Raw genomic sequence first — 72,089 nt, forward strand, 5'->3', positions numbered from 1 at the left:
AATAGCATACGTCCGCTTTATAGTTCAGGCTAGGGTCTCTATACCTGGAACGGACGGGGATGTCAAGCCCTATGGATCCATATACAACTATTCGCGCCCACCAGTTCTTATAACCGGCAGTTACTAGTTACCAAAGCTAAGGGATTTTCGGTTTAAACTCAGTGTAGAATTAAGTATGTACTTGTGTCTATTTCGTAAAACAGTTTATAAAACAGCGCAGGTATTCTCAGCCCAAAAATATATGTAAAAAGGGAGTAATGAAACTCACTTTCACAGATTTTCAATTCGTCGAAAATCAGACTTAGCCACGAATCGATTCACGAACCTATAATAATTATATACATATATATATCAAAGTATGATAGAAATATATTCACATCATATTTTTATTTACGTGTTGATGATTTAAATTATCAAGTTAGCAGTTCAACGTTAGTAGTCCAATGTTAGTAGTCCAATGTTAGTAGTCCATGTATATAGTCTAAAATATCACCCTAGAATAATCAAGACGTATTGTCTAAGACTCAATCACGACCCATTGTACAACTATTGTCTTTGAAGTAATCTCGACGTATTGTGTACATGTGTCTTACGATTTATCTGACGTATTGTATATGTATTGTCTAAGACTCAATCACGACCCATTGTACAACTATTGTCTTTGAAGTAATCTCGACGTATTGTGTACATGTGTCTTACGATTTATCTGACGTATTGTATATTGTCTCGGGATTAACCAAGACTAGTATAGTACAAGAAAAATAGTCATGACATGTATAAATACATGTATAATAAAGAAAAAGTTAGCTAGGATATGGTTAGTATAGATTTTATAAAAACAATCTCGTAGTCATTTTAGCCATTTTTAACCAATATTGTTTTGCCCATAACTTCTTCGTTACAAATCGGTTTTGAGTGAATCAAATTGCTATGGTTTTGTAATGAACTCTAATTTATAGAACTAAACTAATAAAGTGGTGGTTTATAGTCGGAGTTACAGGTTACTAGTCTATTTATATAGAGTAGTCATATCTGTCGAAAGAACGACACCTTGATGACCATTTTGAAAAAAAAAAAACATGTTTCTGCTTTGAGTTTAACCACCATTTTTAGATATATTATTATGTTCATATGAAATAACATTTTCTCAGAAAACCAACTTTAAATTCAAAGTTTAAGATAGTTTTTTTTTTAATTATCCAACCCGAAACAGCCCCCGGTTTTACTACGACGGCGTATGTCTAGTTTTACGGTGTTCTTCGTGTTTTCTAGTTTTAAATTCTTAAGTTAGCATATCATATAGATATAACACATGTTTTTAGTTGTTTTTAAAAGTCAAGTTAGAAGGATTAATTTTATTTGCGAACAAGTTTAGAATTAACTAAACTATGTTCTAGTGATTACAAGTTATTTTCTTCGAATAAGATAGTTATATAAGTATGAATCGAACGTTGTTATGAACATCATTACTACCTCAAGTATAGTTGGTAAACCTACTGGAAATGATAAGAAATGGTCTTGCGCTTCAAAGAATCTTTGATGGCTTGGAAGTTCTTGAAGTAGAATCATGGAACGAAAACAAGTTCAAGTAAGATTACTACTTGACTTAAGATAGTTATGTTTATAGAAATCGAATCAAAGCTTGAATATGAATATTACCTTGATTTAGAATGATAACCGACTATAAATAATAAGAGTTTCTTGATCTTAGATGATTACTTGGAATGGACTAGAAAGATTGAAAGTAATCTTGCAAACTTGAAAGGATTTTCGAAGTGTTCTTGAAGTGTTCTTCCTATGATGATTATAGCTTGATTCTTGAAGTAGTTTTTGATGAAGATGATGATTAGTTTACTGAAAATTTCGTTCTTGAGGGTGTGTGTGTGTGTGTTTTGAGAGAAAATTAGAAAGAAAATGGGAAGTGAAATGAAGTGAATGGTGAGTGGTGAGTGATGAGTGGGGTTAAAAGGAGTACTTGTTTTGTTTTCTTGCTCATAAGTCATGCTAGTTGTCTAATGGTTAGTTCTACATGTTTGTTGACTAATTGAGGGCTGCTAAGAGCTGATCATTTGAGTGTATATACCAATAATACATACATCTAGAAGCTGGGTATTATACGGGTAAAAATACCGTATGAATACGAGTAAAATTCTTGATGAAAACGAATGGGAATACGATTATAACTATCTTTGTTAAGTATAAGTATTTTGATACATGTCTTTAAGTCTTTCAAATGTGTATTAATACTTCTTAATACATTACATATATATATATATATATATATATATATATATATATATATATATATATATATATATATATATATATATATATATATATATATATATATATATATATATATATATATATATATATATATATATATATACATTTTAATTAAGTCGTTATTTCGTCGTTAATCGTTACAACCCTTAAGTTAGTAGTCTCATTTTATGTATATAACTCATTGTTAATATTCTTAATGAGATACTTACTTATCATTGTATCATGTTAAATATATACATATGTTCATATATATATCATCATGTCATTTTTACAAGTTTTAACGTTCGTGAATCGTCGGACAAACTGGGTGGTCAAACGTTTACATAAAATCCGTTTCAATTAATCAAGTCTTAACAAGTTTGATTTCTTAACATGTTGGAAACATTTATATATATGTAAATATCATTCTCAAATATATACCTATATTTATATACATATCTTATTTACAAATAGTGGTTCGTGAATCATCCGGAAAAGTCGAAGGTTACATGAACACAGTTCCAAATTTTTTTGAATTTCAACTTAACAGACTTTGCTTATCATATCGGAAACATTAATTCATTTAAAGATTAAGTTTAAATTTGGTCAGAAATTTCTGGGTCGTCACACTTTGACCCATAAATCAACTATAGCAACAACATTGACTTAGTATGACCCAAAAATTTCAACTGTGACCAAGACTAAAAAAAATATCAAAAGAACGTTTGTATTTCATCAATACCATTAAGTAACACAGAGTATAAATTATTGCCATCCATAGATAAATTTAATTCTTAATTTATAGTTGATTTGGTCAGTTATATCTAGTGGCACAAAGACAAATGTATCTTGTATGATAATGCACACTCTAATACCAATTTGCAGTGAAACTCCTTGAATACTAAATTACCAAGTTTCATGAGTTGTAAAATACGAAGCTAACAAATATGTTGAATATGTTACATTATAACAATAGTGGCCAATACTATCAATTTATGCATCATTTAAAAGTATGCACAAATATATTTGATAGTGTATCAAAACACTAACCTTATCAGTAAGAAATTTTAGGACCCAGATACCAACAATGTTAGCTTTAGCTTCTTTCAAAGCTGAATGGAGTTGTTGTAGCTCCTGTTTTGTCATACAACAACAAAATCAAGTAAATTTATAATTATTACAAATAAGGCGCATCAAGTTGATAATATAATTATAATACAGTAGTAAAACAACTGACCAAGCTCACAGTTGACCTTTCAGGTTACAATTGCTCCGGTCAAATTAACCTTCCAGGTTGTCACCGCCTTGATTGTCTCAATATTGGTAGTCTCCATAAGTGCTATCCTTCCCTGGTCATAGACATCAAGAATGGTTTAGCACATTTAGCATTGATGAAATACTTGTTTGGTGAATTTACTCACAGAGTTCACCTATCCAATAAAAGTAATTTAGTAACTGAATTGGTTGTGCACTAAAAACAGCAAGAAGTGGCGTTGGTTTACATCTTGATATTTATAAAGAACAAAATACAGGCTCAACACATCCAATACAATACAATTATCTTAATTAATTATTAATAACACTAATTATATTGGGTTCTAAGATTGGCACTAATTACAGAAGCATTTAATCAAATAGTTGGAATGCAAATACAAAATATGACAACAACATGACAAAGTTACAAAAAAATGCATAGCCAAAGTTACACCAAATTCATGCATTTCTTGGAAGCATAGGCATAAAATCAACCTGAGTGTAATTTATTGTATCAATCGATGATAGAAAACTTGAACTTGATAAAGTAATCGATCAAATAAAAACCCGGATCAAATAAACTATAAATTCCTAAGAAAAAACTTAAATAAAAACATGAAATACTAACCTTAGTTTCTATTGAAGCGAAAGAACCTTATCACAAGAACATAGCAACGACAACCTAATCCAGCAAAAAGATACAAATACAGAAATTTGAATTTAAATCAGAAATCGAATTGTGGCACCCTTTTCATATATTGAATTGAATCGAATCACCGGATTCATCGATGTTTTTTGACGTTGTATTGATTTCACTTATTTCAGATTTAACATATATTACCTACTGTGAATAGTAATATAAACTAACAATTAGAGATCCATTTTCTACAAATCACAGTACGAATTTGTACAAAAATGTAAACCAACATTTGTAACAATTAAAATCAAGTAAAATCAAGGATCATTATTTATTAAGTATAAAGATAACTGCATAAATTCGTGATTCATTAAACAATTAAAATTAAACCTGTAACTTAGTGGAATCAATTAAACCTATACGTGTAACATCATTAAAACATTGTTTTTCTCATTAAACAATTAAAATTAAAGATAACATTGTTTTTTCTCTATCTTTCAGAAAAAAGATAACTGCATAAATTAACTGCAATCTTAATAGAAAACCTAATTTCGAATCACAATTAAAAGATAACTGCATAAATCAACTGCAATCTTAATAGAAAGCGGATACCGTTCGATTTGTAAAACTCTCAACAGTAATGCTATGATGTTGCCATATGATTTCAAAGCTGAAGGTGTGAAAAAATGGCGTTTTGATTTATTTGTCTGGTTATGCAAAGAGAGAAGAAGAGATAGAGAGGGGTAAGTGAATGAAATTTTTGGTATAGATATGGGACACGTGTTGTGTTCTAGATTGGTACGGGAAAAAAATGAATGAAATTATGTGAGGTAGGACACATGTTTGTTATGTTTGGGGAATATTAGGTTCTGACACCTAGGATGTGATGTTACGCTTTATGTGATGTAGGGGATTGTTGTTTTAATCTACACAAAATTTCGGATTAGAGATGTTCTTTTCAATTTTACTGTGAATTTTGTAGATAACAAACGAGGTTTTGAGCCCGTGCGTTGTACGGTTACTCAAAATCCGTTTTAAAATAAGTCACTTATTTTAATTTTATGACGCTTGATCTACATTTTTAAACAATATTTTTGGTTGCGTTTAAGGGGGACATGTCGACCCAATAGCTTAAGTGTGGTTAATTTGAGTCTGTACTCTTTTTTCAATAAGTCATAGCGGTTACTATTTGAAAGTTTAGATAAAATGGTTATGGGTTTGATTAGTTGACCAGATCAAAAGGGTCAAAATTTACCCATTTTGTTATTGATTCATTGAAATATTTTAAATGTGTGTCTTTCAAAGAATATGTTACATCATATTTTGACTACCACGAATAACACAAAAGAATCAATAAGACTAAAATGAAATGGACAAAGAAGTGTTGGAACCAAGTTCATAATTTAGAGGTTAGAGAAGTACAATCGGTCAAGTTCATACTTTAGAGGTAAAAGAAGGAACATACATATATTTTATGATGCAGATTTATAAAACACTCTTTTTCAACCTTCTCTACAACAAACAAATTTTGTATCAATTTTCTTCTTTGACGTTATATCTCCACAAACGAATTATGTACTCCTTGCGTCCTAATTCTTTTCATTTTAATCACAATAAACAAATTAACAAATCTTTAATTAATGGTTGTTCTTAGAAACAAAACCGTCCATGTGTCACCATTTTCAATGTGCTCGGACGATCGCCGAAAGCTCTTAAAAAAAGGACGCATTTCTAGTATGTTAGTATGTTTCGTTGACAAAACGAGACTATAAAATACATGTGTATTTCATATTGCGTGTAGTTGCAACAATAAGAAATTGCTCGAGTTCTATTAAATTTAAGAAATCGGTTGAATCTAATTATGTAATGGTATAATTTTACTAATACAGAGTAATACGTTACCATTCCCTCAAAATTAGTATTAAAAATTGTTCGGTAGTTTTTCTTATGCTTTTATATGAACAAATGTGTGTATGAATACTATAATAATAGGACATGTGTGTATGAACAAATGTCTGTAGTTTTTCTGATGATCGTAGATTCGTAGAAGTATATAAGAGTAGGGATGAAATAGAAATTAAATTGTGTAAAATTGGATATAGTGAATTTTTTAAATTAAATAGATACATATGGTAGTTTTAGTATTTAAATTGGGTATATATGATATTATATGATTTACTTAGGTAATTTGTGATTTTAAAGATTAATAAGGATATATATGAATAATTGTGACATGCGAAAATTACACTTGACTTAATATGCAATATTTAAAAAGCTAATGACATGTAACCTAATCAAATCTCTCTTTTATATAAATATATAGATGGAAGAAAGAGAGACAAAGGGGTGTTAAGAAATGGGGGAGAAAGTGATTAGGGGAAGTTGGAATGAATTTTGTAGATAACAAATGGAAGAAAGAGAGACAAAGGGGTGTTAAGAAATGGGGGAGAAGCAAGGGTGAAGAACTCGAACTCGGGGAGTTCTTGGCAGGGCAATTATTAGGGGAGAACTCGGTGATTGACTTTCGTTGACTTTTAATATAAATATATATTATGAATAAATATATGTATAAATATTAGACTTTTCAGATAATTTTTGAAATTTGACAGAGATTTGACCGATTTTTCTGAGAAGTTGACCGATTTGATCGAGAAGTTGATGAATTTTTTCGAGAAATCAGTGGTTGACAAATAAATTACGCGTTGACCGTTTTTTTCCGATTCACAAAATGAGTTCTCGCCAGGATTGAGTTTTCGAGTTTTCGCCGAGTTCTCGCCAATTTTTTCCAATTTTTGCAATCATGGGGAGAAGTTGTAACGACCCGGATTTTTCTATGAGTATTATATGAGATTAATATTTACATGATTAAATGTTTCCAACATGTTAAGCAATCAAACTTGTTAAGAGTTGAATGTTTGAAACGAATTTTACATAAACATTGACCACCCAGTTTGTCCGACGATTCACGAACGTTAAAACTTGTAAAAATGACATGATGATATATATATATATATATATATATATATATATATATATATATATATATATATTTAACATGATACAATGATAAGTAAGTATCTCATTAAGAATATTAACAATGAGTTATATACATAAAATGAGACTACTAACTTAAGGGTTTCGAAACGATATATATATGTAACGATTATCGACGTAATAACGTCTTAACTAAAATAAATACATATGTATCGTATTAAGATATATTAAACTACTCTACGATTAGGTACACTGCCTATAAGTGTTGTAGCAAGGTTTAGGTATATCCATTCTATAAATAAATAAAAACTTGTGTAATTTCTACCGTATTTAATAGTATTTTGTATTAAAAATATAATCTATTTCGTACACCTTCGCTTTGACATCAAGTATTTTTGGCGCCGCTGCCGGGGAACAACCGTAAGCGAAACGCCATATTTTTAATCTATAAAGATATAATATATATATATATATATATATATATATATATATATATATATATATATAAGTGTTGAATAAAAAGTTTATATATTCTTAATAATATATATATATATATATATATATATATATATATATATATATATATATATATATATATATATATATATATACTTATATAGGTATTTAAATAAAAATAAATAAAAAATATATATTAATTTTTAAGATTTAAAAAAAATGTTTTTATTTTAAGTTTTTAAAATATAAATTTATTTTTTTTATATAAATTATTTATCTAATATTTTGTAAAAGAAAATTAAAATCAAATAATTATTAAAATAGAATTTGGGCCGAAACCTGTTAGAAGCCCGAATCAGTTCTGGATTGCTGGGCCATGCGATTGCATGAGCCCAATGCCCAAAACTCATGCGACCGCATGAGTTAGGCTGACAGACAAAACCTAGGAAGTAATAAATACTGAATTAGGATTATAATTTAATTAATATTATTAAATCATTAGGTTTAATTAAATTATTATTATTAATTAGGGTTTTATTTATTTAATTAGTTTATATTTCTAGTTTTAATTTTTAATTAGTAATATTAAGTTTAATTATTATTATTAAATGTATAGATTAATATTTTTATATAATAATAATATAAAAATAATATTTTTATATAAAATTTTATCTTTATCATTTTTCTTTTATAGCTTTTTATTATTTGTATCTTTTTAGTCGTTTAGTTCGTAATTATAATTTTAGTCTCTTTTTGCCTTAGTTTAAAATTAGATTTTTAGTTTTTAAGTTTTCCGTAATTCTCCCTTAAGGTCTTTTTCTTAGAACTAGATTTTAAAAGCCTTAAAATTTTATGACATCGCTTTTCGATTTAATAGATTTTAGTACCTTATAAGTAATTGTCGATTTCCTTTTAGAATTGCATTTTTAGTTCATTTAGAATTTTCCGACTTTATTCGCAACTTTTAGTTTTAAGTTTTTAGACGCTAAGCTTTAAACCGCTACTTTAATCTCTAAGTTTTAGATTATTTTTCGACTTTTGTTTTTCGACGTTTATTTTTCGATTTCTTGTTTTTCGTCGCGCACTTTTTCTTTTTCATTTCTACGCTCTAGTTTTTAGGACATAGATTTTTATTTCAAAATTTCAAAGAAAAATTATTTTAAGCAATTGAATTCATTGACGCCAATTTTCTGGTTCGTAGTAATAGTTGGATTTGTTAGTGGCGAGTTGTAGAGATTTAAAGGGTCCTGGCTACCTGCTGCATCTTTTGGCTATTCGAAACGTGAGCAAAATCAGAAAAGTCTATTAATTTGATAACTTGTATAATTTTTAGATTTATAACTAATAGGATATTCCGTGAATGCACCGAGCGAAACGTTCACCTCCTTTCATACGTTCACCACCTGTAACTCGATCAAGATATCTAGCCAATATTGTCGCCGTGGATTTTTCTTTAGAATCATCCAGTCGTACAAGTACTCCAATTCAAATTTTCGATAATCCATTTTTTGAACCCGACTTCACGATTGAGGACCCGGAGGATATTCAAGGACAATTCAGAGATCCTGAACCACTAATCATTCCTCCTTAACCACAAATTATTCAAACGGAGGTTATCGAGGAAGAAACCGTTAAATCGGAAACTTCTAGTGATTCGGATTCAACTATTCAAGATATGGCAGATCCAGAACCTCAAAGTATGGAAGACCGAATGAGAGCCACACGTACGGGCCAAGGTCATGCCATTAATTAGCTAGAAGTTAGACCACCAGATTTTGAAATCAAAGGACAAATCCTACACATAATCACTAATCAGTGCCAATTTAGTGGCACAACAAAAGAAGATCCAAACAAACATCTTCGAACTTTTAATAGGATTTGTGCTCTATTTAAAATCCGAGAAATTGAGGATGAAACGATCTATCTTATGTTGTTCCCCTGGACTTTAAAGGGGGAAGCCAAAGATTGGTTAGAATCATTACCCGAAGGAGCTATTGATACTTGGGATGTTTTAGTTGAGAAATTTCTTCAAAGATTCTTTCCGGCATCTAAAGCCGTTAGACTTCAAGGAGAAATTGTCACATTCGTACAAAAGCCAAATGAAACGTTATTTGAGGCGTGGACAAGATTCGAAAAGATGTTGAGAGGATGTCCTCAACCCGGTTTAGACACTTTTCAAATAGTTCAAATATTTTATAAAGGCGTCAACGTCTCTACAAGAAAAGACATCGACACAGCCGCTGGTGGTTCCATTATGAAGTAAACCGCTATCGAAGCTTACAAGATTATTGATAATACAGCCTCCCACTCGCATGAGTGGCATCAGGAAAAAGATATCTTTCATTCATCTAAAGCGGCTAGAGCCGATTTTATCCACGACTTTGATTCCATTTCTGCAAAGATAGATGCTTTCGAGAGACGAATGAAAAAGATGACTAAAGATATTCACGCAATACGAATTAGTTGTGAGCAATGTGGAGGACCATATTTGACAAAAGATTTTCTCAGTGTTGAACAAACAATGGAACAAAGAGAGAATGTTTCATACATAAACCAAAGGCCGGAAAATAATTATCAAAATAATTATCAACCGCCAAGGCCAAACTACAATCGAAATGTTCCTTATAATCAAAATGCCCAACACAACAACCAACAAGGTCCTAGCAATCAACAAGTATTCAACAATACTTACAATCAGCAAAGACCTGGTTACCTTAATAAACCACCACAAAACGATGAGAAAAACACAAATTTAGAAGACATGGTTTTAAAGCTAGTTGAATCCCAAACGCAGTTTGTTACATCTCAGAAACAAACTAATGAACAAAATGCTCAAGCATTTAGAAATCAACAAGCTTCAATCCAAAATTTGGAACAAGAAGTAAGTAACCTAGCAAGGTTAATTGGTGAAAGAAAACCTGGGAGTCTACCTAGTGATACAAATGCTAACCCCCGAAATGAAACAGCTAAACCCATTACCACGAGAAGTGGTATAACACTTAAACCACCTGAAATACCAGTAATTTCTGATTACTCTATTCCTACTTCACAGACACCACAGCATGAGCAAGAGAAGGAAAAAGATCCGGTAGTTGAGAAGGTTAATGAAGATAACACAGTTAAGGCAAAACCTTATATTAAACCATACCAACCATCACTTCCATACCCTAGTAAAATGAGAAAAGAGAGACTTGAAGCCGAGCAATCCAAATTCTTGGATATGTTTAAACAAATAAATGTCAATCTTCCGTTCATTGATGTGATTTCAGGAATGCCAAGATATGCTAAATTTCTGAAAGATCTAATTACAAATAGAAGAAAAATGGAAGAACTCTCGGCTATCACAATGAATGCTACATGTTCTGCAGTGTTGTTGAATAAGATACCAGAAAAACTATCAGATCCAGGAAGTTTCACAATTCCATGTTTTCTGGGTAGTCTTAGGTCAATAGAAGCATTGGCAGATTTAGGTGCTAGTATTAATTTAATGCCGTATTCATTATACGCTAAACTAGACCTTGGAGATTTAAAACCAACACAAATAAGCATACAACTAGCAGATAGATCAATAAAATATCCTAGAGGGATAATGGAGAACATGCTAGTTAAAGTTGGTACTTTAGTATTCCCAATAGATTTTGTTATTCTGGACATGGAAGAAGATTCTCGAGTTCCTCTTATATTAGGAAGACCATTCTTAAATACGGTTAAAGCAATAATAGACGTGTTTGGTAAGAAACTGACCCTGAGTATAGAGGACGAGAGTGTTACCTTTTCTGTTGATAAAGCAATGCAACAACCTCAATCTACAGATGATACATGTTATTATGTTCAAACTATAGATTCACATGCAGAATTGTTACAAGAATTTTCCGAATTACAAGGAACAGGAGAATGTTTTTTAGGAGAAGGAGATGAACCAATTGATGAAGCTGAAATGTTAGCTACACTTATGGCTAATGAATACGAACCAACAACAGAAGAACTTCAAGTACTGAAAGAGGAAGACAGATATCGATACAAATCATCGATAGAAGAACCACCGATATTAGAGTTAAAGCCACTTCTAACCCATTTGGAATACGCTTATTTACATGGTAAATCTGAATTACCTATAATAATCTCATCTTCTCTTACGTAAAATGAAAAATCTCAACTCATTTCTGTGCTAAAAGCTCATAAACAAGTTATTGCATGGAAGATTCATGACATTAAAGGTATAAGTCCTTCGTATTGCACACATAAAATCCTTATGGAAAAAAATCATAAAACATATGTGCAACGCCAACGAAGATTAAATCCAAATATGCAAGATGTTGTTAAGAAAGAAATTATTAAACTGCTCGATGCAGGTTTAATTTATCCAATCTCTGATAGTCCATGGGTAAGCCCAGTTCAATGCGTACCTAAGAAGGGTGGCATCACTGTCATCACAAATGATGATGATGAGCTTATTACTACTAGGACTGTAACAGGATGGCGTGTTTGTATTGATTATAGAAAATTAAATGACGCCACCCGAAAAGATCACTTTCCATTACCTTTCATTGATCAAATGTTAGAAAGGTTAGCCGGGAACAGTTACTATTGTTTTCTTGACGTTTCTCCGGATACTTTCAAATTCCAATAGCACCTGAGGACCAAGAGAAAACCACCTTCACGTGCCCTTATGGTACTTTTGCTTATAAACGAATGCCATTTGGACTTTGCAACACCCCTGCAACCTTTCAAAGGTGCATGATGGCGATTTTTCACGACATGATAGAAGAATGCATGGAAGTTTTCATGGATGACTTTTCAGTCTTCGGTGATACTTTTGAAACATGTCTAGTTAATCTTGAACGAATGCTTATTAGATGCGAGAAATCAAATCTAGTACTTAATTGGGAGAAATGCCATTTCATGGTTAAAGAAGGCATCATTCTTGGTCATAAAATTTCAAGTGAAGGAATTGAAGTGGATAAAGCTAAAGTAGATGTAATTGGTAAACTTCCACATCCCACCAATGTTAGCGGAGTTAGGAGTTTTCTAGGACACGCCAGTTTTTACCGACGTTTCATAAAAGATTTTTCTAAAATTGCCACTCCTATGAATATACTCCTTGAAAAAGATGCTCCATTCATCTTTTCGGATGAATGCATCAAATCTTTTAATATTCTTAAAGAAAAACTCACTAATGCGCCTATCATGATAACTCCAAATTAGAAGCTACCATTTGAACTTATGTGCGATGCAAGTGATTTTGCAATGGGAGCCGTTTTAGGTCAAAGAATTGATAAACGATTCAAACCTATATATTATGCTAGTAAGATGTTACAAGGAGCACAAACAAATTACACAACTACTGAAAAAGAACTCCTTGCTATTGTCTTTGCTTTTGACAAATTTCGTTAATATCTCGTTCTAGCTAAAACGGTGGTCTATACTGATCATTCTGCCCTTAAATATTTGTTTTCAAAACAAGATGCCAAACCACGATTAATCCGTTGGATCTTACTCTTACAAGAATTCGATATTGAAATCCGAGATAAAAAGGGAGCAGAAAATCTCGCCGCTGATCATCTTTCTCGTCTTGAAAATCCCGAATTAGATGTTTTAAATGAATTGACCATACAAGATAACTTTCCTGATGAATACCTTTTGAAAATCGATAAAAGTGAAATTTCATGGTTTGCAGACTTTGCAAACTATTTAGCATGTGAATTCCTTGAAAAAGGGTTGTCGTACCAAAAACGAAAGACATTCTTTAGTGATATAAAACACTATTTCTGGGAAGATCCACATTTGTTTAAAAGTTGTCCCGATAGAATAATACGCCGATGTGTATTCAGGAATGAAGCTATACAAATCTTAAACCATTGTCACACAAGACCAACAGGAGGGCATTATGGGCCTCAACTCACTGGAAGAAAGGTTTACGAAGCTGGATTCTATTGGCCGTCAATTTTCAAAGATGTACACCTTCTTTGTAAATCCTGCGATTCATGTCAAAGAGCCGGAAAAATAAGTCAACGTGATGAAATGCCACAAAATGTCATTCAAGTATGTGAAGTTTTCGACATTTGGGGTATTGACTTTATGGGTCCGTTTCCAAAATCTCATAATAATCTCTACATTCTCGTTGCCATTGATTATGTATCTAAATGGGTGGAAGCTCAAGCTCTCCCAATAAACGATGCACGAGTTGTAGTCAACTTCTTAAAACATCTTTTTGCAAGATTCGGAACACCGAAAGCTTTAATAAGTGATCGGGGTACTCATTTTTGTAATAATCAACTTAAGAAAGTTCTCAAAAGATATGGAGTAACTCATAAACTCTCAATGGCTTATCATCCACAAACAAGTGGACAAGTTAAAAATACCAACCGAGCATTAAAACGTATTCTAGAAAAAACTATAGGAGCAAATCCGAAGGAATGGTCCATAAAATTGGAGGATGCACTTTGGGCTTTTAGAACAGCCTACAAAACTCCAATTGGCACCACACCTTTTAAACTCGTTTATGGAAAAGCATGTCACCTTCCAGTAGAAATTGAGCACAAAGCATTTTGGGATTTGAAGACATGTAATCTTGATTTGCATGAAGCTGGACGCCTACGGTTAAATCAACTGAACGCATTAGAAGAATTAAGACATGATGCATATCAGAATTCGTTAATCTATAAGGAAAGAATGAAGAAATGGCATGATAAAAGAATCAGAAGTTCAAAAGAATTTAAGGAAGGAGACAGAGTTCTTCTTTTCAATTCAAGATTCAGGCTATTTCCTGAAAAGTTGAAATCAAGATGGTCTGGACCATTTATAGTCAAAAGAGTTTTCCCATACGGAACAATATAATTGATAAATTCAAACGGGATTGAATTTAAAGTTAATGGTCACAGAGTTAAACACTATATTGATGGTCTGATGGAAGTTGACGATGAAGTTAATCACAATTTCAACACCACAGCAAACTAAGTGTGGGGAGATTCAAAATTTTTAAGAATAATTCTTATGCTGTCTAAAAGTTAGATATTCTGTTTCCGTGTAGTTTCCGAGAATGGAATCCGATTGGTCTTTTCTACTAGCAGACCCTAAAGAACTAGTCTTCTCCCCCCATTCTGAATTTTTTGTTTCTTTAGGTATTACAAGATGAAGAATTCCTTTGATTTGAACCATGGTCTATTGCTACATGCTATGATTACTAAACGCAATAATAACAACCTCCCGAGTGAACTGGTGTCAGTAATAAGAAGCAAATGTGACGAAGTGAGAAAAGAACTCAGGAACGATCATAATAAGATACATTTCGGTAAAGGAAAATCATTATCCGCAGCAAAAAGAAGAGCACGACACCTTGAAAGATGTCATAAATGCGGAAAATGGTCACACGAAGGAAAATGTTCAAACAATCAGACATACTCCAATAATGAGTTCGTTACTCTATGCAGAGAAGGACCGTTCACGTGCTTAGATGAAAAGTTATTGAATACACGAGGTTACGCTTATGTTGCAATGGTAAACCAAATCGAACGACTCTCCTATGAGTCGACCAGAGTAGGTCACTGAGAATTCCATCTAGCAGGTAAATTTGTACAGTTTTTATTTTCATTTTTATTGCTTTTAACCTTTTGTTTTTAAACGCTGAACATTCGCTATAAAACATTAAATTGATATTCGGTAAAAATAGGTATAATAAACCGAAATTATTGTTATCAGACAAAAATTTAATCCATCAATGCAAAATTTACCGTTTATTCATAAGGTATAAATATCTTTAATCAATCAATTTAAATTATTTCAAAAATTTGTCAGGAGTAAAACTAGGTAATATAGCCGAAATTACTTTACCCAAAAGAGGGACGTATATTTTTGTTAATATTTGATTGATTAAAGTGGGATAAAAGACCAAAAAGATTTTTATTTTATTTTATTTCTACCTTGTTTTTTAAAATTAATATATAATAATTATTTTATTATAAAATATAAATTAATATAAATCTAAATATTAATAATATTTATATGAAATTAATATGCATTTTAAATTTAAGTTTTGTGTGAATTTAAAAAACAAAATTTACTTTATTTCATTAAGTTAAAAAAAATGATTTCTAAAATTCGTCGTGAGTTAAACACTAGGTCGTTGAACCGAAATTGTTTTACCCGAGGGCGGGGCGAAAAATTTTGTTATCATTATTTTTAATATTATTGACCTAAAGTATGCCAAAAAAATTAAAAAACCCGAAAATCTTTGTTTAAAACAATCGCTTTAAAATGACAATTTTTAAAATTTTGTCGAGGGACGAACTAGGTAAACGTACCGAAACTACCTCATTCTAAATACCAAGGAAAACAAAATTTTAAAAATTACTCAATTAATTGTTTTTATAAGTTAAAGGTTTTTATTTATAAAAAAAAAGAGAAAAAGAAATAGACCCCATGCGATCGCATGGGGTTTACACTGCAAAACCATGCGATCGCATGGGATAGCTGATCAGGTCAGAATGATAAAACACTCAGCTCGCTGGTCTCTGCCTCACAACACACAAACACATTCACGAACACACACACAAAACCCTCTCAAAATCATCATTTTTTCACCAAATTCAACCAAATTTCGTACCACAATTCATCCCAAACATGTTTTCACTCAGATTAGGGAGGAAAAAGGTAACAATTTCACTCCTAAACTCTTTAATTTCTTATTTTTAGTGATTATGACAACTAATTGCACTAATTTAAGTTTGATGATTTCTAGCTTAATTATTGTTAAATTGTTCATATATTATGCTAGTATAACCTAGATTGATGCTATTTATCATGATTAGAAGCCTTAAACTTCAAAGTTTTTAGAAATCTAGGGTTTGTGTTCTTGATCAATTTGGAGCTTTTTGATATAAAGGAGTTATGGCCGATTTTTGTTGTGAATTGATGCTAGATTAAGTAGTGTAACATGTTTAGGTTGCTAAATGATCAAAATTTTGATTATAAACATGTTAATTGAGTAAAATTGTTGAGTAAAATTGTTGACTTTTTAAGTCTAAATTGCATGAACTAGATAATTTGGATATGTATATCAATTTAGACTTGTTTAAATGTTTGTAAGGATTATTTTGACATGTTTTAGACAATGCATTGTAATGAATATTGTATATATTTTTATTTGAGCTTATTCTTAAAAATGTAGAATTGTTAAAAGCTATGAAAATGTGTATAAGATTAATATTGCTAGAACATGTTATTGTAATTGTTTTGGTTGTTTATTTTGCTAACACTAATGTATTATTTGGATGCACAAAATTTTGTGACTAATGTGTTTTGCAGAGAAATACAAATACTGACGGTGGATCATCTTCTTCACAAGCTACTCAACAACCAGAGCCACAACCAGAGCCACAACCTGAACCATAACAAGAGCAGCAACATTATGAACAACACCTACCATACCATGAACCTAACTCACAATTCGCTAATGATTACAGACAATTTCAGCCACTCGAGTTAATATAACACCCATTTGTTAATGAATAGGAATTACATACTGGATTGATTTCCCGAAGTACCAACGCAACAAGCATAAACTTTACACTAAAAATGTGGAAGTACCAAGGGTTATAGATTGGAAACCTTTGGAAGCGGTTAACCTAGCTGACCCGGTTAGGAATATGCTGATTCAAAGGTATGGTAATTCTATGTTTCATGATTGAGAACGTTTGTTTACTACCCGTAGGCCTGTATATAAGGAGTGGTGTGTAGAAATTATGAGTACTATAGAAATAAATACCGATATAACTATGTTAGAGGATAAAAGTTTTCTTAGATTTCTGTTAGGTAGAAGGATGTACAGAATGTCCATGATGGACATGGCTAGGGCCTTACTTATTTACACTCCCGCTAATTTAAAAACACCTGATTGTACAGCTTTGATTTGGCAAGGTGAAAGGGTAGATAGAAATTTTGACGCTAATGCCATTTGGAGATGAATGTCAAAATTTGAGGTGTTTAGGCGGGGTGGAAAACACTCCTATTTAGATATTGACAGGGCAGAACTTCGCGTGATTCATAGATTTTTAGCGAACTCGATTACACAGAGGGGTAAAAATAAGGAAAAGATTACTTTACACTATCTATTTTACCTTAAGTGTATTCGAGACCAAAGAAGCTTTGTTAACATCCCACACTGCGTTGGTTATTATTTGTCTAAAGTTGTAGAAGGAATACAGGAAGGCGGTATAATAGGGGGTGGTATTTTTATTACTCTAATAAGAGAGTATTTGGGTGTAGATAGGGAGCAAGGGGGTCCAATAATTGAGGTTCCTGAACAAACCGAACCTATAGGTCTTTCGGTTTATCATGGGGCACAGGTACTGTCAAGGAGACAGAATAGGGCAATACCATATCAGGGTAGCCGGCCACAAACGGAAAGAGGGTCGGATGAGGAAATGGAGGAAGCAGCTGATATTAGGGATGTCGTGAGAGATAGTTATATAGATGTATATCAGCGTATGGAGGAGTTAGATATGAATGCCGAGAATCGGCATAATGAGTATAGGGAATGGAGAGCTGGAGATGTTTATGAGTTATCCAGGAGACGAGAACATGCTGGAACATTCAACAACATCAAATCATGAGCCATTTATCCTATCAGATACCACAAAACTACATTCCAACTCAACCTGCATATTACCCGCCATTTCAGAGTGATATGAGACCGCCCTACAACCGATATGACCTGAACCAAGCCTACCAAGACACCTACAACCAATCATGGAACCCAAATGACAACATGAACTGGAACCCGTATCCAAATTGATTATTGTTCTATTGGTTGTTTTTATACTTATTATGTTTAAACATTTACTATTTTTAATTTTATAATTTTTCAAACTTTTATTATTATGTTGATAATATGTCCATTATTAATTTGAAAGTGGGATACTAAGTCCCATTTCAAATTGCCTTGCATGTTTATATTTGTATTGCATGTATATTGTCAATTGTACACAACAGGGTAAAACAGCAAACTTTCAAAGACTGGTATTAAGTTCAGCAAAAGCTACTAATTTTGACGACAACAAAAAAAACAAATGTGATGTAACAAATGACGGAATAAACAAATGATGTGCACCATTTATCATTCAAACAAACAACAATATGTTTGAAAATTTTGGTAAAATTTTAATCATTTTTCTACGCTAATCACCCTCATGAATTTAAATTTTTACTGATTTCTTGCAAATGAGGGCATTGCAAGATCTTAAGTGTGAGAAGGGATTAAATTCTTTCGGTTTAAACATTTTATTAATACACTTGGTTTAATTGCCAAAATTTGACAAAATTTGAAAAAATTTCAACTAAATGAATTCAAAATCATGTTTATACATATTTATGAACGATAAAACTAGGTAATAACACTGAAATTATTGTTACCTCAGAAATGACATAAATTGAGAAACAACCTAACATGCTAGAATTCATTTAAAATGAAATAGAGGAGAATAAAAAGGCAAAGAAAAAATTAAATAAAAGTTAAGTATGGGAAGAATTTACCAAGTTCTTTAAAACATATATCACATATTTTTGTATAAGATTATTGGAGGTACTTTTATTTTGGACGATACTAATCAGTTTTACCCAGTTTACTATAATATATTTGAATGAAAAGATGGATCTACACGATGAATCAATTCCATCATTATATGAAGTAAAGTCTTCCGAAGAAGACACACGCTTCTTGATTTAGGTCTGGAAGTTGTCGTCCAGACCAGCTGTAGGTTGACGAAAAATATAGAAAAGTCATCTCTAAAATCAGCAGGAAATCCATGGACCTCAGCATCAAACAGGGTTGCCATGTGGTCAGACTTATCCTAACTATGAGAGGATCTGTCTCGTAAAATGGGGAGGGCGCCGTGCAAATTAGCTGGATAAGACTAATGAATCAGACCCCCAGAAAGGATAATCTCCTTAAAGATTAAAAATCAGCTTTTAAGCCTGATATTACTCAATCCTTGATGTTGACCTTAAACATTGAGAATTACAAACTCATGGAATTCGATGATATCTAAACTCAATCTTGAACGAGAAAATATTTTGATCAAAATTAAAACCGATTTATTTTCTGAAAAACCTATTTTCAATACGTTCATTACCATTGAACGTAAAATCCTGAGAATTCATCAGAATTCATTAGGTCACCTGAACCAAATCGGGTGTCAACCGTAAGAACGGTGGTTGCATAGCATGGTCGAAGACAGGACCTTGTGCCAGACCAAAAAACTATAGGGTGATCTTTACTATTGCTCCTACCAAGGATAGTAAATGCATCTGACATGTTTTAGACCATAATCATCTGCATGTCATTAGACATCGCCTTAACAGTTGCTTGTTCTGTAGTGACCCGGACTTTTCCATGTTTATATATATTAATTGAGATTGATATTTACATGATTAAATGTTTCCAACATGTTAAGCAATCAAACTTGTTAAGACTTGATTAATTGAAATAGGTTTCATATAGACAATTGACCACCCAAGTTGACCGGTGATTCACGAACGTTAAAACTTGTAAAAACTATATGATGACATATATATGGTTATATATATAGTTAACATTATATTACGATAATTAAACATATCATTAAGTATATTAACAATGAACTACATATGTAAAAACAAGACTACTAACTTAATGATTTTGAAACGAGACATATATGTAACGATTATCGTTGTAACGACATTTAATGTATATATATCATATTAAGAGATATTCGTACATCATAATATCATGATAATATAATAATTTAAAATCTCTTTTGATATTATAAACATTGGGTTAACAACATTTAACAAGATCGTTAACCTAAAGGTTTCAAAACAACATTTACATGTAACGACTAACGATGACTTAACGACTCAGTTAAAATGTATATACATGTAGTGTTTTAATATGTATTTATACACTTTTGAAAGACTTCAATACACTTATCAAAATAATTCTACTTAACAAAAATGCTTACAATTACATCCTCGTTCAGTTTCATCAACAATTCTACTCGTATGCACCCGTATTCGTACTCGTACAATACACAGCTTTTAGATGTATGTACTATTGGTATATACACTCCAATGATCAGCTCTTAGAAGCCCATGTGAGTCACCTAACACATATGGGAACCATCATTTGGCAACTAGCATGAAATATCTCATAAAATTACAAAAAATATGAGTAATCATTCATGACTTATTTACATGAAAACAAAATTACATATCCTTTATATCTAATCCATACACCAACGACCAAAAACACCTACAAACACTTTCATTCTTCAATTTTCTTCATCTAATTGATCTCTCTCAAATTCTATCTTCAAGTTCTAAGTGTTCTTCATAAATTTCAAAAGTTCTAGTTTCATAAAATCAAGAATACTTTCAAGTTTGCTAGCTCACTTCCAATCTTGTAAGGTGATCATCCAACCTCAAGAAATCTTTGTTTCTTACAGTAGGTTATCATTCTAATACAAGGTAATAATCATATTCAAACTTTGGTTCAATTTCTATAACTATAACAATCTTATTTCAAGTGATGATCTTACTTGAACTTGTTTTCGTGTCATGATTCTGCTTCAAGAACTTCGAGCCATCCAAGGATCCATTGAAGCTAGATCCATTTTTTTCTTTTCCAGTAGGTTTATCCAAGGAAATTAAGGTAGTAATTATGTTCATAACATCATTCGATTCATACATATAAAGCTATCTTATTCGAAGGTTTAAACTTGTAATCACTAGAACATAGTTTAGTTAATTCTAAACTTGTTCGCAAACAAAAGTTAATCCTTCTAACTTGACTTTTAAAATCAACTAAACACATGTTCTATATCTATATGATATGCTAACTTAATGATTTAAAACCTGGAAACACGAAAAACACCGTAAAACCGGATTTACGCCGTCGTAGTAACACCGCGGGCTGTTTTGGGTTAGTTAATTAAAAACTATGATAAACTTTGATTTAAAATTTGTTATTCTGAGAAAATGATTTTTATTATGAACATGAAACTATATCCAAAAATTATGGTTAAACTCAAAGTGGAAGTATGTTTTCTAAAATGGTCATCTAGACGTCGTTCTTTCGACTGAAATGACTACCTTTACAAAAAACGACTTGTAACTTATTTTTCCGACTATAAACCTATACTTTTTCTGTTTAGATTCATAAAATAGAGTTCAATATGAAACCATAGCAATTTGATTCACTCAAAACGGATTTAAAATGAAGAAGTTATGGGTAAAACAAGATTGGATAATTTTTCTCATTTTAGCTACGTGAAAATTGGTAACAAATCTATTCCAACCATAACTTAATCAACTTGTATTGTATATTATGTAATCTTGAGATACCATAGACACGTATACAATGTTTCGACCTATCATGTCGACACATCTATATATATTTCGGAACAACCATAGACACTCTATATGTGAATGTTGGAGTTAGCTATACAGGGTTGAGGTTGATTCCAAAATATATATAGTTTGAGTTGTGATCAATACTGAGATACGTATACACTGGGTCGTGGATTGATTCAAGATAATATTTATTGATTTATTTCTGTACATCTAACTGTGGACAACTAGTTGTAGGTTACTAACGAGGACAGCTGACTTAATAAACTTAAAACATCAAAATATATTAAAAGTGTTGTAAATATATATTTAGAACATTCTTTGATATATATGTATATATTGTTATAGGTTCGTGAATCAACCAGTGGCCAAGTCTTACTTCCCGACGAAGTAAAAATCTGTGAAAGTGAGTTATAGTCCCACTTTTAAAATCTAATATTTTTGGGATGAGAATACATGCAGGTTTTATAAATGATTTACAAAATAGACACAAGTACGTGAAACTACATTCTATGGTTGAATTATCGAAATCGAATATGCCCCTTTTTATTAAGTCTGGTAATCTAAGAATTAGGGAACAGACACCCTAATTGACGCGAATCCTAAAGATAGATCTATTGGGCCTAACAAACCCCATCCAAAGTACCGGATGCTTTAGTACTTCGAAATTTATATCATATCCGAAGGGTGTCCCGGAATGATGGGGATATTCTTATATATGCATCTTGTTATTGTCGGTTACCAGGTGTTCACCATATGAATGATTTTTATCTCTATGTATGGGATGTGTATTGAAATATGAAATCTTGTGGTCTATTGTTACGATTTGATATATATAGGTTAAACCTATAACTCACCAACATTTTTGTTAACGTTTAAAGCATGTTTATTCTCAGGTGAATACTAAGAGCTTCCGCTGTTGCATACTAAAATAAGGACAAGATTTGGAGTCCATGTTTGTATGATATTGTGTAAAAACTGCATTCAAGAAACTGATTTCGATGTAACATATTTGTATTGTAAACCATTATGTAATGGTCGTGTGTAAACAGGATATTTTAGATTATCATTATTTGATAATCTACGTAAAGCTTTTTAAAACTTTATTTATGAAATAAAGGTTATGGTTTGTTTTAAAAATGAATGCAGTCTTTGAAAAACGTCTCATATAGAGGTCAAAACCTCGCAACGAAATCAATTAATATGGAACGTTTTTAATCAATAAGAACGGGACATTTCAGTTGGTATCCGAGCGTTGGTCTTAGAGAACCAGAAAATTTGCATTAGTGTGTCTTATCGAGTTTGTTAGGATGCAATAGTGATTCTGGACTTCGACCGTGTTTTCTTTAAAAATGATTGCTTAACATTTTTGTTGGAAACTATATATTTTTAACATATGAATATTATGTGATATATTAATCTCTTAACGTGTTTGATATTATGTGATAGATGTCTACCTCTAGAACAAGTCCCATTGACTCACCTAATAATAATGAAGAGTCAAATGTAAATTGGAATTATTCGTGGACTGATTCACAAGTTCCCGAAGAGGAACCGGAAGAAGAGTCGGAACCGGAAGAGGAATCGGAACCGGACGAAGAATCGGAACCGGAAGAAGAATCGGAACCGGTGGGCGAAATAATAAAACGGTTAAGTAAAAGAGAATCCTCAACCAACCGACCAAGGTTAATTATGGTCAATGGTGTTTCCGCCAAGGAAGCAAAATATTGGGAGGATTACCAATTCTCCGATGAATCGGATTCCGACGAGAATTCCAATGATGTTATAGAAATTACCCCAACTGAATTTAACAAGGCAAAAGAAAATAATAAGGGAAAGGGCATAAAAATAGAGAAATCTAATTCCAACCCCGATGAACTTTATATGTGTCGTCAACGCCCGAAGTCCTTAAGTTGTAACAATGACCCGGGAACCTCTAAACCACCAGGTTTTTCTAAACCAATGTGGACAACGACGACTCGTATTAGGGGAACATCATATATCCCTAGAAACTTGGTAAAACGAACCAAAACCGAAGAAGAAGAAACGACCGAGTCGGAATAAGATAGTTGTATTCGTGTGGTGTAATATATGTAATATAGTGTTCTTATGCTTTATGATATATGTAAAAATTGCTTGTATTAATAAGTATTTTTTTTATGAATCTAACTCTTGTCTATTTTACAGTTTAAAAACACAAAATGGATAGACAACCCAATATTTTAAGAGACCTACCCGGAGACATGATTGATGAAATCTTGTCTAGAGTCGGCCAGAATTCCTCGGCACAACTATTTAAGGCGAGATCAGTTTGTAAGACATTCGAAGAACGTTCCAAGAATGTCTTGGTTTATAAGAGACTTTCGTTTGAAAGATGGGGGATATCACATTGGGAAACCCATAAGTTACGATGTGTTTACTTTGACGCATATATTGCGGGGAACCCAAATGCTATTTTACGCAACGGGTTAAGAAATTATTTTGACTCAATATATCCGAATATTGGACTTCGTGATTTAGAAAAAGCGGCTAACATGCAACATAAAGAAGCATGTTATGCTTACGGATTAGTAATGTTCGCTTCTCACCAAAGTGAGAACAAGAACATCGGGCTACAACTATTAAACAAAACGTTTCCACAAGTGACGGAGTCGGTAATTGGGGTAAGAAATGAGGTTTTTAGATTATTACGGGACTGTTGGACATTACGTAACCCTCGTCCCTTTGATGACGTTACAACACGCTATCTTATCAACGGCCATAACGGTTATGTTGCACAAGACCAAGGATGGGAAGTAGTCCTAGTAAAACCAGAATGCATGACTTGTTTCTGGACGTATGAATTACGTGTCTTTATTGCCTTTGCTGAACGACTTGTGTACTAGCTAGAATTATCTTCACAACTATCTTGTATCAAAGTTATTGTGTGCTATATTTCATGCTTTATGTAAAATAAGCGGTATTGTAAGTTTGTAAAATATTGTATAAAAGTTTGAACGCGAAATATTATTATAATCAGTTTTTCATATAGAATTGTAGTAGTTGAATTGTATATTAGCTACTAAGTATGAACTTAATGGGTAGGTACTACCCGAATTTAAACTTATAAAACGCTAATATGAAGAAAAAGCTTTTATAAATGAGTTCATATTATGCTGCGAAATACTATTAACTACTCTTGATATTCTGTATGATTAACTTGTTCCATTTGACTATTTTGAAGGAAATGGCACCGACTACTCGACACACCGTGAATATGAATGAAGAGGAATTCCGTACTTTTCTAGCTTCAAACATAGCCGCAGTACAGGCTGCGCTACATACCAACAATAACCTTGGATCTAGCAGTACAGGAAATCGTGTAGGATGCACCTACAAAGAATTCACTGCCTGCAAACCGTTGGAATTTGATGGAACCGAAGGACCGATCGGATTGAAACGGTGGACCGAGAAGGTCGAATCGGTGTTTGCCATAAGTAAGTGTACTGAAGAGGACAAAGTGAAGTACGCTATGCATACCTTCACAGGTTCTGCGTTAACATGGTGGAATACCTATCTAGAGCAAGTGGGACAAGACGATGCGTACGCACTACCGTGGTCAGCATTCAAGCACTTGATGAACGAGAAGTACCGTCCCAGAACCGAGGTCAATAAGCTCAAGACAGAACTTAGAGGGTTACGAACCCAAGGATTTGATATTACCACGTACGAAAGACGATTCACAGAATTGTGCCTATTGTGTCCGGGAGCATTCGAAGATGAGGAAGAGAAGATCGACGCGTTTGTGAAAGGATTACCGGAAAGAATCCAAGAAGATATAAGTTCACACGAGCCCGCCTCCATACAACAGGCATGTAGAATGGCTCACAAACTCGTGAACCAAATTGAAGAAAGAATTAAAGAACAGACTGCTGAAGAGGCCAATGTGAAGCAAGTCAAAAGAAAGTGGGAGGAAAACGGTGATAAGAATCACCAATACAACAACAACAGCAATTACAACAATAATCGCAACAATTATCCCAACAATCGCAACATCAATCGCAACTACAACAAACGGCCCAACAACAACAACAGCAACAACTACAACAATCATCCCAACAACAATAATAACCGCAACAACAACAACAATCAGAAGCAGCTATGCCAAAGGTGTGAAAAGAATCACTCGGGGTTCTGCACCAAATTTTGCAACAAGTGTAAAAAAAATGGTCATAGCGCGGCGAAGTGTGAGGTCTACGGACCAGGGGTTAATAGAACGAAAGGAACAACTGGTGTCAGAACGAGTAATGGCAGAGCAAGTAGTGTCGGAGCAAGTTATGCCAATGTAGTTTGTTATAAATGTGGAAAACCAGGCCACATTATTAGAAATTGCCCGAACCAGGAGAACACGAATGGACAAGGCCGTGGAAGAGTTTTCAATATTAATACGGCAGAGGCACAGGAAGACCCGGAGCTTGTTACGGGTACGTTTCTTATTGACAATAAATCTGCTTACGTTTTATTTGATTCGGGTGCGGATAGAAGCTATATGAGTAGAGATTTTTGTGCTAAATTAAGTTGTCCATTGACGCCTTTGGATAGTAAATTTTTACTCGAATTAGCAAATGGTAAATTAATTTCAGCAGATAATATATGTCGGAATCGAGAAATTAAACTGGTTAGCGAAACATTTAAGATTGATTTGATACCAGTAGAGTTAGGGAGTTTTGATGTGATAATCGGTATGGACTGGTTGAAAGAAGTGAAAGCGGAGATCGTTTGTTACAAAAATGCAATTCGCATTATACGAGAAAAAGGAAAACCCTTAATGGTGTACGGAGAAAAGGGCAACACGAAGCTACATCTTATTAGTAATTTGAAGGCACAAAAACTAATAAGAAAAGTTTGCTATGCTGTTCTAGCACACGTCGAGAAAGTACAAACTGAAGAAAAGAGCATCAATGATGTTCCCATTGCAAAAGAATTTCCCGATGTATTCCCGAAAGAATTACCGGGATTACCCCCACATCGATCCATTGAATTTCAAATAGATCTTGTACCAGGAGCTGCACCAATAGCTCGTGCTCCTTACAGACTCGCACCCAGCAAGATGAAAGAACTGCAAAGCCAATTACAAGAACTTTTAGAGCGTGGTTTCATTCGACCAAGCACATCACCGTGGGGAGCTCCTGTTTTGTTTGTCAAGAAGAAAGATGGTACATTCAGGTTGTGTATCGACTACCGAGAGTTGAACAAACTTACCATCAAGAACCGCTACCCACTACCGAGAATCGACAACTTATTTGATCAACTACAAGGCTCTTCTGTTTATTCAAAGATTGACTTACGTTCCGGGTATCATCAAATGCGGGTGAAAGAAGATGATATTCCAAAGACTGCTTTCAGAACACGTTACGGTCATTACGAGTTTATGGTCATGCCGTTTGGTTTAACTAATGCACCAGCTGTGTTCATGGACCTTATGAACCGAGTGTGTGGACCATACCTTGACAAGTTTGTCATTGTTTTCATTGATGACATACTTATTTACTCAAAGAATGACCAAGAACACGGTGAACATTTGAGAAAGGTGTTAGAAGTATTGAGGAAGGAAGAATTGTACGCTAAGTTTTCAAAGTGTGCATTTTGGTTGGAAGAAGTTCAATTCCTCGGTCACATAGTGAACAAAGAAGGTATTAAGGTGGATCCGGCAAAGATAGAAACTGTTGAAAAGTGGAAAACCCCGAAAACTCCGAAACACATACGCCAGTTTTTAGGACTAGCTGGTTACTACAGAAGGTTCATCCAAGACTTTTCTAGAATAGCAAAACCCTTGACTGCATTAACGCATAAAGGGAAGAAATTTGAATGGAATGATGAACAAGAGAAAGCGTTTCAGTTATTGAAGAAAAAGCTAACTACGGCACCTATATTGTCATTGCCTGAAGGGAATGATGATTTTGTGATTTATTGTGACGCATCAAAGCAAGGTCTCGGTTGTGTATTAATGCAACGAACGAAGGTGATTGCTTATGCGTCTAGACAATTGAAGATTCACGAACAAAATTATACGACGCATGATTTGGAATTAGGCGCGGTTGTTTTTGCATTAAAGACTTGGAGGCACTACTTATATGGGGTCAAAAGTATTATATATACCGACCACAAAAGTCTTCAACACATATTTAATCAGAAACAACTGAATATGAGGCAGCGTAGGTGGATTGAATTGTTGAATGATTACGACTTTGAGATTCGTTACCACCCGGGGAAGGCAAATGTGGTAGCCGATGCCTTGAGCAGGAAGGACAGAGAACCCATTCGAGTAAAATCTATGAATATAATGATTCATAATAACCTTACTACTCAAATAAAGGAGGCACAACAAGGAGTTTTAAAAGAGGGAAATTTAAAGGATGAAATACCCAAAGGATCGGAGAAGCATCTTAATATTCGGGAAGACGGAACCCGGTATAGGGCTGAAAGGATTTGGGTACCAAAATTTGGAGATATGAGAGAAATGGTACTTAGAGAAGCTCATAAAACCAGATACTCAATACATCCTGGAACGGGGAAGATGTACAAGGATCTCAAGAAACATTTTTGGTGGCCGGGTATGAAAGCCGATGTTGCTAAATACGTAGGAGAATGTTTGACGTGTTCTAAGGTCAAAGCTGAGCATCAGAAACCATCAGGTCTACTTCAACAACCTGAAATCCCGGAATGGAAATGGGAAAACATTACCATGGATTTCATCACTAAATTGCCAAGGACTGCAAGTGGTTTTGATACTATTTGGGTAATAGTTGATCGTCTCACCAAATCTGCACACTTCTTGCCAATAAGAGAAGATGACAAGATGGAGAAGTTAGCACGACTGTATTTGAAGGAAGTCATCTCCAGACATGGAATACCAATCTCTATTATCTCAGATAGGGATGGCAGATTTATTTCAAGATTCTGGCAGACATTACAGCAAGCATTAGGAACTCGTCTAGACATGAGTACTGCCTATCATCCACAAACTGATGGGCAGAGTGAAAGGACGATACAAACGCTTGAAGACATGCTACGAGCATGTGTTATTGATTTCGGAAACAGTTGGGATCGACATCTACCGTTAGCAGAATTTTCCTACAACAACAGCTACCATTCAAGCATTGAGATGGCGCCGTTTGAAGCACTTTATGGTAGAAAGTGCAGGTCTCCGATTTGTTGGAGTGAAGTGGGGGATAGACAGATTACGAGTCCGAAGATTATACAAGAAACTACCGAGAAGATCATCCAAATTCAACAACGGTTGAAAACCGCCCAAAGTCGACAAAAGAGCTACGCTGACATTAAAAGAAAAGATATAGAATTTGAAATTGGAGAGATGGTCATGCTTAAAGTTGCACCTTGGAAAGGCGTTGTTCGATTTGGTAAACGAGGGAAATTAAATCCAAGGTATATTGGACCATTCAAGATTATTAATCGTGTCGGACCAGTAGCTTACCGACTAGAGTTACCTCAACAACTCGCGGCTGTACATAACACTTTCCACGTCTCGAATTTGAAGAAATGTTTTGCTAAAGAAGATCTCACTATTCCGTTAGATGAAATCCAAATCAACGAAAAACTCCAATTCATCGAAGAACCCGTCGAAATAATGGATCGTGAGGTTAAAAGACTTAAGCAAAACAAGATACCAATTGTTAAGGTTCGATGGAATGCTCGTAGAGGACCCGAGTTCACCTGGGAGCGTGAAGATCAGATGAAGAAGAAATACCCGCATCTATTTCCAGAAGATTCGTCAACACCTTCAACAGCTTAAAATTTCGGGACGAAATTTATTTAACGGGTAGGTACTGTAGTGACCCGGACTTTTCCATGTTTATATATATTAATTGAGATTGATATTTACATGATTAAATGTTTCCAACATGTTAAGCAATCAAACTTGTTAAGACTTGATTAATTGAAATAGGTTTCATATAGACAATTGACCACCCAAGTTGACCGGTGATTCACGAACGTTAAAACTTGTAAAAACTATATGATGACATATATATGGTTATATATATAGTTAACATTATATTATGATAATTAAACATATCATTAAGTATATTAACAATGAACTACATATGTAAAAACAAGACTACTAACTTAATGATTTTGAAACGAGACATATATGTAACGATTATCGTTGTAACGACATTTAATGTATATATATATCATATTAAGAGATATTCGTACATCATAATATCATGATAATATAATAATTTAAAATCTCTTTTGATATTATAAACATTGGGTTAACAACATTTAACAAGATCGTTAACCTAAAGGTTTCAAAACAACATTTACATGTAACGACTAACGATGACTTAACGACTCAGTTAAAATGTATATACATGTAGTGTTTTAATATGTATTTATACACTTTTGAAAGACTTCAATACACTTATCAAAATACTTCTACTTAACAAAAATGCTTACAATTACATCCTCGTTCAGTTTCATCAACAATTCTACTCGTATGCACCCGTATTCGTACTCGTACAATACACAGCTTTTAGATGTATGTACTATTGGTATATACACTCCAATGATCAGCTCTTAGCAGCCCATGTGAGTCACCTAACACATGTGGGAACCATCATTTGGCAACTAGCATGAAATATCTCATAAAATTACAAAAAATATGAGTAATCATTCATGACTTATTTACATGAAAACAAAATTACATATCCTTTATATCTAATCCATACACCAACGACCAAAAACACCTACAAACACTTTCATTCTTCAATTTTCTTCATCTAATTGATCTCTCTCAAGTTCTATCTTCAAGTTCTAAGTGTTCTTCATAAATTTCAAAAGTTCTAGTTTCATAAAATCAAGAATACTTTCAAGTTTGCTAGCTCACTTCCAATCTTGTAAGGTGATCATCCAACCTCAAGAAATCTTTGTTTCTTACAGTAGGTTATCATTCTAATATAAGGTAATAATCATATTCAAACTTTGGTTCAATTTCTATAACTATAACAATCTTATTTCAAGTGATGATCTTACTTGAACTTGTTTTCGTGTCATGATTCTGCTTCAAGAACTTCGAGCCATCCAAGGATCCATTGAAGCTAGATCCATTTTTCTATTTTCCAGTAAGTTTATCCAAGGAAATTAAGGTAGTAATGATGTTCATAACATCATTCGATTCATACATATAAAGCTATCTTATTCGAAGGTTTAAACTTGTAATCACTAGAACATAGTTTAGTTAATTCTAAACTTGTTCGCAAACAAAAGTTAATCCTTCTAACTTGACTTTTAAAATCAACTAAACACATGTTCTATATCTATATGATATGCTAACTTAATGATTTAAAACCTGGAAACACGAAAAACACCGTAAAACCGGATTTACGCCGTCGTAGTAACACCGCGGGCTGTTTTGGGTTAGTTAATTAAAAACTATGATAAAATTTGATTTAAAAGTTGTTATTCTGAGAAAATGATTTTTATTATGAACATGAAACTATATCCAAAAATTATGGTTAAACTCAAAGTGGAAGTATGTTTTCTAAAATGGTCATCTAGACGTCGTTCTTTCGACTGAAATGACTACCTTTACAAAAAACGACTTGTAACTTATTTTTCCAACTATAAACCTATACTTTTTCTGTTTAGATTCATAAAATAGAGTTCAATATGAAACCATAGCAATTTGATTCACTCAAAACGGATTTAAAATGAAGAAGTTATGGGTAAAACAAGATTGGATAATTTTTCTCATTTTAGCTACGTGAAAATTGGTAACAAATCTATTCCAACCATAACTTAATCAACTTGTATTGTATATTATGTAATCTTGAGATACCATAGACACGTATACAATGTTTCGACCTATCATGTCGACACATCTATATATATTTCGGAACAACCATAGACACTCTATATGTGAATGTTGGAGTCAGCTATACAGGGTTGAGGTTGATTCCAAAATATATATAGTTTGAGTTGTGATCAATACTGAGATACGTATACACTGGGTCGTGGATTGATTCAAGATAATATTTATTGATTTATTTCTGTACATCTAACTGTGGACAACTAGTTGTAGGTTACTAACGAGGACAGCTGACTTAATAAACTTAAAACATCAAAATATATTAAAAGTGTTGTAAATATATTTTGAACATACTTTGATATATATGTATATATTGTTATAGGTTCGTGAATCAACCAGTGGCCAAGTCTTACTTCCCGACGAAGTAAAAATCTGTGAAAGTGAGTTATAGTCCCACTTTTAAAATCTAATATTTTTGGGATGAGAATACATGCAGGTTTTATAAATGATTTACAAAATAGACACAAGTACGTGAAACTACATTCTATGGTTGAATTATCGAAATCGAATATGCCCCTTTTTATTAAGTCTGGTAATCTAAGAATTAGGGAACAGACACCCTAATTGACGCGAATCCTAAAGATAGATCTATTGGGCCTAACAAACCCCATCCAAAGTACCGGATGCTTTAGTACTTCGAAATTTATATCATATCCGAAGGGTGTCCCGGAATGATGGGGATATTCTTATATATGCATCTTGTTATTGTCGGTTACCAGGTGTTCACCATATGAATGATTTTTATCTCTATGTATGGGATGTGTATTGAAATATGAAATCTTGTGGTCTATTGTTACGATTTGATATATATAGGTTAAACCTATAACTCACCAACATTTTTGTTGACGTTTAAAGCATGTTTATTCTCAGGTGAATACTAAGAGCTTCCGCTATTGCATACTAAAATAAGGACAAGATTTGGAGTCCATGTTTGTATGATATTGTGTAAAAACTGCATTCAAGAAACTGATTTCGATGTAATATATTTGTATTGTAAACCATTATGTAATGGTCGTGTGTAAACAGGATATTTTAGATTATCATTATTTGATAATCTATGTAAAGCTTTTTAAAACTTTATTTATGAAATAAAGGTTATGGTTTGTTTTAAAAATGAATGCAGTCTTTGAAAAACGTCTCATATAGAGGTCAAAACCTCGCAACGAAATCAATTAATATGGAACGTTTTTAATCAATAAGAACGGGACATTTCATGTTCATCGCTTTCCTTTACAACCGGACGGTCGTTTACCGAAAGGTAATATACAGGGCAAGTAAACTAGACGTGTGCTTTCCTAATACAAGGTTAGCAAGTGGGTGACACAAAACCGCAAGTTTTGAGTTAATATTTTAAAATCTGAAACCCACAACCCATAAAAACATTTTTGCAAACACTGGTGAAGGGTTATTCTGGAAAACCTGTCTAGGGTAAAATCTAGCATGAATTTTCAAAAGATCAAATGTTTTCATAAAGATCCAATTTCCTTAAAGATCTAAATTTTTGTAGTCATGTGGTACTGTAAACCACAACGTTACTATCATTGTTCATACCACTGTATCAAAATCACTGATGTATAAAGTGTGAAGAATAAAGAAGTGATTCGAGTGAAGTTATATTCAAGTTCTATATTGCTTGAAGACAAGCAAAATCCAAGTGTGGGAATATTTGATAATGCTAAAAATGAACACATATTTCATAGCATTATCCTTCCAGAAAGACAAGCTTTTAGTTGCAATTGTTCTATTTCCAAGTGATAATCGTTTAAATAATAAAATGTGAAGACAGAAGACAGAAACGGCGATTTGAAGACGCAAATGGCCAGAACGCTCAAACGTACAAGTTACAATCCAAGTAGTTCAATTTATTGATGAATAATGTCTAAATATTGATAAGAGTACAAGCCGTGAAATGCAAAGTACAAGTTTTCAAAGCATACGAAAAGACGTTCGAAAATCCGGAACCGAGACATAAACCGAGCATCAACGCGTAAGTCAACGGAGCTAAAATTACAAGTCAACTATGCACATGAATATAATATAATATATATATATATATATATATAATTATATAAAATTATATATATTATATATATTTAAATGTGTCAGCAAACTAAAAAACAAACCATTGTGAGCTGGATCAGCTGGCCATTCGATCGCATGGCCATGAAGCACAATTTCCATGCGATCGCATGGCTATCAAAGTCAGACCACATCTATAAAAGGCCACGAAATCTGCTCGACTAGATACACCTCAATTCTCTTTTCTTTCTCTGATTCTCAATATAATTTATATTTATATTTATAATTTTAAGTTTAATTTAAGTTTAATAATAATTGGGTTATTGTAACGAATGTTTTACGGTTTTTAAAGTCGAAACTCTGTCCGTGTAACGCTAACCTTTTTAAATTAATGTCTCGTAACTAAGTTATTATTATGCTTATTTGAGCCTAAGTAATCGTGATGTTAGACTAAATATTAAGATGGGGTTATTGGACTTTGGACCATAATTAGGGTTTGGATAAAAGACCGATACTTGTGGACACAGGACTATTGACTATTAATGGACTTTATATTTATTTAACTGAATGATAGTTCGTTAATTTAATATAGAGATTTACAACTTGACGTATTTATAAATAACCACATACGCTCTATTGGATACGATGGGCGGGATATTTATCTATACTAATAATTGTTCATTTGACTGGACACGGGGATAGATTAATAATCAATGGACTCATTAAAACAGGGGTGGATTATATACAGTGATAACTGGTATAATTGATAACATAGTATTAAGACCATGGATTACATAGAGTCGATATCCTGGTGTAATTATTAACAAAGTATTAAAACCTTGTTACAGTTTGAATCCCTAATTAGTTGGAATATTTGACTCCGGGTATAAGGGTAATTTGACGAGGACACTCGCACTTTATAATTATGACTGATGGACCATTTTGAACAAAAACCAGATAGACATATCAAATAATGCAGGACAAAGAGCAATTAACCCAGGGTAATAAATTAAAATCAAAACGTCAAACATCATGATTACGGAAGTTTAAATAAGCATAATTCTTTTATTTCATATTCTATCTCAATTTTATTTATTATTGTACTTTTAATATTCGTAATTTTATTTATTGTCATTTAAATATTGTCATTTATTTTACGCTTTAAATTAAGTTATTTATATTTATTTTGCATTAGGTTTTAACTGTGACTTAAAATATAAAATCGACAAACCGGTCATTAAACGGTAAAACCTCCTTTTTATAATAAAAATAATACTACTTATATATATATATATATATATATATATATATATATATATATATATATATATATATATATATATATATATATATATATATATATATATATATATATTTGTAAAAATATATATTTTTTTTCAAAATATAGTGTAAGCTAAGTTTTCCCTGTGGAACGAACCGGACTTACCCAAAGCTAAACTACTCTACGATTAGGTACACTGCCTATAAGTTTTGTAGCATGGTTTAGGTATATCCATTCTATAAATAAATAAAAACTTGTGTAATTTCTACCGTATTTAATAGTATTTTGTATTAAAAATATAATCTATTTCGTACACCTTCGCTTTGACATCAATCATCATACAAAATAATCACTCAAGAACACTTCGAAAACCCTTTCAAGTTTGCTAGATTACTTTCAATCTTGCAAATCCATTTCAAGTGATCATCCAACATCAAGAAATCTTCATTTATATCGGTAGGTGTTCATTCTAAATCAAGGTAATAATTATATTTAAGCTTTGATTAAATTCTATAAATATAACTATCTTAAATCAAGTAGTAATCTTACTTGAACTTGTTTTCATTCCATGATTCTACTTCAAGAACTTTCAAGCCATCAAAGATCCTTTGAAGCTCAAGATTAATTCTTGTCATTTCCATTAGGTTTACCTACTATACTTGATGTAGTAACAATGTTCATAACCTCGTTCGATTCATACTTATATAACTATCTTATTCGAAGAAAATAACTTGTAATCACTAGAACATAGTTTAGTTAATTCTAAACTTATTCGCAAAAAAAGTTAATCCTTCTAACTTGACTTTTAAAAACAACTAAACACATGTATTATATCTATATGATATGCTAACTTAAGGATTTAAAACTAGAAAACACGAAGAACACCGTAAAACTGAACATACGCCGTCGTAGTGAAACCGGGGGCTGTTTTAGGTTGGATAATTAAAAGCTATCTTAAACTTTGAATTTAAAGTTTGTTTTCTGGGAAAATGATATTTCATATGAACATGATAATATATCTAAAAATGGTGGTTAAACTCAAAGTAGAAGTATGTTTTTCAAAATGGTCATCAAGGTGTCGTTCTTTCGATAGATATGACTACCTCTTTCAAAATGGACTTGTAACCTGTAAATCTGACTATAAACTACCACTTTTTCTGTTTAGTTTTAGAAAATTGAGTTCATTACAAAACCATGGCAATTTGATTCACTCAAAACCGATTTATAACTAAGAAATTATGGGCAAAACAATATTGGTTAGAAATAGCCTAAATGGCTATGGGATTATTTTGATAAAATCTATACTAACCATATCCTAGATGACTTTTCCTATATTATACATGTATTTAAACATGTCATGACTATTTCCTTGTAATATACTAGTCTTGATTAAGTCCGAGATAATATAATATAATCTTGATTGATTAAGACAATAGTTATACAATACGTTGGTAAATCGTAAGACACATGTACACAATACGTCTGGGTTAATTCTAAGACAATACGTGTTCAATGGGTTGTGATAGAGTCTTGTACAATATGTATACAATACGTCTTGATTGATCAAGACAATAGTTATACAATACGTCTTGATTCAATGGGTTGTGATTGAGTTTTGGCCACGGATCGATTCACGAACCTATAACAAATATATATACATATATATCAAAGTATGATAGAAATACGTTCACATCATATTTTTATTTATGTGGTGGTGATTTAAGTTGTCAAGTTATCAGTCCAACGTTAGTAGTCTAATGTTAGTAGTCCAATGTTAGTAGTCCATATATATAGTCCAATATATCACCCTGGAATAATCAAGACGTATTGTATACGTATTGTACAAGACTCAATCATGACCCAAGGTACAACTATTGTCTTAGAATTAATCTAGATGTATTGTGTACATGGTGTCTTTCGATTTATCCGACGTATTGTATAACTATTGTCTTAACTAATCAAGATTATATTATATTGTCTCGGACTTAACCAAGACTAGTATATTACAATAAAATAGTCATGACATGTTTAAATACATGTATAATACAGGAAAAGTTAGCTAGGATATGGTTAGTATAGATTTTGTAAAAACAATTCTGTAGTCATTTTAGCCATTTATAACCAATATTGTTTTGTCCATAACTTCTTCGTTATAAATCGGTTTTAAGTGAATCAAATTGCTATGGTTTTGTAATGAACTCTATTTTCTAAAACTAAACTGAAAAAGTGGTGGTTTATAGTCAGAGTTACAGGTTACAAGTCTATTTATAAAGAGTAGTCATATTTGTCGAAAGAACGACACCTTGATGACCATTTTGAAAAAAAACATGTTTCTACTTTGAGTTTAACCACCATTTTTAGATATATTATCATGTTCATATGAAATATCATTTTCTCAGAAAACCAATTTTAAATTCAAAGTTTAAGATAGTTTTTAATTATCCAACCCGAAACAGCCCCCGGTTTTACTACGACGGCGTATGTCCGGTTTTACGGTGTTCTTCGTGTTTTCCAGTTTTAAATCCTTAAGTTAGCATATCATATAGATATAATACATGTGTGAAGTTGTTTTTAAAGTCAAGTTAGAAGGATTAACTTTGTTTGCGAATAAGTTTAGAATTAACTAAACTATGTTCTAGTGATTACAAGTTATATTCTTCGAATAAGATAGTTACGTAAGTATGAATCGAATGATGTTATGAACATCGTTACTACCTCAAGTATAGTAGGTAAACCTACTGGAATTGATGAGACATAATCTTGAGGTTCAAAGGATCTTTGATGGCTTGGTAGTTCTTGAAGTAGAATCATGGAATGAAAACAAGTTCAAGTAAGATTACTACTTGATTTAAGATAGTTATGTTTATAGAATTTAATCAAAGCTTAAATATAATTATTACCTTGATTTAGAATGAACACCTACTGGTATAAATGAAGATTTCTTGAGGTTGGATGATCACTTGAAATGGATTTGCAAGATTGAAAGTAATCTAGCAAACTTGAAAGGATTTTCAAAGTGTTCTGGAAGTGTTCTTCCTATGATAATTATAGCTTGATTCTTGAAGTAGTTTTTGATGAAGATGATGATTAGTTTACTGGAAATTTCATTCTTGAGGGTGTGTGTGTGTGTTTTGAGAGGGAATTAGAAAGAAAATTAGAAATAAAATGAAGTGAATGGTGAGTGGTGAGTGGGGTTAAAAGGAGTTCTTTTTTTGTTTTCTTCCTCATAAGTCATGCTAGTTGTCTAATGGTTGGTTCCACATATTTGTTAACTAATTGAGGGATGCTAAGAGCTGATCATTTGAGTGTATATACCAATAGTATATACATCTAGAAGCTGGGTATTATCCAGGTGAAAATACCGTATGAATACGAGTAGAATTCTTGATGAAAACGAATGGGAATACGATTATAACTATCTTTGGTAAGTATAAGTATTTTGATATATGTCTTTAAGTCTTTCAAATGTGTATTAATATTTCTTAATACATTACATATATATACATTTTAATTAAGTCGTTATTTCGTCGTTAATCGTTACATGTATATATTGTTTCGAAACCCTTAAGTTAGTAGTCTCATTTTATGTATATAGTTCATTGTTAATACACTTAATGATATACTTAATTATCATTTTATCATGTTAAACATAATGTATTAAAATATCTTAATACAATACATATGTATTTATTTTAATTAAGACGTTATTACGTCGATAACCGTTACATATATATCTTGTTTCGAAATCCTTAATTTATTAGTCTCATTTTATGTATATAACCCATTGTTAATATAATTAATGAGATACTTACTTATCATTGTATCATGTTAAATATATACATATGTTCATATATATATATATATATATCATCATGTCGTTTTTACAAGTTTTAACGTTTGTGAATCGTCGGACAAACTGGGTGGTCAAACGTTTACATAAAATCTTTTTCAATTAATCAAGTCTTAACAAGTTTGATTGCTTAACATGTTGGAAACATTTATATATATGTAAATATCAATCTCAAATATATATAATCATGGAAATATACGGGTCGTTACAGTACCTACCCGTTAAATAAATTTCGTCCTGAAATTTTAAGCAGTTGTAGGCGTTGACGCATCATCTGGAAATAAGTGCGGGTATTTCTGGTTTATCTGATCTTCACGCTCCCATGTGAACTCGGGTCCTCTACGAGCATTCCATCGAACCTTAACGATTGGTATTTTTCTTTTCTTAAGCCCTTTAACCTCACGATCCATTATTTCGACAGGTTCTTCAATGAATTGTAGTTTTTCGTCGATCTTAATTTTGTCTAAAGGAATAGTGAGATCTTCTGTAGCTAAGCATTTTTTTTTCAAATTCGAGACGTGGAAGGTGTTATGTATGCCGGCTAGTTATTGAGGTAGTTCAAGTCGATAAGCCACTGGCCCAACATGATCAATAATCTTGAATGGCCCAATGTATCTCGAGTTTAGTTTCCCCCGTTTGCCAAAACGAATGACACATTTACAAGGTGATACCTTAAGCATGACCATGTCACCAACCTCAAATTCTAAAGGTTTTCTTCTGACATCAGCGTAGCTCTTTTACCGACTCCTGGCTGTTTTCAACCGTTGTTGAATCTGAATGATCTTTTCAGTAGTTTCCTGGATAATTTCAGGACCCGTAATCTGTTTATCCCCCACTTCGCTCTAATAAATCGAAGACCTGCACTTCCTACCGTAAAGTGCCTCGAACGGTGCCGCATCAATACTCGAGTGATAACTGTTGTTGTAGGAAAATTCCGCTAATGGTGGATGTCGATCCCAACCATTTCCAAAATCAATGACACATGCTCGTAGCATGTCTTCAAGTGTCTGTATCGTCCTTTCACTTTGCTCATCAGTTTGTGGATGATAGGCAGTACTCATGTCTAGATGAGTTCCCAATGCTTGATGTAATGTCTGCCAAAATCTTGAAACAAATCTGCCATCCCGATCAGAGATAATAGAGATTGGTATTCCATGTATGGAGACGACTTTCTTCAAGTATAGTCATGCCAATTTCTCCATTTTATCTTCTTTTTTCATTGGTAGAAAGTGTGCTGACTTGGTAAGACGATCGACTATTACCCAAATAGTATCATAACCACTTGCAGTCCTTGGCAATTTAGTAATGAAATCCATAGTAATGTTTTCCCATTTCCATTTCGGGATTTCAGGTTGTTGAAGTAGACCTGATGGTTTCTGATGTTCAGCTTTGACTTTAGAACAAGTCAAACATTCTCCTACGTATGTAGTAATATCGGCTTTCATACCCGGCCACCAAAAAAGTTTCTTGAGATCTTGGTACATTTTCCTAGCTCCGGGATGTATTGAATATCTGGTTTTATGTGCTTCCCTAAGTACCATTTCTCTCATATTCTCAAACTTTGGTACCCAAATTCTTACAGCCAAATACCGGGTTCCGTCCTCCCGAATAGTAAGCTATTTAACCAAACCTTTGGGTATTTCCTTTTCAAAACTACCTTCTTTCAAAACCCCTTGTTGCACCTCTTTTATTCGAGTAGTAAGGTTAGTATGAATAATTATATTCATAGCTTTTACCCCGCATAGGTTCTCTTTCTTTTCTACTCAAAGCGTCAGCTACCACATTCGCCTTCCCCAGGTGATAATGAATCTCACAGTCGTAATCATTTAGTAGCTCAACCCACCTACGCTACCTCATGTTCAGTTGCTTCTGATCAAATATGTGTTGAAGACTTTTATGGTCGGTATATATGGTACATTTGACCCCATATAAGTAATGTATCCACATCTTCAATACAAAAACAACAGCGCCCAATTCTAAATCGTGAGTCGTATAATTCTGCTCGTGAATCTTCAATTATCTAGATGCATAAGCAATTACCTTCGTTCGTTGCATTAATATACAACCGAGACCTTGCTATGAAGCGTCACAATAAATCACAGAATCATCATTCCCTTCAAGCAATGACAATATAGGTGCCGTAGTTAACTTTTTCTTCAACAATTGAAATGCATTCTCTTGCTCATCCTTCCAGTTAAATTTCTTCCCTTTATGCGTTAATGCAGTCAAGGGTTTTGCTATTCTGGAAAAATCTTGGATGAATCTTTTGTAATAACCAGCCAATCCTAAGAATTGACGTATGTGCGTTGGAGTTTTCGGGGTTTTCCACATTTCTATAGATTCAATCTTTGCCGGATCAACTTGAATGCCTTCCTTGCTCACTACATGACCGAGGAATTGTACTTCTTTTAACCAAAATACACACTTAGAAAACTTAGCGTACAATTCTTCATTCCTCAACAATTCTAGCACCATTTTCAAATGTTCTTCGTGCTCTTGGTCATTCTTAGAGTAGATAAGTATGTTATCGATAAAAATAATGACAAATTTGTCTAGATATGGCGTACACACTTGATTCATGAGGTCCATAAACACAGCTGGTGAATTAGTCAATCCAAATGGCATAACCATAAACTCATAATGACCGTAACGCGTCCTGAAAGCAGTCTTTGGAATATCATCTTCCTTCACCCGCATTTGATGATAACCGGAACGTAAATCAATTTTTGAATAAACTGATGAACCTTACAGTTGGTCAAATAAATCGTCGATTCTCGGTAGTGGATAACAGTTCTTGATGGTAAGCTTGTTTAACTTTTGGTAGTCGATGCACAACCTGAACGTACCGTCCTTCTTCTTGACAAACAACACAGGAGCTCCTCACGGTGATGTGCTTGGTCGAATGAAACCACGCTCCAAAGGCTCTTGTAATTGGCTTTGTAATTCCTTCATTTGGCTGGGTGCAAGTCTCTAAGGAGCACGAGCTATAGGTGCAGCTCCCGGTACAAGATCTGTTTGAAATTCAACGGATCGGTGTGGAGTTAGTTCCGGTAATTCCTTCGGAAATACATCGGGAAATTCCTTTGCGACGGGAACATCATTGATGTTCTTTTCTTCGGGTTTGACCTTTTCGACGTGCGCTAGAACGGCATAGCAACCTTTTATTATTAACTTTTGCGCCTTCAAGCTACTAATAAGATTTAACTTCGCGTTGCTCTTTTCTCCTTACACCATTAAGGGTTTTATCTTTTCACGCAGAATGCGAATCGCATTCTTATAACAAATGATCTCTGCTTTCTCCATGATCATCCAGTCTATGCCGATTATTACATCAAAACTCCCCAATTCTACTTGTATTAAATTAATTTTAAATGTTTCGCCAACCAGTTTAATTTTTCGGTTCCGGCATATTTTATCGGCTTTAACTAGTTTACCGTTTGCTAATTCAAGTAAACACTTATTATCCAACGGCGTTAATGGGCAACTTAATTTGGCATAAAAATCTCTACTCATATAGCTTATATCCGCACCCGAATCAAATAAAACATAAGCAGGTTTATTGTCAATAAGAAACGTACATGTAACAAGCTCCGGGTCTTCCTGTGCTTCTACTGCATTGATGTTGAAGACTCTTCTACTGCCTTGCCCGTTATTATTATTCCCTTGGTTTGGGCACGTTCTGAAACGACCCGTCCATATTACTATAAACGTAGTACGTTATTCATTTGTCCCATAGCGAGGTATTTGACCTCTATATGATACGTTTTTAGAAAATATTGCATTCGTTTCATAAAAAGTACACCATTATTATACATAATGCATGTTTTAAACAAGTGGACGATTATTTAAGGAATAAACCCCATATTACATAAATACTACACACGTGACATAACAGTCGAATATATTACATGACAAAGGTTTTATTGAATGCAACACTTCATTTAAACAAAAGCACGAGACTCCATGCACAGCTTGCTCACATAATGCAACAGCGAAAGACTTTCATAAGGACCTGAGAATAAACATGCTTAAACAGTCAACACAAAGGTTGGTGAGATATATAGGTTTAAAGCTAGCATCGATATAAATACAGACCACAAAATTTCATAGTTATAAACATTTCAATAAAAATATTCTATAAGTTGTTGAGCGCTTCGGTAACCATACTTAACAAATAATGTGGCATATTTCCTTTATTATGAAATCTCCCTACACTGTACCAAGTGTAGTAAAAACGAAGTACTATGCAACCGTTTACGATACTAGAGCAACTAGCCCGGTTGGGGTTGTCAAACCCGATAGATCTATCAATAGGATTCACGCTTACATGTTCTTACAACATGTAAATATTAGTTACCAAGCTATTAGGGAAGATATGCAAGGTGGTACAACTCAACGTAGAATATATTTTAAGTACTTGTGTCCATAGCGTAAAACATAAAATGCATGTATTCTCATCCCAAAATATTTTTAGAGTTTAAAAATGGGACTATATACTCACGGTAGTAAAAGTATATTAATAATAAGTTTTCAACTTATTAAAAATATGGCCGTCGTCCTTGGATTCACGAACCTATAACAATAATAATGATTCAGATAATAATACAACATATGAATAAAATAAAGCAAGTTCATAGAATACTTATATATTAATTTTTAACATTTTCATGTTAGTAGTCCAAATATAGTCCAATAGTCCAATAGTCCAACAGTCCAATAATCGGTATGTATATATAATCTTAGAATTACCCCACGGTGTATTGTTTACGTATTTTTATAGACTCAATCATGACCCATGGTATGCGTATTGTCTTAGAATTAACTCAGACGTATTGTGTACATGGTGTCTTTCGATTTATCCGAACGTATTGTATACGTATTGTCATGGAACGTACCAAGATTATTATATATATACAATCTCGGAATTAATCAAGATTATAATATTTTGTTATACTAATAATAACATGTCCAAATATATATAGGATATAGGAAAATTTAGCAAGAATATGGTTAATATAGTTTTTATAAGATAAATTTCGTCCATATAAAGTTAATTTTAGCAGATTTTATTTTGCTCGCCAAATATTCATTACAACTCCGTTTAAAGTGAATCAAATTGCTATGGATTACTTAAGAAGTTATTTTTTCAAAACCAATTCGAAAAGTTCAGCCCAAGTAGTAATTTTTAGAGTTTTACCCTCTTTTTGTGCCAGTGGTCAGATTTGGAAGAATCCCGGCATCCACCCTATTTATGATTTTGTATAAAATACTTTCACTTTGTCTAAAATCATGAAAACATTACTGGAAGTCTTATTTACATATATTAACATATTTCCAAAGTCTTAGCCTCGAACTCAAAGTCTAAGATAGGTTTTTAATTCCCAACCCAAAACAGCCCGCTTTTTACCGAATGGAGATTAAACGATATATGTTAAGTTTCAAGGTGTTCTTCATATGTACAAGTTATAAATTCTTATATTAACTTAATATAGCATCATAATACATGTAAATAAGTGTTATTAGAGTTAAGTTAGAAAGATTGGATTAGTTTTTCAAACAAGTTTAGAATCAACTAAACTATGTTCTAGTTTATAAACTCTTATATAGATAGCTATAAACATATGTATTGAACAAGAGTTGAAGTAGAGTTTTTACCTCAAGTTTAGAATGTAAAGTTGCTGGAAAGAAGTAGTAAAACAAAACTTGAGAGAGTTCTTGCAAGTGTGTGTGAAAATTGGAAGTAAAATTTGGAAAATGAATGTGTAAAAATGAGTTAGAAATGGTGCTTATTTATAGGCTTATAAATTTGGTTTTTAGTGAAAAATATCTAAGATAAGTTAAAAACCATTAGGTCATACATGACATAATACATCAATAATTGTAGATTTCTATTCGTATATACCAATAGTAAATACTTCTAGAAGCTGCGTATAATACGCGTATAAATACCATATAAATACGTAATTGTAGATTTCTATTGGTATATACCAATAGTAAATACTTCTAGAATCTGCGTATAATACGCGTATAAATACCGTATAAATACCGTATAAATACGAGTAGAATTCTTGAGAAAAATGAACAGAAATACGAATATAGCTATCCCTTATCTGTATTTGTATATTATTAAGTGTATTCAATACTTTTAAGGATGTATTTATACTCATAATACATTGTATGTAAATACATTTTAACATAAGTTAATTACGTCGTTTAAAAAGTAACATATATATTGTCCGAAAACTCTTTAAATTAATAGTATGAAAATGTATATATAATACCTTGTTAATATACTTAATGAGATATTTAATTATCATATTTTCAAGTTAAATATATATATATATTTAATACAAGTTATGACGTTCGTGAATCGTAGGAATAAAAGGGTGACCAAAAGCTTGTGTAAAACTCTTTCTGGAGGTTCAAGACTTATTAAAATTCATTGCTTATCAAGTTGGAATTATTAAATCATGTAGATAGTATAATCAAGTAGTCGGAAAAATCCGGGTCGTCACAGTACCTACCCATTAAATAAATTTCGTCCCGAAATTTGATAGAGGTTGTAATGGCTGATAATAACAATGTTTAATGATGAATATGAGTTGATAAATAGAGTTTTATCATCATTGAGTAATGTAGATAAAATAATTCGATTACTCGAGGCGTATGAGAGAAGCTATCGCAAAGTGTGAAATAAAGAAATAGGGATTCGTCTTAAATTTTGACGTAGTCACGGTGGATTTCCGGAATTCAAGGAATTTAAAGAAAATCTTCGTAATCTATATAAGGTCTGATTCTTCTGGATTTAAGAAAATTAGGATCCTCTTTAATTAAATGCGATAATCTGCCTCGATTGCTCTGTCTGATATTTCCACTATAAATTAACCTCTTCTGTTCCATTATTTTTCACTACTCCTATATTCTCTTCCTCAATTTCTACTTCCAAAAGATTGTGAAAATGCTCAATCCAGCTCTGGTTCTTGATATTATTCTGACTATTGCCACAATCATCCTTCTTTTTCAACTCCCACCGGAGGAATATATTTACTTCTACTATGCTCTAGGGATTATTGTTTTTATCATTCTCCCGTGTCTTTATATCGCTATACGTATTGATATACACGGTTTGTAATCTCTATGTTGTTGTCGTGTTTATATTTTCCTTTAATTTTCGAAGTTCCATGCTTTTGTTTTCTCTTCTCGACTTTAAGTAAAGCAGGTAATAGTCCAAAATTCGTAGGTATGAAATTCGGAATGAACATAACTAATGTTCTAAGGAAGAAATTGTAATTAAGGGTGTGATTGCTTTGATGGAAAGAGTAGCACTCCCGATAAATCGATATCCGGGGGAAAGAAATCCATATCCCTCTAATAAATTATCAGAAATCACGGAAAAGATAGAAATATCAAGAAAATACTTTCTTGGTATGTTTAGAGGTTAAATAGAATGAAAGAATCCTGTTACATGGCACATGATGAGGGTATGATCTGTGAATCATCACGTTCCATTAGAAATTCAGCATGACTTACTGTAATATAACCACGTTGATCAGGCGTCATTATATTATACTAACTCATGCTTCAATTCCCAACACTACTTCAAAAACATTCATAATTTAAACTCGAATTTTAAAAAATGTAGAAACTAAATTAGTTTCCTTTATGATGTATTACAGATAGCAAGAAGAGATAAATAATCTTGGACAGGAATAGTTATGAAGATATCTTCAGAAATATCGAAGATATTTATAATGAAAGATACGATGATATCTTAGAATTTCTAAGCTCAAAAGATGATGAAGAAAATTTTTCCGCAAAGATTTAGAATACGTAAAGAGCAAGGTACTCGTGGAAGATTTCATCAGATACTGGAACATCTGGATTACAGGTTTATTTCTTGTGATTTGTCCACACCCTCCTTCATGGTTTGCTCAATCCGTTTTTCAGTACCAAATTTTCTCTTTTTCTGAGCTTTTTCAACACACTATTCTTTATCGTCAAACTTTTGATTGTTAAGGTCGTTTACAGTTTTTACTGCTTCATCAGCTTTTTTAAAACTTCGAGAATTAACTCACAGACTGGGGTGCTTTTCAGAAATTCATAATTGAAGTACCTAAGTCCAGGAGATAGATGTTATATGTATATATATAACCGTTGAAGTAGAAACGCTGCGAAATTCGAGAATAATGATTGATGCTTCCCGATATTTGGTATGGCAATTGTCATTACATGATGCTGATGAGTACATAATAGGGTTTCAATGAATGAATATCGTGATTTTTCAGAGAGACTTACGCCAAAGAGTAATGAAGCTGCTGATACGTTTACTGTTAATATGGTGGAATATAAAAGGTTCCCACATAACAAAAGCAAAAAGGCAAACGTATATATCAAGATTATAATAGGGCTTATTCAAATGAGAAGTCGAAGTTGACTTGTTGGAAGTGTGATAAAACTGAATACTTTGAAAAATGATTGTAAGGTTATTTTTGGTAATAACAATGTCAAAAGATCTAGCACAGATACGTGTTAGGCTGTTATTTAGTTACGAGAGTTTTCCAGGTGTATGAATATATGTGTAAATCTTTTTCGTAGATAACGTGTGATTGGTTCATCCTCTTGATTGTTCATCAGTTGAAGTGTTTTCAAGAATCATGAAGGGTTTGAACGCAGGTTGTAATCGTCAATATACACATGATGTTCAAGATGAAATCATTTAGGATTTTGAATGAAATGAATATATTTCTGGGTTTTATGAATAAGAGTGACATTTTATTATAGTTTTGCATTCAAAGTATGGTTTTGAAAGATGTAAGGATCTAAGAGTGATGTTATCTGTTATATCTTGACTTGAATTCTGATCTGTCAAAATCAGAATATGTAATTGAATTTGGATGGGAATGGTTGTTCTGATTTCTATGGAAGAATATATATCGTTGTGGAAGTAGTGAGTATAGATAATGATTATCGAATAATTGAAGAGTATACAGTGTAACATATTAATTGTGAACTTAAATATTTCTCGGGTATTACCTACCCGTTAAAAAAAATTCACAAATAATATTTTGTACAAGAGAATTTTTATTACAGTGTTTATGAAAATATATGTATGTATATTTTCTTCAGATATAATACAGATTTAATGAGTTAATATTAAACTCATTTGATTTTTGGCTGGAACTAAAAATGAATAATCTCTAAAACTTTAGATAATCTTCGTAGAGTATTTTGCTAATGTAATCAATACTTCGTTATTTAATCTTATTGACATTCCTCGGTGAAAGATGTTGATACTCGTGGAATTCTTGTGAACTTCGCAAGGCACGAATGATGTTTTCTAGAAGGTTTCAAGTACATCGGAAATGAAAGTGTAAAATCAAACACGTAATTGAATAATACACTTGGTTTATCATGAAATAGAATTTATTAAGCTGAAGCAGAGATTATAATTAATGATTGTTAAGTTGTTAAAGAAGGATGTACATCATAGCATATTAGTAATATGAATTAACCGAGTAGTATATACCCTTTAAAAATTCATACGTAATAGCTTAGTACGAAAAGATAAATTATGGTTTCAAAATTTATATATATAAAATATACATATAAATTCCTTGAAAAGAATGAGTTAATATTTTATAACTCGGTAATACAATATACTTAATAATGATTGAGGTGTTGATATCTGCGATGGTTATGGAGCTTGTGGAGTTTGTGGTGCTGCAGGTTTTGCTGGTGTTGGTGATACTGCTGGTGATGTTGGCAGTTCTGCTGGTGGTGCTTGTATAACAAGTCTAGCTTGTAAGTCACGCATCATTCTGTGTCAGGGTTTCTACCCTCTATCATTTCTATCCCTCCAACCATTTGATCTACGATTAGATTTAGAATAAATAATCTCTAAGACTTTAGAGATTACATAATCGCCGCGGAATATTTCTCCAATGAAGTTATGAATCAATACTTCATCATTTGTTGGTTTTCCTTGGTGTCTTCGAGGTGTATGATGTTGATGTAGAACGATATACAAAACAAAAATGAGAGATGTTGGACGAAGATTATGCTCGAGGTACGGATTGTGATGTTGAGGCGGGTGATGCGGATATTGTTGTTGGTGGTACAGGTGCTGTTGGTACTGATGCTGGTTATGTCTGTGATGCCTGCAAGTTGTGCATCATACTCTCCAAAGTCACTACTCGAGTGCGAAGCTCGTTGACTTCTTCTATTACTCCGGGATAATTGGAGGTTGGAGCGAGCGGATGAATAAGGTTTAGAATAGTAGATATTACGTAATCGTTGCGAGCTATCCTGCAATGAGAGTGAAAATGGTGTTTCGAACTGGTTCGCCGGTAAGTGCTTCAGGTTCTTCGCCAAGAGGGCAATTTGGTTGATGGAAAGGATCACCTTCTTCTTGTCTCCATTGATTGAGTCGGCTACGAACCCATCCCCAATTCATCTAGAATTGATGATGGCTAATTGGTTGATCCATTCCGGTTACACTGCTTTCGGAGCTCAGGTAGAAATCCATATCGGAATAGCTGTCAGAATCCGAGGAACTCGAACTACTAGCGGAATTCATCTTACACGGTTAGATAAGGGATTTTTGATATGAAAAGATTTTCGGATATCGGATGATATTCTAATTATATAGAATTCTTATATATAGTACAAGGGATTCCGCAGATTACGGAGGAACTTTCAGAAGCTGTCAGGCAAAGTTTACAGTAACAGATACGCTAAGATATGAATTTGTCTATACACTATCTATGCAATCAATGCAGTAAGATGTGTCTAGACTAAGAATGATAAGCAAGTAATTTCTGACAAGAAATAATAAGCAAAACTCTTGACATTCAGACACGGTCAAAGTCCAGACGCACTAATGCATCTTAACAACTATCAGTTAGACACACTAATGCAAGACCTGGTTCGCTAAGACCAACGCTCTGATACCAACTGAAACGACCCGTCCATATTACTATAAACGTAGTACGTTATTCATTGGTCCCATAGTGAGGTATTTGACCTCTATATGATACGTTTTTAGAAAATATTGCATTCGTTTCATAAAAAGTACACCATTATTGTACATAATGCATGTTTTAAACAAGTGGGCGATTATTTAAGGAATAAACTCCATATTACATAAATACTACACATGTGACATAACAGTCGAATATATTACATGACAAAGGTTTTATTGAATGCAACACTTCATTTAAACAAAAGCATGAGACTCCATGCACAGCTTGCTCAGATAATGCAACAGCGGAAGACTTTCTTAAGGACCTGAGAATAAATATGCTTAAACAGTCAACACAAAAGTTGGTGAGATATATAGGTTTAAAGCTAGCATCGATATAAATATAGACCACAAGATTTCATAGTAATAAAAATTTCAATAAGAATATTCTATAAGTTGTTGAGCACTTCGGTAACCATACTTAACAAATAATGTGGTATATTCCCTTTATTATGAAATCTCCCTACACTGTACCAAGTGTAGTAAAAACGAAGTACTATGAAACCGTTTACGATACTAGAGCGACTAGCCCGGTTGGGGTTGTCAAACCCGATAGATCTATCAATAGGATTCGCGCTTACATGTTCTTACAACATGTAAATATTAGTTACCAAGCTATTAGGGAAGATATGCAAGGTGGTACAACTCAACGTAGAATATATTTTAAGTACTTTTGTCCATAGCGTAAAACATAAAATGCATGTATTCTCATCCCAAAATATTTTTAGAGTTTAAAAATGGGACTATATACTCACGGTAGTAAGAGTATATTAATAATAAGTTTTCAACTTATTAAAAATATGGCCGTCGTCCTTGGATTCACGAACCTATAACAATAATAATGATTCAGATAATAATATGACATATGAATAAAATAAAGCAAGTTCATAAAATACTTATATATTAATTTTTAACATTTTCATGTTAGTAGTCCTTTGTTAGTAGTCCAAATATAGTCCAATAGTCCAATAGTCCAACAGTCCAATAATCGGTATGTAAATATAATCTTAGAATTACCCCCACGGCGTATTTTATACGTATTGTTATACACTCAATCATGATCCATGGTACGCGTATTGTCTTAGAATTAACCCAGACGTATTGTGTACATGGTGTCTTTCGATTTATCCGAACGTATTGTATACGTATTGTCATGGAACGTACCAAGATTATTATATATATACAATCTCGGAATTAACCAAGATTATAATATTTTGTTATACTAATGATAACATGTCCAAATATATATAGGATATAGGAAAAGTTAGCAAGGATATGGTTAATATAGTTTTTATAAGATAAATTCCGTCCATATAAAGTTAATTTTAGCAGATTTTGTTTTGCTCGCCAAATATTCATTACAACTCCGTTTAAAGTGAATCAAATTGCTATGGATTCCTTAAGAAGTTAGTTTTTCAAAACCAATTCTAAAAGTTCAGCCCAAGTAGTAATTTTTATAGTTTTACCCTCTTTTTGTGCCGGTGGTCAGATTTGGAAGAATCCCGACATCCACCCGATATATGATTTTTTATAAAATACTTTCACTTTGTATAAAATCATGAAAAAATTACTGGAAGTCTTATTTACATATATTAACATATTTCCAAAGTCTTAGCCTCGAACTGAAAGTCTAAGACAGGTTTTTAATTCCCAACCCAAAACAGCCCGTTTTTTACCGAATGGAGATTAAGCGATATATGTTAAGTTTCAAGGTGTTCTTCATATGTACAAGTTATAAGTTCTTATATTAACTTAATATAGCATCATAATACATGTAAATAAGTGTTATTATAGTTAAGGTAGAAAGATTAGATTAGTTTTTCAAACAAGTTTAGAATCAACTAAACTATGTTCTAGTTTATAAACTCTTATATAGATAGCTATAAACATATGTATTGAACAAGAGTTGAAGTAGAGTTTTTACCTCAAGTTTAGAATTTAAAGTTGCTGGAAAGAATTAGTAAAACAAAACTTGAGAGAGTTCTTGCAAGTGTGTGTGAAAATTGGAAGTAAAATTTTGGAAAATGAATGTGTAAAAGGAATTAGAAATGGTGCTTATTTATAGGCTTATAAATTTGGTTTTTAGTGAAAAATATCTAAGATAAGTTAAAAATCATTAGGTCATACATGACATAATACATCAATAATTGTAGATTTCTATTCGTATATACCAATAGTAAATACTTCTAGAAGCTGCGTATAATACGCGTATAAATACCATATAAATACGTAATTGTATATTTCTATTGGTATATACTAATAGTAAATACTTCTAGAAGCTGCATATAATACGCGTATAAATACCGTATAAATACTGTATAAATACCGTATAAATACGAGTAGAATTCTTGAGAAAAATGAACAGAAATACGAATATAGCTATCCCTTATCTGTATTTGTATATTATTAAGTGTATTCAATACTTTTAAGGATGTATTTATACTCATAATACATTGTATGTAAATACATTTTAACATAAGTTAATTACATCGTTTAAAAAGTAACATATATATTGTCCGAAAACTCTTTAAATTAATAGTATGAAAATGTATATATAATACCTTGTTAATATACATAATGAGATATTTAATTATCATATTTTCAAGTTATATATATATATATATATATATATATATATATATATATATATATAGACATTCGTGAATCGTAGGAATAAAAGGGTAACCAAAAGCTTGTGTAAAACTCTTTCCGGAGGTTCAAGACTTATTAAAATTCATTGCTTATCAAGTTGAAATTATTAAATCATGTAGATAGTATAATCAAGTAGTCGAAAAAATCTGGGTCATCACAGTACCTACCCGTTAAAGAAATTTCGTCCCGAAATTTGATAGAGGTTGTAATGGTTGATAATAAGAATGTTTCATGATGAATATGAGTTGATAAATAGAGTTTTATCATCATTGAGTAATATGGATAAAATAATTCGATTACTCGAGGCGTATGAGAGAAGCTATCGCAAAGTGTGAAATAAAGAAATAGGGATTCGTCTTAACTTTTGACGTAGTCTGAAATGTCCCGTTCTTATTGATTAAAAACGTTCCATATTAATTGATTTCGTTGCGAGGTTTTGACCTCTATATGAGACGTTTTTCAAAGACTGTATTCATTTTAAACAAACCATAACCTTTATTTCATCAATAAAGGTTTAAAAAGCTTTACGTAGATTATCAAATAATGATAATCTAAAATATCCTGTTTACACACGACCATTACATAATGGTTTACAATACAAATATGTTACAACAAAATAAGTTTCTTGAATGCAGTTTTTACACAATATCATACAAGCATGGACTCCAAATCTCGTCCTTATTTAAGTATGCGACAGCGGAAGCTCTTAATAATCACATGAGAATAAACATGCTTAAAACGTCAACAAAAATGTTGGTGAGTTATAGGTTTAACCTATATATATCAAATCATCATAATAGACCACAAGATTTCATATTTCAATACACATCCCATACATAGAGATAAAAATCATTCATATGGTGAACACCTGGTAACCGACATTAACAAGATGCATATATAAGAATATCCCCATCATTCCGGGACACCCTTCGGATATGATATAATTTTCGAAGTACTAAAGCATCCGGTACTTTGGATGGGGTTTGTTAGGCCCAATAGATCTATCTTTAGGATTCGCGTCAATTAGGGTATCTGTTCCCAAATTCTTAGATTACCAGACTTAATAAAAAGGGGCATATTAGATTTCGATAATTCAACCATAGAATGTAGTTTCACGTACTTGTGTCTATTTTGTAAATCATTTATAAAACCTGCATGTATTCTCATCCCAAAAATATTAGATTTTAAAAGTGGGACTATAACTCACTTTCACAGATTTTTACTTCGTCGGGAAGTAAGACTTGGCCACTGGTTGATTCACGAACCTTAAGTTCCTTGGATAAACCTACTGGAAAAGAGAAAAATGGATCTAGCTTCAACGGATCCTTGGATGGCTCGAAGTTCTTGTATTAGAATGATAACCTACTGTAAGAAACAAAGATTTCTTGAGGTTGGATGATCACCTTACAAAATTGGAAGTGAGCTAGCAAACTTGAAAGTATTCTTGATTTTATGTAACTAGAACTTGTAGAATATATGAAGAACACTTAGAACTTGAAGATAGAACTTGAGAGAGATCAATTAGATGAAGAAAATTGAAGAATGAAAGTGTTTGTAGGTGTTTTTGGTCGTTGGTGTATGGATTAGATATAAAGGATATGTAATTTTGTTTTCATGTAAATAAGTCATGAATGATTACTCATATTTTTGTAATTTTATGAGATATATAACACTAGTTGCCAAATGATGGTTCCCACATGTGTTAGGTGACTCACATGGGCTGCTAAGAGCTGATCATTGGAGTGTATATACCAATAGTACATACATCTAAAAGCTGTGTATTGTACGAGTACGAATACGGGTGCATACGAGTAGAATTGTTGATGAAACTGAACGAGGATGTAATTGTAAGTATTTTTGTTAAGTAGAAGTATTTTGATAAGTGTATTGAAGTCTTTCAAAAGTGTATAAATACATATTAAAACACTACATGTATATAAATTTTAACTGAGTCGTTAAGTCATCGTTAGTCGTTACATGTAAGTGTTGTTTTGAAACCTGTAGGTTAACGATCTTGTTAAATGTTGTTAACCCAATGTTTATAATATCAAATGAGATTTTAATTATTATATTATCATGATATTATCATGTATGAATATCTCTTAATATGATATATATACATTAAATGTCTTTACAACGATAATCGTTACATATATGTCTCGTTTAAAAATCATTAAGTTAGTACTCTTGTTTTTACATATGTAGTTCATTGTTAATATACTTAATGATATGTTTACTTATCATAGTATCATGTTAACTATGTATATATCCATATATATGTCATCATATAGTTTTTACAAGTTTTAACGTTCGTGAATCACCGGTCAACTTGGGTGGTCAATTGTCTATATGAAACATATTTCAATTAATCAAGTCTTAACAAGTTTGATTGCTTAACATGTTGGAAACATTTAATCATGTAAATATCAATCTCAATTAATATATATAAACATGGAAAAGTTCGGGTCACTACAGTACCTACCCGTTAAATAAATTTCGTCCCGAAATTTTAAGCTGTTGAAGGTGTTGACGAATCTTCTGGAAATAGATGCGGGTATTTCTTCTTCATCTGATCTTCACGCTCCCAGGTGAACTCGGGTCCTCTACGAGCATTCCATAGAACCTTAACAATTTGTATCTTATTTTGCTTAAGTCTTTTAACCTCACGATCCATTATTTCGACGGGTTCTTCGATGAATTGAAGTTTTTCGTTAAACGGAATAGTGAGATCTTCTTTAGCAAAACATTTCTTCAAATTCGAGACGTGGAAAGTGTTATGTACAGCCGCGAGTTGTTGAGGTAACTCAAGTCGGTAAGCTACTGGTCCGACACGATCAATAATCTTGAATGGTCCAATAAACCTTGGATTTAATTTCCCTCGTTTACCAAATCGAACAACTCCTTTCCAAGGTGAAACTTTAAGCATGACCATCTCTCCAATTTCAAATTCTATATCTTTTATTTTACTGTCAGCGTAGCTCTTTTGTCGACTTTGGGCGGTTTTCAACCGTTGTTGAATTTGGATGATCTTCTCGGTAGTTTCTTGTATAATCTCCGAACCCGTAATCTGTCTATCCCCCACTTCACTCCAACAAATCGGAGACCTGCACTTTCTACCATAAAGTGCTTCAAACGGCGCCATCTCAATGCTTGAATGGTAGCTGTTGTTGTAGGAAAATTCTGCTAACGGTAGATGTCGATCCCAACTGTTTCCGAAATCAATAACACATGCTCGTAGCATGTCTTCAAGTGTTTGTATCGTCCTTTCGCTCTGCCCATCAGTTTGTGGATGATAGGCAGTACTCATGTCTAGACGAGTTCCTAATGCTTGCTGTAATGTCTGCCAGAATCTTGAAATAAATCTGCCATCCCTATCAGAGATAATAGAGATTGGTATTCCATGTCTGGAGACGACTTCCTTCAAATACAGTCGTGCTAACTTCTCCATCTTGTCATCTTCTCTTATTGGCAGGAAGTGTGCTGATTTGGTGAGACGATCAACTATTACCCAAATAGTATCAAAACCACTTGCAGTCCTTGGCAATTTAGTGATGAAATCTATGGTAATGTTTTCCCATTTCCATTCCGGGATTTCGGGTTGTTGAAGTAGACCTGATGGTTTCTGATGCTCAGCTTTGACCTTAGAACACGTCAAACATTCTCCTACGTATTTAGCAACATCAGCTTTCATACCCGGCCACCAAAAATGTTTCTTGAGATCCTTGTACATCTTCCCCGTTCCAGGATGTATTGAGTATCTGGTTTTATGAGCTTCTCTAAGTACCATTTCTCTCATATCTCCAAATTTTGGTACCCAAATCCTTTCAGCCCTATACCAGGTTCCGTCTTCCCGAATATTAAGATGCTTCTCCGATCCTTTGGGTATTTCATCCTTTAAATTTCCTTTTTTAAAACTCCTTGTTGCGCCTCCTTTATTTGAGTAGTAAGGTTATTATGAATCATTATATTCATAGATTTTACTCGAATGGGTTCTCTGTCCTTCCTGCTCAAGGCATCGGCTACCACATTTGCCTTCCCCGGGTGGTAACGAATCTCAAAGTCGTAATCATTCAATAATTCAATCCACCTACGCTGCCTCATATTCAGTTGTTTTTGATTAAATATGTGTTGAAGACTTTTGTGGTCGGTATATATAATACTTTTGACCCCATATAAGTAGTGCCTCCAAGTCTTTAATGCAAAAATAACTGCGCCTAATTCCAAATCATGCGTCGTATAATTTTGTTCGTGAATCTTCAATTGTCTAGACGCATAAGCAATCACCTTCGTTCGTTGCATTAATACACAACCGAGACCTTGCTTTGATGCGTCACAATAAATCACAAAATCATCATTCCCTTCAGGCAATGACAATATAGGTGCCGTAGTTAGCTTTTTCTTCAATAACTGAAACGCTTTCTCTTGTTCATCATTCCATTCAAATTTCTTCCCTTTATGCGTTAATGCAGTCAAGGGTTTTGCTATTCTGGAAAAGTCTTGGATGAACCTTCTGTAATAACCAGCTAGTCCTAAAAACTGGCGTATGTGTTTCGGAGTTTTCGGGGTTTCCCACTTTTCAACAGTTTCTATCTTTGCCGGATCCACCTTAATACCTTCTTTGTTCACTATGTGACCGAGCAATTGAACTTCTTCCAACCAAAATGCACACTTTGAAAACTTAGCGTACAATTCTTCCTTCCTCAATACTTCTAACACCTTTCTCAAATGTTCACCGTGTTCTTGGTCATTCTTTGAGTAAATAAGTATGTCATCAATGAAAACAATGACAAACTTGTCAAGGTATGGTCCACACACTCGGTTCATAAGGTCCATGAACACAGCTGGTGCATTAGTTAAACCAAACGGCATGACCATAAACTCGTAATGACCGTAACGTGTTCTAAAAGCAGTCTTTGGAATATCATCTTCTTTCACCCGCATTTGATGATACCCGGAACGTAAGTCAATCTTTGAATAAACAGACGAGCCTTGTAGTTGATCAAATAAGTCGTCGATTCTCGGTAGTGGGTAGCGGTTCTTGATGGTAAGTTTGTTTAACTCTCGGTAGTCGATACACAACCTGAATGTACCATCTTTCTTCTTGACAAACAAAACAGGAGCTCCCCACGGTGATGTGCTTGGTCGAATGAAACCACGCTCTAAAAGTTCTTGTAATTGGCTTTGCAGTTCTTTCATCTCGCTGGGTGCAAGTCTGTAAGGAGCACGAGCTATTGGTGCAGCTCCTGGTACAAGATCTATTTGAAATTCAACGGATCGATGTGGGGGTAATCCCGGTAATTCTTTCGGAAATACATCGGGAAATTCTTTTGCAATGGGAACATCATTGATGCTCTTTTCTTCAGTTTGTACTTTCTCGACGTGTGCTAGAACAGCATAGCAACCTTTTCTTATTAGTTTTTGTGCCTTCAAATTACTAATAAGATGTAGCTTCGTGTTGCCCTTTTCTCCATACACCATTAAGGGTTTTCCTTTTTCTCGTATAATGCGAATTGCATTTTTGTAACAAACGATCTCTGCTTTCACTTCTTTCAACCAGTCCATACCGATTATCACATCAAAACTCCCTAACTCTACTGGTATCAAGTCAATCTTAAATGTTTCGCTAACCAGTTTAATTTCTCGATTCTGACATATATTATCTGCTGAAATTAATTTACCATTTGCTAATTTGAGTAAAAATTTACTATCCAAAGGCGTCAATGGATAACTTAATTTAGCACAAAAATCTCTACTCATATAGCTTCTATCCGCACCCGAATCAAATAAAACGTAAGCAGATTTATTGTCAATAAGAAACGTACCCGTAACAAGCTCCGGGTCTTCCTGTGCCTCTGCCGCATTAATATTGAAAACTCTTCCGCGGCCTTGTCCATTCGTGTTCTCCTGGTTCGGGCAATTTCTAATAATGTGGCCCGGTTTTCCACATTTATAACAAACTACATTGGCATAACTTGCTCCGACACTACTTGCTCCGCCATTACTCGTTCCGACACCATTTGTTCCTTTTGTTCTATTAATCCCTGGTCCGTAGACCTCACACTTCGCCGCGCTATGACCATTTCTTTTACACTTGTTGCAAAATTTGGTGCAGAACCCCGTGTGATACTTTTCACACCTTTGGCATAGCTGCTTCTGATTGTTGTTGTTGTTGCGGTTATTATTGTTGTTGGGATGATTGTTGTAGTTGCTGTTGTTGTTGTTGTTGTTGTTGTTAGGCCGTTTGTTGTAGTTGCGATTGATGTTGCGATTGTTGGGATAATTGTTGCGATTATTGTTGTAATTGCTGTTGTTGTTGTATTGGTGATTCTTGTCACCGTTTTTCTCTCACTTTCTTTTGACTTGCTTCACATTGGCCTCTTCAGCAGTCTGTTCTTTAATTCTTTCTTCAATCTGGTTCACTAGTTTGTGAGCCATTCTACATGCCTGTTGTATGGAGGCGGGCTCGTGTGAACTTATATCTCCTTGGATTCTTTTCGGTAATCCTTTCACAAACGCGTCGATCTTCTCTTCCTCATCTTCGAATGCTCCCGGACACAATAGGCACAATTCTGTGAATCTTCGTACGTGGTAATATCAAATCCTTAGGTTCATAACCCTCTAAGTTCTGTCTTGAGCTTATTGACCTCGGTTCTGGGACGGTACTTCTCGTTCATCAAGTGCTTGAATGCTGACCACGGTAGTGCGTACGCATCGTCTTGTCCCACTTGCTCTAGATAGGTATTCCACCATGTTAATGCAGAACCTGTGAAGGTATGCGTAGCGTACTTCACTTTGTCCTCTTCAGTACACTTACTTATGGCAAACACCGATTCGACCTTCTTGGTCCACCGTTTCAATACGATCGGTCCTTCGGTTCCATCAAATTCCAAAGGTTTGCAGGCAGTGAATTCTTTGTAGGTGCATCCTACACGATTTCCTGTACTGCTAGATCCAAGGTTATTGTTGGTATGTAGCGCAGCCTGTACTGCGGCTATGTTTGAAGCTAGAAAAGTACGGAATTCCTCTTCATTCATATTCACGGTGTGTCGAGTAGTCGGTGCCATTTCCTTCAAAATTATCAAATGGAACAAGTTAATCATACAGAATATTAAGAGTAGTTAATAGTATTTCGTAGCATAATATGAACTCATTTATAAAAGCTTTTTCTTCATATTAGCGTTTTATAAGTTTAAATTCGGGTAGTACCTACCCGTTAAGTTCATACTTAGTGGCTAATATACAATTCAACTACTACAATTCTATATGAAAAACTGATTATAATAATATTTCGCGTTCAAACTTTTATACAATATTTTACAAACTTACAATACCGCTTATTTTACATAAAGCATGAAATATAGCACACAATAACTTTGATACAAGATAGTTGTGAAGATAATTCTAGCTAGTACACAAGTCGTTCAGCAAAGGCAATAAAGACACGTAATTCATACGTCCAGAAACAAGTCATGCATTCTGGTTTTACTAGGACTACTTCCCATCCTTGGTCTTGTGGAACATAACCGTTATGGCCGTTGATAAGATAGCGTGTTGTAACGTCGTCAAAGGGACGAGGGTTACGTAATGTCCAACAGTCCCGTAACAATCTAAAAACCTCATTTCTTACCCCAATTACCGACTCCGTCACTTGTGGGAACGTTTTGTTTAATAGTTGTAGCCCGATGTTCTTGTTCTCACTTTGGTGAGAAGCGAACATTACTAATCCGTAAGCATAACATGCTTCTTTATGTTGCATGTTAGCCGTTTTTTCTAAATCACGAAGTCCAATATTCGAATATATTGAGTCAAAATAATTTCTTAACCCATTGCGTAAAATAGCATTTGGGTTCCCCGCAATATATGCGTCAAAGTAAACACATCGTAACTTATGGATTTCCCAATGTGATATCCCCCATCTTTCGAACAAAAGCCTTTTATAAACCAAGGCATTCTTGGAACGTTCTTCGAATGTCTTACAAACTGATCTCGCCTTAAATAGTTGTGTCGAAGAATTCTGACCGACTCTAGACAAGATTTCATCAATCATGTCTCCGGGTAGGTCTCTTAAAATATTGGGTTGTCTATCCATTTTGTGTTTTTATACTGTAAAATAGACAAGAGTTAGATTCATAAAAAAAATACTTATTAATACAAGCAATTTTTACATATATCATAAAGCATAAGCACACTATATTACATATATTACACCACACGAATACAACTATCTTATTCCGACTTGCTTGTTTCTTCTTCTTCGGTTTTGGTTCGTTTTGCCAAGTTTCTAGGGATATATGATGTTCCCCTAATACTAGCTGTTATTTTCCACAACGGTTTAGAAAAAACCTGGTGGTTTAGAGGTTCCTGGGTCATTGTTACAACTTAAGGACTTCGGGGGTTGACGATACATATAAAGTTCATCGGGGTTGGAATTAGATTTCTCTATTTTTATGCCCTTTCCCTTATTATTTTCTTTTGCCTTTTTAAATTCAGTTGGGGTAATTTCTATAACATCATCGGAATTCTCGTCGGAATCCGATTCATCGGAGAATTGGTAATCCTCCCAATATTTTGCTTCCTTGGCGGAAACACCATTGACCATAATTAACCTTGGTCGGTTGGTTGAGGATTTTCTTTTACTTAACCGTTTTATTATTTCCCCCACCGGTTCTATTTCGTCCTCCGGTTCCTCTTCTTCCGGTTCTGATTCTTCTTCCGATTCCGACTCTTCTTCCGGTTCCTCTTCGGGAACTTGTGAATCAGTCCACGAATCATTCCAATTTACATTTGACTCTTCATTATTATTAGGTGAGTCAATGGGACTTGTTCTAGAGGTAGACATCTATCACATAATATCAAACACGTTAAGAGATTAATATATTACATAATATTCACATGTTAAAAATATATAGTTTCCAACAAAATTTGTTAAGCAATCATTTTTCAAGTAAACACGGTCGAAGTCCAGACTCACTAATGCATCCTAACAAACTCGATAAGACACACTAATGCAAAATTCTGGTTCTCTAAGACCAACGCTCGGATACCAACTGAAATGTCCCGTTCTTATTGATTAAAAACGTTCCATATTAATTGATTTCGTTGCGAGGTTTTGACCTCTATATGAGACGTTTTTCAAAGACTGCATTCATTTTAAAACAAACCATAACCTTTATTTCATCAATAAAGGTTTAAAAAGCTTTACGTAGATTATCAAATAATGATAATCTAAAATATCCTGTTTACACACGACCATTACATAATGGTTTACAATACAAATATGTTACAACAAAATAAGTTTCTTGAATGCAGTTTTTACACAATATCATACAAGCATGGACTCCAAATCTCGTCCTTATTTAAGTATGCGACAGCGAAAGCTCTTAATAATCACCTGAGAATAAACATGCTTAAAACGTCAACAAAAATGTTGGTGAGTTATAGGTTTAACCTATATATATCAAATCATCATAATAGACCACAAGATTTCATATTTCAATACACATCCCATACATAGAGATAAAAATCATTCATATGGTGAACACCTGGTAACCGACATTAACAAGATGCATATATAAGAATATCCCCATCATTCCGGGACACCCTTCGGATATGATATAATTTTCGAAGTACTAAAGCATCCGGTACTTTGGATGGGGTTTGTTAGGCCCAATAGATCTATCTTTAGGATTCGCGTCAATTAGGGTATCTGTTCCCTAATTCTTAGATTACCAGACTTAATAAAAAGGGGCATATTCGATTTCGATAATTCAACCATAGAATGTAGTTTCACGTACTTGTATCTATTTTGTAAATCATTTATAAAACCTGCATGTATTCTCATCCCAAAAATATTAGATTTTAAAAGTGGGACTATAACTCACTTTCACAGATTTTTACTTCGTCGGGAAGTAAGACTTGGCCACTGGTTGATTCACGAAACTTAAGTTCCTTGGATAAACCTACTAGAAAAGAGAAAAATGGATCTAGCTTCAACGGATCCTTGGATGGCTCGAAGTTCTTGTATTAGAATGATAACCTACTGTAAGAAACAAATATTTCTGGAGGTTGGATGATCACCTTACAAGATTGGAAGTGAGCTAGCAAACTTGAAAGTATTCTTGATTTTATGTAACTAGAACTTGTAGAATATATGAAGAACACTTAGAACTTGAAGATAGAACTTGAGAGAGATCAATTAGATGAAGAAAATTGAAGAATGAAAGTGTTTGTAGGTGTTTTTGTTCGTTGGTGTATGGATTAGATATAAAGGATATGTAATTTTGTTTTCATGTAAATAAGTCATAAATGATTACTCATATTTTTGTAATTTTATGAGATATTTCATGCTAGTTGCCAAATGATGGTTCCCACATGTGTTAGGTGACTTACATGGGCTGCTAAGAGCTGATCTTTGTAGTGTATATACCAATAGTACATACATCTAAAAGCTGTGTATTGTACGAGTACGAATACGGGTGCATACGAGTAGAATTGTTGATGAAACTGAACGAGGATGTAATTGTAAGTATTTTTGTTAAGTAGAAGTATTTTGATAAGTGTATTGAAGTCTTTCAAAAGTGTATAAATACATATTAAAACACTACATGTATATACATTTTAACTGAGTCGTTAAGTCATCGTTAGTCGTTACATGTAAGTGTTGTTTTGAAACCTGTAGGTTAACGATCTTGTTAAATGTTGTTAACCCAATGTTTATAATATCAAATGAGATTTTAAATTATTATATTATCATGATATTATCATGTATGAATATCTCTTAATATGATATATATATATATTAAATGTCTTAACAACGATAATCGTTACATATATGTCTCGTTTAAAAATCATTAAGTTAGTAGTCTTGTTTTTACATATGTAGTTCATTGTTAATATACTTAATGATATGTTTACTTATCATATTATCATGTTAACTATGTATATATCCATATATATGTCATCATATAGTTTTTACAAGTTTTAACGTTCGTGAATCACCGGTCAACTTGGGTGGTCAATTGTCTATATGAAACATATTTCAATTAATCAAGTCTTAACAAGTTTGATTGCTTAACATGTTGGAAACATTTAATCATGTAAATATCAATCTCAATTAATATATATAAACATGGAAAAGTTCGGGTCACTACATAGTCACGGTGGATTTCCGGAATTCAAGGAATTTAAAGAAAATCTTCGTAATCTATATAAGGTCTGATTCTTCGGAATTTAAAAAAATTAGGATCCTCTTTAATTAAATGCGATAATCTGCCTCGATTGCTCTGTCTGATATTTCCACTATAAATTAACGTCTTCCATTGTATTATTTTTCACTACTCCTATATTCTCTTCCTCAATTTCTACTTCCAGAAGATTGTGAAAATGCTCAAACCAGCTGTGATTCTTGACATTATTCTGACTATTGCCACAATCATCCTTCTTTTTCAACTCCCACCGGAGGAATATGTTTACTTCTACTATGCTCTAGGGATTATTGTTTTTATCATTCTCCCGTGTCTTTATATCGCTATACGTATTGATATACACTGTTTGTAATCTCTATGTTGTTGTCGTGTTTATAGTTTCCTTTAATTTTCGGAGTTCCATGCTTTTGTTTTCTCTTCTCGACTTTAAGTAAAGCAGGTAATAGTCCAGAATTCGTACGTATGAAATTCGGAATGAACATAACTAATGTTCTAAGGAAGAAATTGTAATAACACGATCTGATTTGTTAAATTACCAAAAATCACGGAAAAGATAGAAATATCAAGAAAATATTTTCTTGGTATGTTTAGAGGTTAAATAGAATGAAAGAATCGTGTTACATGGCACATGATGAGGGTACGATATGTGAATCATCACGTTCCATTAGAAATTCAGCATGACTTACTGTAATATAACCACGTTGATCAGGCATCATTATATTATACTAACTCATGCTTCAATTTCCAACACTACTTCAAAAACATTCATAATTTAAACTCGAATTTTAAAGAATGTAGAAACTAAATTAGTTTCCATTATGATGTATTACAGGTAGCAAGAAGAGATAAATAATCTCGGACAAGAATAGTTATGAAGATATCTTCAGAAATATCGAAGATATTTATAATGAAAGATACGATGATATCTTAGAATTTCTAAGCTCAAAAGATGATGAAGAAAATTTTTCCGCAAAGATTTAGAATAAGTAAAGAGCAAGGTACTCGTGGAAGATTTCATCAGATACTGGAACATCTGGATTACAGGTTTATTTCTTGTGATTTGTCCACAGCCTCCTTCATGGTTTGCTCAATCCGTTTTTCAGTACCAAATTTTCTCTTTTTCTGAGCTTTTTCAACACATTATTCTTTATCGTCAAACTTTTGATTGTTAAGGTTGTTTACAATTTTTGCTGCTTCATCAGCTTTTTTAAAACTTCGAGAATTGACTCGCAGACTGGGGTGCTTTTCAGAAATTCATAGTTGAAGTACCTAAGTCCAGGAGATAGACGTTATATGTATATATATAACCGTTGACGTAGAAACGCTGCGAAATTCGAGAATAATGATTGATGTTTCCCGATATTTGGTATGGCAATTGTCGTTACATGATGCAAATGAGTACATAATAGGGTTTCAATGAATGAATATCGTGATTTTTCAGAGAGACTTACGCCAAAGAGTAATGAAGCTGCTGATACATTTACTGTTAATATGGTAAAATATAAAAGGTTCCCCGGTAACAAAAGCAAAAAGGCAAATGTATATATCAAGATTATAATAGGGCTAATCCAAACGAGAAGTCGAAGTTGACTTGTTGGAAGTGTGATAAAACTGAATACTTTGAAAAAGGATTGTAAGGTTATTTTTGGTAATAACAATGTCATAAGATCTAGCACAGATACGTGTTAGGCTGTTATTTAGTTACGAGAGTTTTCCAGGTGTATGAATATATGTGTAAATCTTTTTCATAGATAACGTGTGGTTGGTTCATCCTCTTGATTGTTCATCAGTTGAAGTGTTTTTAAGAATCATGAAGGGTTTAAACGCAGGTTGTAATCGTCAATATACACATGATGTTCAAGATGAAATTATTTAGGATTTTGAATGAAATGAATATATTTCTGGGTTTTATGAATAAGAGTGACATTTTATTACAGTTTTGAATTCAAAGTATGGTTTTAAAAGATGTAAGGATCTAAGAGTGATGTTATCTGTTATATCTTGACTTGAATTCTGATCTGTCAAAATCAGAATATGTAATTGAATTTGGATGGGAATGGTTGTTCTGATTTCTAAGGAAGAATATATATCGTTGTGGAAGTAGTGAGTATAGATAATGATTATCGAATAATTGAAGAGTATACAGTGTAACATATTAATTGTGAACTTAAATATTTCTCGGGTATTACCTACCCGTTGAAAAAATTTCACAAATAATATTTTGTACAAGAGAATTTTTATTACAGTGTTTATGAAAATATATGTATGTATATTTTCTTCATATGTAATACAGATTTAATGAGTTAATATTAAACTCATTTGATTTTTGGCTGGAACTAAAAATGAATAATCTCTAAAACTTTAGATAATCTTCGTAGAGTATTTTGCTAATGTAATCAATACTTCGTTATTTAATCTTATTGACATTCCTCGGTGAAAGATGTTGATACTCGTGGAATTCTTGTGAACTTCGCAAGGCACGAATGATGTTTTCTAGAAGGTTTCAAGTACATCGAAAATGAAAGTGTAAAATCAAACACGTAATTGAATAATACACTTGGTTTATCACGAAATAGAATTTATTAAGCTGAAGCAGAGATTATAGTTAATGATTGTTAAGTTGTTAAAGAAGGATGTACATCATAGCATATTAGTAATATGAATTAACCGATAGTATATACCCTTTAAAAATTCATACGTAATAGCTTAGTACGAAAAGATAAATTATGGTTTCAAAATTTATATATATAAAATATACATATAAATTCCTTGAAAAGAATGAGTTAATATTTCATAACTCGGTAATACAATATACTTAATAATGATTGAGGTGTTGATATCTGCGATGGTTTTGGAGCTTGTGGAATTTGTGGTGCTGCAGGTTTTGCTGGTGTTGGTGATACTGCTGTTGATGTTGGCGGTTCTGCTGGTGGTGCTTGTATAACAAGTCTAGCTTGTAAGTCACGCATCATTCTGTGTCAGGGTTTCTACCCTCTATCATTTCTATCCCTCCAACCATCTGATCTACGATTAGATTTAGAATAAATAATCTCTAAGACTTTAGAGATTACATAATTGCCGCGGAATATTTCTCCAATGAAGTTATGAATCAATACTTCATCGTTTGTTGGTTTTCCTTGGTGTCTTCGAGGCGTATGATATTGATGTAGAATGATATACAGAACAAAGATGAGAGATGTTGGATGAAGATTATGCTCGAGGTACGGATTGTGATGTTGAGGCGGGTGATGCAGATGTTGTTGTTGGTGGTACAGGTGCTGTTGGTACTGATGCTGGTGATGTATGTGATGCCTGCAAGTTGTGCCTCATACTCTCCAAAGTCACTACTCGAGCGCGAAGCTCGTTGACTTCTTATATTACTTCGGGATGATTGGCGGTTGGAGCGAGCGGATGAATAAGGTTAAGAATAGTAGATATTACGTAATCGTTGCGAGCTATCCTGGCTATGAGAGTGAAAATGGTGTTTCGAACTGGTTCGTCGGTAAGTGCTTCAGTTTCTTCGCCAAGAGGGAAATTTGGTTGATGGAAAGGATCGTCTTCTACTTGTCTCCATTGATTGAGTCGGCTACGAACCCATCCCCAATTCATCCAGAATTGATGATGGCTAATTGGTTGATCCATTCCGGTTACACTGCTTTCGGAGCTCAGGTAGAAATCTATATTGGAATAGATGTCAGAATCCGAGGAACTCGAACTACTAGCGGAATTCATCTTACACGGTTAGATAAGGGATTTGTTATGAAAATATTTTAGGATATCGAATGATATTCTAATTACATAGAATTCCTATATATAGTACAAGGGATTCCGCAGATTACGGAGGAACTTTCGAAAGCTGTCAGGCAAAATTTAAAGTAACAGATACGCTAAGATATGAATTTGTCTATACACTATCTATGTAATCAATGCAGTAGGATGTGTCTAGACTAAGAATGATAAGCAAGTAATTTCCGACAAGAAATGATAAGCAAAACTCTTGACATGCAGACACGGTCGAAGTTCAGACTCACTAATGCATCTTAACAACTATCAGTTAGACACACTAATGCAAGACCTGGTTCGCTAAGACCAACGCTCTGATACCTACTGAAACGACCTGTCCATATTACTATAAATGTAGTACATTATTCATTGGTCCCATAGCGAGGTATTTGACCTCTATATGATACGTTTTTAGAAAATATTGCATTCGTTTCATAAAAAGTACACCATTTTTATACATAATGCATGTTTTAAACAAGTGGACGATTATTTAAGGAATAAACCCCATATTACATAAATACTACACACGTGACATAACAGTCGAATATATTACATGATAAAGGTTTTATTGAATGCAACACTTCATTTAAACAAAAGTATGAGACTCCATGCACACCTTGCTCAGATAATGCAACAGCGGAAGACTTTCTTAAGGACCTGAGAATAAACATGCTTAAACAGTCAACACAAAGGTTGGTGAGATATATAGGTTTAAAGCTAGCATCGATATAAATATAGACTACAAGATTTCATAGTTATAAACATTTCAATAAAAATATTCTATAAGTTGTTGTCAAAGTATACTTGACAAATAATGTGGCATATTCCCTTTATTATGAAATCTCCCTACACTGTACCAAGTGTAGTAAAAACGAAGTACTATGCAACCATTTACGATACTAGAGCGAATAGCCCGGTTGGGGTTGTCAAACCCGATAGATCTATCAATATGATTCTCGCTTACATGTTCTTACAACATGTAAATATTAGTTACCAAGCTATTAGGGAAGATATGCAAGGTGGTACAACTCAACGTAGAATATATTTTAAGTACTTGTGTCCATAGCGTAAAACATAAAATGCATGTATTCTCATCCCAAAATATTTTTAGAGTTTAAAAATGGGACTATATACTCACGGTAGTAAAAGTATATTAATAATAAGTTTTCAACTTATTAAAAATATGGCCGTCGTCCTTGGATTCACGAACCTATAACAATAATAATGATTCAGATAATAATACGACATATGAATAAAATAAAGCAAGTTCATAGAATACTTATATATTAATTTTTAATATTTTCATGTTAGTAGTCCAAATATAGTCCAATAGTCCAATAGTTCAACAGTCCAATAATCGGTATGTATATATAATCTTAGAATTACCCCATGGCGTATTGTATACGTATTGTTATAGACTCAATCATGACTCATGGTACGCGTATTGTCTTAGAATTAACCCAGACGTATTGTGTACATGGTGTCTTTCGATTTATCCGAACGTATTGTATACGTATTGTCATGGAACGTACCAAGATTATTATATATATACAATCTCGGAATTAACCAAGATTGTAATATTTTGTTATACTAATGATAACATGTCCAAATATATATAGGATATAGGAAAAGTTAGCAAGGATATGGTTAATATAGTTTTTATAAGATAAATTTCGTCCATATAAAGTTAATTTTAGCAGATTTTGTTTTGCTCGCCAAATATTCATTACAACTCCGTTTAAAGTGAATCAAATTGCTATGGATTCCTTAAGAAGTTAGTTTTTCAAAACCAATTCTAAAAGTTCAGCCCAAGTAGTAATTTTTATAGTTTTACCCTCTTTTTGTGCCGGTGGTCAGATTTGGAAGAATCCCGACATCCACCCGATATATGATTTTTTATAAAATACTTTCACTTTGTATAAAATCATGAAAAAATTACTGGAAGTCTTATTTACATATATTAACATATTTCCAAAGTCTTAGCCTCGAACTGAAAGTCTAAGACAGGTTTTTAATTCCCAACCCAAAACAGCCCGTTTTTTACCGAATGGAGATTAAGCGATATATGTTAAGTTTCAAGGTGTTCTTCATATGTACAAGTTATAAGTTCTTATATTAACTTAATATAATATCATAATACATGTAAATAAGTGTTATTAGAGTTAAGTTAGAAATATTAGATTAGTTTTTCAAACAAGTTTAGAATCAACTAAACTATGTTCTAGTTTATAAACTCTTATATAGATAGCTATAAACATATGTATTGAACAAGAGTTGAAGTAGAGTTTTTACCTCAAGTTTAGAATGTAAAGTTGCTGGAAATAAGTAGTAAAACAAAACTTGAGAGAGTTCTTGCAAGTGTGTGTGAAAATTGGAAGTAAAATTTGAAAAATGAATGTGTAAAAATATGTTAGAAATGGTGCTTATTTATAGGCTTATAAATTTGGTTTTTAGTAAAAAATATCTAAGATAAGTTAAAAACCATTAGGTCATGCATGACATAATACATTAATAATTGTAGATTTCTATTCGTATATACCAATAGTAAATACTTCTAGAAGCTGCGTATAATACGCGTATAAATACCGTATAAATATGTAATTGTAAATTTCTATTATTATATACCAATAGTAAATACTTCTAGAAGCTGCGTATAATACACATATAAATACCATATAAATACCGTATAAATACCGTATAAATACCGTATAAATACGAGTAGAATTCTTGAGAAAAATGAACGGAAATACGAATATAGCTATCCCATATCTGTATTTGTATATTATTAAGTGTATTCAATACTTTTAAGGATGTATTAATACTCATAATACATTGTATGTAAATACATTTTAACATAATTTAATTACGTATTTAAAAAGTAACATATATATTGTCCGAAAACTCTTTAAATTAATAGTATGAAAATGTATATATAATACCTTGTTAATATACTTAATGAGATATTTAATTATCATATTTTCAAGTTAAATATATATATATATATATATATATAATACAAGTTATGACGTTCGTGAATCGTAGGAATAAAAGGGTGACCAAAAGCTTGTGTAAAACTCTTTCTGGAGGTTCAAGACTTATTAAAATTCATTGCTTATCAAGTTGGAATTATTAAATCATGTAGATAGTATAATCAAGCAGTCAGAATAATCCGGGTCGTCACACATTCTGCTGAAATGGCCCGGCTTTCCGCATCCGTAACAAATAATGGCGGCATTATTTGTTCCGACATTATTTATTCCTTTGTTTCTGGTAGCCATTGGCCTGTAGACTTCACACTTCGTCGCACCATGGACATTTCTATTACACTTGGTACATGATGTCATACAGAAGCTAGTCGGATGGTATCCTTCACACCTTTTGCATGGAGTTTTCTGTCTCTTGTTGTCATTGTTGTAGTTGTTGGGATTATTGTTGTTGCGGTTGTTATTGTTGTTAGGACGGTTGTTGTAGTTGTTGCTGTTGGGGTTACGATTGTTGTTGTGATAAATGGTGAGATTGTTGTTGTGATTATTGTTGTTATTATAATGGTGACCCTTGTCACTGGTTTCTTCCCACTTCCTCTTGCCTTCTTTTATTTTCGCCTCTCCGACCGCCTGTTCTTTATTTCTTCCCTCAATCTGGCCCATGAGTTTGTGATCCATTCGACTCGCGCTCTGCATTGAGGTAGGTGCGGATGCACTTATGTTCTCCTGAATTCTCACTGGCAGCCCCTTCACAAACGCGTCGATCTGATCTTCCTCGTCCTCAAACATACCAGGACACATTAGAGACAATTTTGTGAATCGTCGCTCGTATGTGGTGATGTCATTACCTTGCGTTCGTAGTTCTCTAAGCTCTATATTGAGCTTGTTGACCTCATTCCTAGGACGGTACTGCTCATTCAACATGTGCTTGAATGCTGACCACGGTAGTGCGTAAGCAGTATCTTGTCCCACCTGGTCAAGATAGGTGTTCCACCATGTTAACGCAGTACCTGTGAAAGTATGTGTGGCGTACTTCACCCTATCCTCTTTAGTACATTTTCTTATAGCAAATACAGATTCGACCTTCTCGGTCCACCATTTCAGTCCGACTGATCCTTCGGTTCCATCGAACTCAAGGGGTTCACAGGCTGTGAAAGCCTTGTAGGAGCATCATACGCGATTTTCTGTGGAGTTAACTCCACTGCTAGACCCTGAGTGATTGTTGTTGTGCAATGCAGACTGCACTGCGGCTATGCTCGCAGCAAGAAATGTACGGAATTCTTCCTCGTTCATGTTCAGGGTTTGTCTGGTAGTCGGTGCCATTTCCTTCAAAGATAGCCAAAAGTGTTAAATTAATCATATAGAATATTAGAAGTAGTCATTAGTATTTGTAGCATAATATAAACTTATTATTATAAAATCCTTTTCTTCATATTAGC

Source organism: Rutidosis leptorrhynchoides, chromosome 3 (assembly GCF_046630445.1).
Source record: "Rutidosis leptorrhynchoides isolate AG116_Rl617_1_P2 chromosome 3, CSIRO_AGI_Rlap_v1, whole genome shotgun sequence".
NCBI classification, from domain to species: domain Eukaryota; kingdom Viridiplantae; phylum Streptophyta; class Magnoliopsida; order Asterales; family Asteraceae; genus Rutidosis; species Rutidosis leptorrhynchoides.